The following is a 72,089-nucleotide window of genomic DNA, read 5'->3' as shown; positions in this document are numbered from 1 at the left end:
GCTCAACCCAGCCGCTGGATGCTGATGACTGGCTCCGTGACATCACCTATGAAATGGAGTCTGCTGTTGTGGCCCCTGCCAGCTATGTCACTTTTGCTTCCTTCTTCCTGAAGGGACCCGCAGCTCAATGGTGGGACAGCCATAGGCGTACTCTGCCAGTTGGGACAATCATCTCCTGGCCAGACTTTCAGGCTGCCTTCCGTGCCCGCTTCATTCCTCAGGGAATCATGGACAGGAAGAAGCGTGAGTTTCGCAACCTCACCCAAGGCAACAAGACTGTTGAAGCTTATCAGCGGGAGTTTCTGGACTTGTCCCGCTATGCTGAAGAGGACATTGCAACTGATGCTCGCAGACAGGAGAAGTTCCGTGAAGGCCTTCAAGCTGACATCAATCTCACACTTCTAGTGCATGACTTTGCCGATTTCGCCACCTTGGTGAACAAGGCCATCAATGTCGAGACTGGTCTGCAAGAACACCAGAGCTCTCAAAGGCGCAACCGTGACACGGGCTCATCTTCGGGCCCGCCCTCGCAGAAGCGTAAGATATGGATCCCGAACAGCATGTACCGTCCAACTGCACCAGCCCCAAGGCAGTCTTACGCTGCACCTCGTCTGCCTGCTGCTCCAACTAGGCTGCCAAGGCTTCCAGCTCCGCCACCCCAAGCTCCTGTTCCCACTCCCAATAATGGCCTGTGCTACAAGTGTGGTCAACCAGGTCACCGTGCTAGGGATTGCATTCAGAATCAGAATCAACTGGCCCTTCCAGCCGCTGGCCGTGGAAACAACCAGGCCCGCAACAACAATGCCAAGTCTTATGGCCGTGTTCATGCCAACCACATTGATCTGAATGAAGCTCAAGACCAGCCTGCTACTGTGATGGGTACACTCCTCGTAAATTCAGTACCAGCATCCGTTTTATTTGATACAGGTGCATCGCATTCATTCATGTCAGAAGAATTTGCATACAAGCACGATGTTAAATTTGAGCAGATGAACACTTCGGTAGTGGTAAAAACCCCCGCGGGACAATGTCAGACCTCCATGGTTGGCATTGACGTCCCTGTGGAAATCGAAGGGTTGGAGTTTCGTGCCTCGCCCATTATACTGAAGTCGTCTAACATTGACCTCATTCTGGGAATGGATTGGTTAAAGGTGCATACTGCTTCTATCGTTTGCGCCACTAAGACCGTCCATCTGCTACACCCTTCTAATGAAATAATTAGCTACGATGCTCATCTGGTTCGTAATGCCGAGGCCAGGCTTTATGCCTTAAACGCATTGAACGTTGCACCACTCAAGGGCATTGAAAACATTCCTGTCGTGCGTGAATTCCTAGACGTCTTTCCTGAAGAACTCCCAGGGATTCCCCCTGCTAGAGCTGTCGAATTCGTCATCGACTTGAAACCAGGCACCACTCCTATAGCCAAGCGACCCTACAAGATGCCGCCGCATGAACTCCTTGAGCTTAAGGAGGAAATCGATAAATCTCTTCAAAGTGGTTTCATTCGCCCAAGTTGCTCTCCTTGGGGAGCACCTTCTCTCTTTGTCAAGAAGAAAGATGGGACAAACCGATTGGTCCAAGACTACCGTCCTATAAATCAAGCTACCATTCAGAATAAGTATCCTCTTCCTCGGATCAATGATCTGTATGATCAATTGGCTGGATCATCAGTGTTCTCTAAACTCGACTTGAGGTTGGGTTACCACCAGATCCGTGTTCGTGAGGAAGATATCCCCAAGACCGCATTCGTGACTCGATACGGATCTTACGAGTACACCGTCATGTCTTTCGGCTTAACCAATGCTCCAGCCACCTTCTCTCGCCTGATGAACTATATATTCATGGATTACCTCGACAAGTTCGTCGTGGTTTATCTGGATGATATTCTGGTATTTTCCAAGAACGAAGAGGAACATGCTGAACATCTTCGCCTCGTGCTGGAAAAGCTACGAGAGCATCAACTTTATGCCAAGTTCTCCAAATGTGAATTCTGGCTTCCCGAAGTAACCTATCTCGGGCATGTCATCTCTAAGGATGGTATTGCCGTCAACCCTGAACGAGTTCAGGCTATTCTCGATTGGACTCCTCCGAAGAACGTTAAGCAAGTCAGAAGTTTTCTCGGTCTCGCCAGCTACTGCCGTCGATTCGTCGAGAACTTCTCCAAGATTGCCAGGCCTCTGACTAACCTATTGCATAAGGGCGTCAAGTTCCAATGGACAGATAAATGTCAGGAAAGTTTCCAGGCACTCAAAGACAAGTTGACTTCTGCCCCAGTACTAGCTCCTCCTGATACTAAGAAGGACTTCGTCATTTACTGCGACGCTTCCCGTCAAGGACTAGGCTGTGTCCTAATGCAAGAGCGCAAAGTGGTTGCTTATGCCTCTCGTCAATTGCGCCCTCACGAAGAGAACTACCCAGTTCACGACCTCGAACTTGCTGCTGTCATTCATGCACTAAAACAGTGGCGACATTACCTACTCGGTAATCGTTGCGAGATCTTCACTGACCACCAAAGTCTGAAGTATCTATTTACTCAGCCAGACCTGAACCTCCGTCAGCAGAGATGGATGGAGACTGTTGCAGACTTTGATTTGGGTATTTCCTATACCCCAGGCAAGGCTAATGTAATGGCTGATGCCTTGAGCCGCAAGTCTTACTGCAACCACCTCCAGGTTCACAAAGTTCAGCCCTCACTTGTTGAAGAATTCAGAAAGCTAAACCTCCATATTGTTCCTCCGGGTGCACTCGCTCCCCCTCCTCCGGAGTTCCGCAAGATGAATCTCCGTGTTGTTTCCCAGGGTTCCCTCTATACCCTGGCTGTTGAACCCGATCTCGTGGGCACCATAAAGACAATGCAGGGATTTGACTCTGAAGTCTACAAGATTAAGCAAGACCTCAAAGAAGGAAGTCCTCATCCTTCACTATTGCTGATGATGGCGCCTTGTACTTCAAAGGCCGCCTAGTGGTGCCGTGTAAGAAGGAAAACCTGAATATGACCCAGGAGGTTATGAAAGAAGCTCATGATACGCCTCTATGTATCCATCCTGGTAGTACGAAGATGTACCAAGACATCCGCCAGAGATTCTGGTGGTCTAACATGAAGCAAGACATTGCTCGTTATGTTGCTGAATGTGACGTTTGCCGTCGTATCAAAGCAGAACATCAAAGGCCTGCTGGAACTCTGCAACCTATATCTATTCCTGAATGGAAATGGGACCATGTTGAAATGGACTTCGTCACTGGATTCCCCAAATCGCAGAAAGGCAATGATGCTATTCTTGTCGTCATTGACCGACTTTCTAAGGTTGCACATTTTCTGGCGGTCAAAGAAACGATCACTGCTAGTCAGCTTGCAACTCTCTACATGACCAGAATTGTTTCGCTTCACGGTATTCCACTGGTTATCAGTTCAGACCGTGGCAGTTTATTCACTTCAAGATTCTGGGCAAGTTTCCAAGAAGCTATGGGCACTCATCTGTCTTTCAGCACTGCTTTTCATCCTCAGTCACAAGGGCAAGTTGAACGTGTCAACCAAGTTCTCGAAGACATGCTTCGAGCTTGTGTTATTTCCTTCGGCAAGAAATGGGAGGAATCTCTTCCGTATGCTGAGTTCTCTTATAATAATAGCTATCAAGCTAGTCTGAAGATGGCCCCCTTCGAAGTGTTATATGGACGAAAGTGCCGAACCCCTCTGAACTGGTCAGAAACTGGGGAACGTCCACTCTTCGGTCCGGATATTATCCAACATGCCGAAGAACAAGTCCGCATTATTCGCGAGAATCTCAAGACTGCTCAGTCACGCCAGAAGAGTAATTATGACCGTCATCATAAAGACATGGTCTATCAACCTGGCGAAAAGGCCTATCTTCGCGTTACACCAATGAAGGGTGCTCACCGCTTCGGGATCAAGGGCAAGCTAGCTCCTCGCTATATTGGCCCATTCACTATTCTGGAAAGGCGTGGAAAAGTGGCATATCAACTGGAGCTTCCGTCGAACCTTTCTCAGGTTCACGATGTGTTCCATGTGTCACAACTCCGCCGTTGCTTCAAGGACCCCATCCGAGCTGTGGATCATGAAGTGCTCGAATTGCAACAGGACCTCTCCTATAAAGAGCATCCGGTCCGCATTCTCGACCAAACTGAACGCCGCACCCGCCAGAAGGCGATCAAGTTCCTCAAGGTCCAGTGGTCGAATCACTCTGAAGACGAAGCCACCTGAGAACGCGAGGATCGCCTGCGTGATGAATACCCCGCACTGTTTCCTTCTACCTCCTAAAATCTCGGGACGAGATTTCTTGTAGTGGAGGAGATTTGTAACGCCCGGATAATCTTGCTACAGTAATCCCACGCTAATCATGGCACGTCATCCCGATTACTATTGCTAACCTCGAAATAATTCGAAACCGTTCAAATTCAAAATTCAAATTGATGAAAACAATAAAAGTTTTCAAATTTTAAAATAAAATTGTTCGGTGGTTGACGAATATTACAAGGATAATTATGATGCAACAAACAATTTTTTATTAAATGCCTAAGTGTTTATATATAATTAAAAAAACATAAAAGAAAATAAATAAAAAGAAAACAGAAAACAATACAAAAAAAGGAGGCAACCCCCCCCCTGCTGGACCGCGGCCCAGCTGGCCATCGGGCCAACCAGGCCGGCCCAGGTCGCCCCCCCCCCCACTACTCTCCCTTATCCACTCCCCTCCCCACTCCCCACCGACAGCCTCCCCCACTCCCCCGAAATATCCTCCCTCCCACCCCCCCCCCGATCTGGATCGGGAGGAGATCGCCGCCACCCGCCGGTCCGCCCCGTCGCCGCCGAACGCTTCCCCCGCCCTCCTCCTCGCCGGTCGTCCCCGGCCGCCCCGAGCACGTTGCCTAGACCCTACGCGCCTCCCCCCCCCACCGTGAGCATCGCCCCGCCTCGCTCCCTCTCTCTCCCTCGCGCGCTCGCGCTAGTCGTCGCCGGCCCCTCCCCGGGCGGCCGTGCCCGTGCCGGCCTCGTCCCGCACGGCCGCGCCCGCGTGCCCCCTCCCCTCGCGCCTCCTCCGTTCGGCCGGGGCCTCTTCCCCCCCCCCTACCGCGCCGGGCCGTCCCGCCCCCGACCTCTCCCCTCTCCCCCTCGCTCACTCACCGCGCCGTCCGGGCTCCGGCACGCCCGCGCCTCGCCGGCGCCCGCACGCGCCCACGCGGCCACAGCCGCGGCCCCGCACGGCCCGCCGCGCCTCCACCCTCACGCACGGGCCTCGTCCCGCCTCCCGAGCCCGAGCGCCGTCCCCTGCACGTCGTCGCCGGTCCTCCACCGCATCGCCTCCACCCCGGCCTCTTCTCCCTCTGGCGACGCCGGCCCCTGAACCCCATCCCCTCGCCTCCGACCCCCTGCGCCCCCGCATCCTCGGCGCACGGCCAATGGCGCCGGCCCCCAGCGTTCCTCCGCGCGGCCGCCTCTCCACAGGCCACGGCCGGCGCGCCCCGCTCCGGCCATGGCCTCGCCGTGGCCACCGCCTACTGCTCCGGCCGCCTGGCCGGCGCCGTCGCCACCGACGCCCCGCATCGCCTTGTTGGGCTGCGCCCGCAGCGCCCATGCCCGTTCGGGCGAGCGCCCGCACCCGCGCCCGTTTAGCCTCTGGGTCACTGCCGAATGGGGCCCAGCCCCAGAACAAAAAAAAAGAAAAGAAAAGAAAAGAAGTAAAGAAAATAAATAATAATAATAATAAAAATAAAAAGAATAATAAATAAATAATGAATAATAAAATAAATAAAAAACAATAAATATAATTAATAAAATTAAAATGATTTAATAAAATTATTAATTAATTAATTAATTAATTAAGTTAATTAATCCGGTTTAATTATATTAATTAACTAGTTAAGTTTAATTAAACTATAATTAGATTAACCTAAACCCTAATTAATTTAAATAGAGAATGACAGGTGGGTCCCACTGGACCCACATGTCAGGGTTGACTCAGTCAACCCCTGTTGACTGCTGACGTCAGCATGACATCATGCTGACGTCATAAATACATTTTTTCGAATTAATTAAATAAATAATTAAATTCCAAAATTGTTAAAATCTTTTAAAAATCATATCTTTTAATCCGTAACTCGGATTAAAATATTTTCAACATGAAAGTTGCTCAGAACGTCGAGACGAACCCGGATACGCAGCCCGTTCGTCCACCACACACCTCTAACATACCAAACACGCAACTTTCCCCTCCGGTTCATTTGTCCGAAAACGCGAAACACCGGGAATACTTTCCCGGATGTTTCCCCCCTTAACCGGTACCACCTCATACCACGTTAGGGCACACCTAGCACCGCTCATTGTCACGTCACGCATTGTCGTGTTTATGTTTGCTTTGTATTCATTGTTTCTTCCCCCTCTTATCTCCGGTAGACTACGAGACCGACGCTGCTGCTGACCCAGTTCGACTACGGAGTTGACGACCCCTCTCTCTTGCCAGAGCAACCAGGCAAGCCCCCCCCCCCTTGATCACCAGATATCGCCTATTCTTCTCTATACTGCTTGCATTAGAGTAGTGTAGCATGTTACTGCTTTCTGTTGTACCTATTCTGATGCATAGCCTGACATTGATGCTACACCTGTTGATACCTTACCTGCAATCCTAAATGCTTAGTATAGGATGCTAGTTTATCATTGTTGGCCCTACATTCTTGTCAGTCTGCCTTGCTATACTATCGGGCCGTGATCACCTGGGAGGTGATCACGGGTATATACTATACATACATACATACTATATAGATGGTGACTAAAGTCGGGTCAGCTCGAAGAGTACCCGCGAGTGATTCACGGATTGGGGGCTGAAAGGACCTTTGTCCCGACGGCCCTCTGTGTGGATCTTTGTGGCGGAGCGGCAGGGCAGGTTGAGACCGCCTAGGAGAGAGGTGGGCCTGGCCCTGTTCGGCGTTCGCGGACACTTAACACGCTTAACGAGATCTTGGTATTTGATCTGAGTCTGGCTACGAGCCTATACGCACTAACCATCTACGTGGGAGTAGTTATGGGTATCCCGACGTCGTGGTATCAGCCGAAGCACTTCAGACGTCAGCGACGGAGCGGCGCGCGCCGAATTGGACTGGAACGCCACTAGGCTAGGTCTGCTTCCGGCCGCCGTACGCAACGTGCAGGTGTGCTATGGGCGATGGGCCCAGACCCCTGTGCGCTTAGGTTTAGACCGGCGTGCTGGCCTCTCTGTTGAGCCTAGGTGGGGCTGCGACGTGTTGATCTTCCGAGGCCGGGCATGACCCAGGAAAGTGTGTCCGGCCAAATGGGATCGAGCGTGTTGGGCTATGTGGTGCACCCCTGCAGGGAAGTTTAATCTATTCGAATAGCCGTGATCTTCGGTAACAGGACGACTTGGAGTTGTACCTTGACCTTATGACAACTAGAACCGGATACTTAATAAAACACACCCTTCCAAGTGCCAGATACAACCGGTGGTCGCTCTACCTCAGGGATATGAGGAGGGGATCGCCGGGTAGGATTATGCTATGAGATGTTATTGGGAGATGCTACTTGGAGGACTTCAATCTACTCTCTTATACTTGATGCAAGACGAAGGTGACCAGAAGCGTAGTCTTCGACAGGACTAGCTATCCCCCTCTTATTCTGGCATTCTGCAGTTCAGTCCACTGATATGGCCCTTTACACATAAACCCATGCATATGTAGTGTAGTTCCTTGCTTGCGAGTACTTTGGATGAGTACTCACGGTTGCTTTCTCCCCCCTTTTTCCCCTTTTCCTTCCTTTCTGGTTGTCGCAACCAGATGCTGGAGTCCAGGAGCCAGACGCCACCGTCGACGACGACCCCTACTACACCGGAGGTGCCTATTACTACGTGCTGCCCGCTGACGACGACCTGGAGTAGTTTAGGAGGATCCCAGGCAGGAGGCCTGCGCCTCTTTCGATCTGTACCCCAGTTTGTGTTAGCCTTCTTAAGGCAAACTTGTTTAACTTATGTCTGTACTCAGATATTGTTGCTTCCGCTGACTCGTCTATGATCGAGCACTTGTATTCGAGCCCTCGAGGCCCCTGGCTTGTATTATGAAGCTTGTATGACTTATTTTATTTTTAGAGTTGTGTTGTGATATCTTCCCGTGAGTCCCTGATCTTGATCGTACACATTTGCGTGCATGATTAGTGTACGATTGAATCGGGGGCGTCACAGTTGGGCTCTATGCGGGCAACCAAACACGCTCATTGTGAGAATACTTTCAATCTATTCATCAACTGTCAAGATAGTACAAAGAACACCGGAAGAAGAATTGCATCCAGGTCCGTACATCACCTGGCGACTGATACGTCTCCTTCGTATCTATAATTTTTGATTGTTCCATGCCAATATTTTACAACTTTCATATACTTTTGGCAACTTTTTATAGTATTTTTGGGACTAACATATTGATCCAGTGCCCAGTGCCAGTTTCTGTTTGTTGCATGTTTTTTCTTTCGCAGAAAATCCATATCAAACGGAGTCCAAACGGGATAAAAACGAACGGAGAATTTTTTTGGAATATATGTGATTTTTGGGAAGTGAAATCAACGCGAGACGATGCTCGAGGGGCCCACGAGGCAGGGGACGCGCCCCAGGGGGGCAGGCGTGCCCCTGACCCTCGTGGCCACCCCGTAAGGCGGTTGTAGACCTTCTTTCACCGAAATAAAGCTAATTTTCGGATCGAGATCGTGTTAAAATTTCAGCCCAATCGGAATTACGGATCTCCGGGAATATAAAAAATGATGAAAGGGTAGAATCTGAGAACGTAGAAACAGAGAGAGACAAAGAGACAGATCCAATCTCGGAGGGGCTCTCGCCCCTCCCATGCCATGGAGGCCATGGACCAGAGGGGAAACCCTTCTCCCATCTAGGGAGGAGGTCAAGGAAGAAGAAGAAGGGGGGGGGGGCTCTCTCCCCCTCGCTTCCGGTGGCGCCGGAGTGCCACCGAGGGCCATCATCATCACCGCAATCTTCACCAACAACTTCACCACCATCATCACCAACTCTTCTCCCCTCTATGCAGTGGTGTAACCTCTCTCTTACCTGCTGTAATCTTTACTTAAACATGGTGCTCAACGCTATATATTATTTCCCAATGATGTATGGCTATTCTATGATGTTTGAGTAGATCTGTTTTGTCCTATGGGCTATTTGATGATCAAGATTGATTTGAGTTGCATGTTTTATTATTGGTGCTGTCCTATGGTGCTCTCCGTGTCGCGCAAGCGTGAGGGATCCCCGTTGTAGGGTGTTGCAATACGTTCATGATTCGCTTATAGTGGGTTGCGTGAGTGACTGAAACACAAACCCGAGTAAGGGGGTTGTTGCGTATGAGATAAAGAGGACTTGATGCTTTAATGCTATGGTTGGGTTTTACCTTAATGATCTTTAGTAGTTGTGGATGCTTGCTAGAGTTTCAATCATAAGTGCATATGATCCAAGTAGAGAAAGTATGTTAGTTTATGCCTCTCCCTCATATAAAATTGCAATAATGATTACCGGTCTAGTTATCGATTACCTAGGGACAAATAACTTTCTCGTAACAAAAACCTCTTTACTAAAACTAACTTAGTTGTGTCCTTATTTAAACAGCCCCTACTTTTTATTTACGCGCTCTTTATTATCTTGCAAACCTATCCAACAACACCTACAAAGTACTTCTAGTTTCATACTTGTTCTAGGTAAAGCGAACGTTAAGCGTGCGTAGAGTTGTATCGGTGGTCGATAGAACCTGAGGGAATATTTGTTCTACTACCTTTAGCTCCTCGTTGAGTTCGACACTCTTACTTATCGAAAGAGGCTACAATTGATCCCCTATACTTGTGGGTTATCAAGACCTTTTTCTGGAGCCATTGCCGGGAAGCAATAGCGTGGGGGGAATATTCTCGTGTGTGCTTGTTTGCTTTATCACTAAGTAATTTTTATTTGCTGTTATTAATTGTTTTTTATCTTTAGTTATGGGTAGGAAACACAAAATAACAAAAAAATTAGTTGTACCTACTGAACCAATGGTTGAAGAACCACCCAAAATGTACCACACTCCTGAAGCTTATTACTTCGATCATCTTCGATCCCTATGTGCTCGTGCTGAAACCCCACTAGCTTAGTTGAGGGTAAATCTTTAGATGAGCATGCTTGTTATGCGCGACACCGAATATCTGAAAAAGGAAAACTTTTACTAGGTCAAATTCATCGTTTGCAATGCTATGCTTGGAATTCATGTGAAATATATGATTTTACTTGTTGTTCTGAAAACCCTAAGAAACACCTTCCCTATCAATGTGAGTTTAGTGATAATGGAATTGTATCTTCGTATGCTAAGGGTGTTTATAATTACTATGATGTTCAACAAATTGAAGAATTTGTTGCTTTTTAAGGGTGCTTATGAAATTGCCTCTTTGATTGAAAAGTATGATGCTACTTTTTACAAATCTGAAAATTTTGCCATACTTAAATATTGCTATAATAATGATGCTTCTAATACCTATGTTGAACCATATATTGAGAACTACTCTGTTGTCCCAGAAGAGACTAATATTTTGTAGGAATCTATGGAAGAAGAAATTGATGAAACTGTGAGCTCATTGGATGAAAAAGATGATGAGGAGAGCGAAGAACAAAATGAGGAATAACGGATTAGCTACCCGTGCCCACCTTCTAATGAGAGTAACTCTTCAACTCATACATTGTTTAATTTCCCTTCGTGCTTACCGAAGGATGATTGCTATGATGACTATTATGATCCCGTTGATTCTCTTGAAATATCCCTTTTTGATGATGCTTGCTATTCTTGTGGCCAAGATGCCAATATGAATTATTCTTATGGAGATGAACTTGCTATAGTTCCTTATGTTAAACATGAAATTGCTGCTATTACATCCACACATGATAGTCCTATTATCTTTTTGAATTCTCCCGACTACACTATATTGGAGAAGTTTGCACTTATTAAGGATTATATTGATGGGTTGCGTTTTACTAGGACTGAGATCCGGTGCCTTGGCACACACAAGGCACGGATGAACAGTATCGTGCCTTGAGGGCATCTCCTGGCCGTTGGATCTACAAGCGACGGTCCAATGAACATCAAGAGTCACCGCTACAGTGCATCGCTACAGGAAGTCTGCTACAGGATAATCGCTACAGGACCAACACACTGTAGCGCGGGGTACTGTTCACTGAAATCTGGAACCTTGATTTCCGATCTAACGGCTGAAAGCTCAAGGCACGATACTGTTCATCCGTGCCTTGTGTGTGCCAAGGCACTGGATCTCGGTCCATTTTACTATTACACATGATAATTTTGATGAATATAATATGCATGTGCTTGCTTCTCCTACTTGCAATTATTATGAGAGAGGAACTATATCTCCACCTCTTTATATTTCCAACATGGTAAAATTGCAAGAAACTGTTTATACTATGCATTGGCCTTTACTTTGTGTGCATGAATTGTTCTTTTATGACATGCCGATGCATAGGAAGAGAGTTAGACTTCGTCATTACATGATATATGTTACTTTGTGCTCACTTCTAAATTACAAATCATTGTTAATTAAAATTGGCTTTGATATACCTTGGGATCCGGATCACTATATGCCTAGCTTAATGGCTTTAAAGAAAGCGCTGCCAGGGAGACAACCCGAAAGTTTTAGCGAGTCATTTATTTCTGCTGAGTGCTTTCATATAGTTTAAAAACAACAAAAATAAATAGGGGAACCCAAATTTTTTTAAAAAAGGAAAGTGAAAGTGAGAAAGACAAGCACTGTTGAAGTGGGAGAGCTCTTTGAACTTTGTTCATGCTCACGGCAACTTTGTGAATCTTGATTACAGAAACTTTTCAACAAAAATAATTATCCCCTTGTACAATTTCATTGTATTATAAAAATAATGTGCCAATGTTTGCCTTTAGGATGTTTACATTTGCTTGATGGTTTGTACGGTGCAGGACATAAATTTTGGTTGAAGTGCGCGATTTTACATTTTTAGTTGGAATGTAAAACGATTCTGATTCTTTTTGCACTGTCTTCCTATACAAATTTTTTATTTTTCCTAATTTTGGTAGAATTTTTCAAGTATCAGAAGTATGGTGAATGTTTAGATTATTACAGACTGTTCTGTTTTAGACAGACTCTGTTTTTGATGCATAGTTTGCTTGTTTTGATGAGACTATCGATTTATATCAGTGGATTAAGCCATGAAAAAGTTATATTATAGTAGACACAATGCAAAAGAAAATATGAATTGGTTTGCAACAGTACTTAGAGTAGTGATTTGCTTTATTATACTAACGGATCTTACCGAGTTTTCTATTGAAGTTTTGTGTGGATTAAGTGTTCGATGATCGAGAAGGTCTCGATGTAAGAAGAAGGAAGAGAGGCAAGAGCTCAAGCTTGGGGATGCCCGAGGCACCCCAAGTAAATATTCAAGGAGACTCAAGTGTCTAAGCTTGGGGATGCCCTGGAAGGCATCCCCTCTTTCTTCAACAAGTATCGGTATGTTTTCGGATTCGTTTCGTTCATGTGATATGTGCAATCTTAGAGCGTCTTTTGCATTTAGTTTTCATTTTTCTTTTATGCACCATGCTGGTATGAGATAGTACTTGGTTTATTTATAGAATGCTCTATGCACTTCACTTATATCTTTTGAGTATGGCTTTATAGAATGCTTCATGTACTTCACTTATATCATTTGAAGTTTGGATTGCCTGTTTCTCTTTACATAGAAAACCGCCATTTGTAGAATGCTCTTTTGCTTCACTTATATTTGTTAGAGCGTGGGCATATCTTTTGTATAAAGAATTAAACTCTCTTGCTTCACTTATATCTATTTAGAGAGATGATAGGAACTGGTCATTCACATGATTAGTCATAAAATCCTACATAAAACTTGTAGATCACTGAATATGATATGTTTGATTCCTTGCAATAGTTTTGTGATATAAAGATGGTGATATTAGAGTCATGCTAGTGGGTAGTTGTGGATTAGTAGAAATACTTGTGTTGAGGTTTGTGATTCCCGTAGCATGCACGTATGGTGAACCGTTATGTAACGAAGTCGAAGCATGAGGTATTTATTGATTGTCTTCCTTATGAGTGGCGGTCGGGGATGAGCGATGGTCTTTTCCTACCAATCTATCCCCCTAGGGGCATGCGTAGTAGTACTTTGCTTCGAGGGCTAATAAACTTTTGCAATAAGTATGTGAGTTCTTTATGACTAATGTTGAGTCCATGGATTATACGCACTCTCACCCTTCCATCATTGCTAGCCTCTTCGGTATCATGCATTGCTCTTTCTCACCTCGAGAGTTGGTGCAAAATTCGCCGGTACCATAAACCCACCATATACCTTCCTCAAAACAGCCACCATACCTACCTATCATGGCATTTCCATAGCCATTCCGAGATATATTGCCATGCAACTTCCATCATCATCATATACATGACTTGAGCATTCATTGTCATATTGCTTTGCATGATCGCAAGATAGCTATCATGATGTTTTCATGGCTTGTCCATTTTTTGATGTCATTGCTACGCTAGATCATTGCACATCCCGATACACCGTCGGAGGCATTCATATAGAGCCATATCTTTGTTCTAGTATCAAGTTGTAATATTGAGTTGTAAGTAAATAAAAGTGTGATGATCATCATTATTAGAGCATTGCCCCCCCCCCCAAAAAAAGAGGCCAAAGAAGCCTAAATAAAAAAGGGGGGGGGGCAAAGAAGCTCAAAAAAAAGAAGAAAAGAAAAGAAAAGGGGGCAATGTTACTATCCTTTTAACATACTTGTACTTCAAAGTAGCACCATGTTCTTCTTATAGAGAGTCTCTTGAGTTATCACTTTCATATACTAGTGCGAATTTTCATTATAGAACTTGGCTTGTATATTCCAATGATGGGCTTCCTCAAATGCCCTAGGTCTTCATGAGGAAGCAAGTTGGATGCACACCCACTTAGTTTTAATTTGAGCTTTCATATACTTATAGCTTTAGTGCATCCGTTGCATGGCAATCCCTACTCACTCACATTGATATCTATTGATGGGCATCTCCATAGCCCGTTGATACGCCTAGTTGATGTGAGATTATCTTCTCCTTTTTGTCTTCTCCACAACCACCATTCTATTCCACCTATAGTGTTATATCCATGGCTCACGCTCATGTATTGCGTGAGGGTTGAAAATGTTGAAGCGCGTTAAAAAGTATGAACCAATTGCTCGGCTTGTCATCGGGGTTTTGCATGATGTGAATATTTTGTGTGGTGAAGATGGAGCATAGCCAGACTATATGATTTTGTAGGGATAACTTTCTTTGGCAGTGTTATTTTGAAAAAACATGATTGATTTATTAGTGGGCTTGAAATATTATTGTTTTTATGTCAAATGATAGACTATTGCTTTGAATCACTCGTATTTTAATATTCATGCCATGATTAGATATGTGATCAAGATTATGCTAGGTAGCATTCCACATCAAAAATTATCTTTTTTATCATTTACCTACTCGAGGACGAGCAGGAATTAAGCTTGGGGATGCTGATACATCTCCGTCGTATCTATAATTTTTGATTGTTCCATGCCAATATTCTACAACTTTTATATACTTTTGGCAACTTTTTATACTATTTTAGGACTAACATATTGATCCAGTGCCTAGTGACAGTTTCTGTTTGTTGCATGTTTTTTGTTTCGCAGAAAATCCATATCAAACGAAGTCCTAACGGGATAAAAACGAACGGAGATTTTTTTGAAATATATGTGATTTTTGGGAAGTGAAATCAATGTGAGACGATGCTCGAGGGGCCCACGAGGCAGGGGGCGTGCCCCTGACCCTCGTGGCCACCCTGTAAAGCGGTTGGAGCCCTTCTTTCGCCGCAAGAAAGCTAATTTTCGGATCGAGATCGTGTCAAAATGTCATCCCAATCGGAGTTACGGTCCTCCGGGAATATAAGAAACGGTGAAAGGGTAGAATCTGAGAACGCAGAAACAGGGAGAGATAGAGAGACAGATCCAATCTCGGAGGGGCTCTCGCCCCTCCCATGCCATGGAGGCCATGGACCAGAGGGGAAATCCTTCTCCCATCTAAGGAGGAGGTCAAGGAAGAAGAAGAAGGAGGGGGGCTCTCTCCCCCTTGCTTCCGGTGGCGCCGGAGTGCCACCGGGGGGCATCATCATCACCGCAATCTTCACCAACAACTTCACCTCCATCATCACCAACTCTTCCCCCCTCTATGCAGCGGTGTAACCTCTCTCTTACCCGCTGTAATCTTTACTTAAACAAGGTGCTCAACGCTATATATTATTTCCCAATGATGTATGGCTATCCTATGATGTTTGAGTAGATCCGTTTTGTCCTATGGGCTATTTGATGATCAAGATTGATTTGAGTTGCATGTTTTATTATTGATGCTGTCCTATGGTGCTCTCCGTGTCGTGCAAGCGTGAGGGATCCCCGCTGTAGGGTGTTGCAATACGTTCATGATTCGCTTATAGTGGGTTGCCTGAGTGACTGAAATACAAACCCGAGTAAGGGGGTTGTTGCGTATGAGATAAAGAGGACTTGATGCTTTAATGCTATGCTTGGGTTTTACCTTAATGATCTTTAGTAGTTGCGGATGCTTGCTAGAGTTCCAATCATAAGTGCATATGATCCAAGTAGAGAAAGTATGTTAGCTTATGCCTCTCCCTCATATAAAATTGCAATAATGATTACCGGTCTAGTTATCGATTGCCTAGGGACAAATAACTTTCTTGTAACAAAAACCTCTTTACTAAAACTAACTTAGTTGTGTCCTTATCTAAACAGCCCCAACTTTTTATTTACGTGCTCTTTATTATCTTGCAAACCTATCCAACAACACCTACAAAGTACTTCTAGTTTCACACTTGTTCTAGGTAAAGTGAACGTTAAGCGTGCGTAGAGTTGTATCGGTGGTCGATAAAACTTGTGGGAATATTTGTTCTACTACCTTTAGCTCCTCGTTGGGTTCGACACTCTTACTTATCGAAAGAGCCTACAATTAATCTCCTATACTTATGGGTTATCAGCGACGACTACAAGCACTGGAGTGAGCCAAAGTCGCGCCGCCGTCATCATCCCTCCCTCATCGAAATCGGACAATATATTGTCACGAGAAGTATAGCTTGCATAAAACAAAACATTTAAACCTCTCAATATGAGACTTCTTTTTGACCTAGTTTTGAGGATATCAACATGAGAACCACGTCTATAACACCATACTAGTTTTATTAGATTCGTCATAATAACATTTTCATACTGTATATATGTCTTTATATACAGGTTCAAACTTAAAGAAGTTTTTTTTACGAGAGGGATAAACTTAACGTCAAGTATTTTGGAATAGAGGGAGTACAGAAGTAGTACGGTTCTGATTTTGAAATTTTGTGTGTTCTCCTTTAGCATGTCCAGCCCTGCAAGTTTTGTATAGATCCACCACTTTTTGAAAGTTTTATTTTATAAATATAATTAAAAATGTCAGAATTCTCCTATTGGATGTTTGAAATTTTCATTGGAGTTGAAGATTCTTAATTTTCCTCGGGAGCACCTATTCATCAGGTCCAGAAAAGAACATTTGCATCAGTCGCTTTGTTTCCTGTCCATTTGAATGAAATCCAACAGTTCATGTCCCTTCTTCCTCCTCAAGTGTGCCATGTTCATATTCTTCCTGTGGCATGCGGCTATCGCCGCCCGTCCGTCCCCTCGACCATCCCTCACAGTTGTGCTGGACGCTGCTCTGGCCATCCCTCTAAACCCAGCCAATCTGCAAGAACCCCGGCGACCCCTGCACCCCTCCCCTTAAGTTTCTTCCTCACCTCCATCTGGGACGTTGATGCTCGCTGTGTTGCCCCTGGCTTTAGTGAGGTCTTGGCTCGCCCTTAGAGTGGTCGACCCTCGCCATCGTCGCTCCTTACGTCATCCCCACCTTTGGCCTCGTGCAAAGTGAAAATTGACAGGCGTGGAAAAACACTAGGCACATGCCCATTAGCAAAATGAATTTCTTTTCTAATGACGTGAACGATGGTGATGATACTAACAACTATCAAAGGTACCATCGTTTTTGTGAACTAAGAGGACGGTGGTATTCCCAGCCCATCAGAGTTCAAGTTCTAAACTTGACATTGACATTGGTGCTCGCATTTTTCTGTATTTATTTCAGATTTTTCGGTGATGTGCGTTCAGTGAAAGAAGACGTTTTCATCGACTATAAAGGTGTCTGTGGTGACTTCGTCAATCTCAAGATAGTTGTCGTCTCAGTCTCTCAAAAATGCTCATAGGGATAGGGTATGCGTGTGTGCGTTCATATGAGTGAATGTATGTGTGTATGTATGAGTGTTTGCATCTATATTGTGTCAACAAAAAAGAAAAGGTCCCTCGCAAAAAAAAAAACCAAAAAAAAAAGTACCAAAGTTTGAAAAACTATCAAGGTACCATCGCATATCGCACACTCGTTCACTCGTACACAAGGCTGCCCCCATTACCTACCTAGTAGCCACGGACGATGAGCTCCTGGCGCCCGACCGGCTCGCACGGCTCCCCACCTCGCCGTGGTCGACCCCACGATGAGCACCCCGGAACCCTTCCCGCTCCGCCGCACTTCGCCGGTAGCCAGGCTCCCCAGATGTTCCCTGCGGCCGCCGTCGCGAGACATCTCGCCTCGTTCCAGACTGCTGCCACCTCCAACACGCGCCAACAACCAACCGATAACACCGAAGCCTGCCACCCTCCTCACCATCACCGCCCCGCCGACGCCGCCAGCAGGTTCACCGCGCCCTGGCCGCCCACGTTTGCTCCGCCGCGTCCTAGCTTCCCGTCCTGGGCCGCGGCTGTGCGCCCCACCGCGATGATCCCACGTGAGACCGGAAGAACCCATGACGTCTACTCCGGCTGCACGGCAGGGGCGGGCGTCGGGAACACGGTGACTAATGCAGGCTGCCTGCGCATGGCAGCGAGCGTCGGGAGCACGGCGGCCGGCGGGGGGCGCAACTTCATCGTCTCGCCGCTGTCGCTCCACGCGGCGCTCGCGCTGGTGGCCGCTGGCGCCAAGGGCGAGACGCAGCGGGAGCTGCTGGATTTCCTGGTGGGGCCAGCTGGGTCGTCGCTCGCCGCGCTGCACGGCGACCCGGCGATCAGACTGGTGGGCATGCTCCGTGGTCTCGAGCAGACGTCCTTCGCGTGCGGCGTCTGGGTCGCCCATGGGCGGGCACTCAGGCCGGAGTTCGTGGAGGTCGCCGGCGCTGTCTACGCCGCCGTCGCGGAATCCGTTGACTTCCGGTCAGAGGTAACTTGCTGTGTACGCCTACCGAACAGCTCAAAGCGGAGTATAATATTTTAATAAAAATATTAGTATTAAATTGATATCAAATGGGCCAAGCCTGTGTAGAAGAATCAAGTCAAAGCCCATCCATATATTAAGAAAGCAACAACCAAACTATTACACATATGTGTCTCAAAAAAAAACTATTACACATATAGAGAAAGAAAAAGAAAAGACATTGCACCAAATGTCATAGCAAAGGATCCCTTAGATAACAAACATAAACATTAACCACCTTTCTTTGACCGCGAGAAAGCCCTCCAACAGTGATGTCCCAAGGAATGACTCGTAAGCGTCATTGCCGTTAGGTCCAACCACTAACGTTTAGATTAGATCATAGGTTCACCCTTGGGAGTAAGGAGTACATTGTGTAAGACATATACAACTAGTGATGCGCATCTATGCTTTTCGAAAAGTCTTTTTGCACGAATCCCTAAGCATCACAATTACGTAACCATAATGGCAAGTCAGACTAATCAACCATCTCTAATATGAGTTGACAAGTTCAGTCCATATCCAAAGACTAACCCGCCCAGGGCCGATCACAATCCCCACACGACACGGCGATCTGATTCAACTTCCTCGAATGCGATTGTGTGTTCCTACTGGTGCATGCCGTCGGGGGTCTCGCATAGGACCCGGAGAGGAGTGTTGGTTGATGTTGATGGAGTCAAGGAGCATGTACTCGTCCTCCACATGATCATCCCCTTAGAGAGTTGGAATGTATGAACACCATGAACTGCCAGTGCCTCCACGCCATCCTAGTCAGTGTTGTCTCCGACAGCCGTATGTGTCCATGAGTCCATCTACAACAGTTTGTAGTTGTTGACGCGGTAGAGATCGAGGTAATCACTGGCTTTTAGAGCCTTGACTGCAGTGGCATGACTTCTCTAATAATCCCATAAGCCAAGCATTTGTTATACTTTTTTGGTGAAAAGCAAGTTTCTATTGTATGATTGCAACATACCTACAAAACTGCTTTTGTTCAAATTTTAGAACATGCACGTGTATTTCTTAAAGGAAATTAATTTGCCAAAAGGTCAATTTGAAATACTAAGTTTCTTATGATGATTATCACTATTGTTTGAAATTTAAAAAAAATGCAGCAGAAAGCAGGTTTGTGTGGGGGGGGGGGGGAGCAAGTGAGTGAATGAGTGAGAGAGTAATAGGAGTAGTGAAATTACAATTGTCTCTTTCAAAATTAGATCCATACTAGCACAATAGTGAAGGGCAAGCAAAAACGTCCACGAAAGTCCGCTGGTGATGGATATTTTCAAAATTTACGTAATTAACGGACGCAAATCACTGACACTCTACCATCATAGACATGCCTTTTTTATAGCCCGCCGGAGATAAGATGAAATCACAAGCGACAATTTTAAATCAAACTTCCTGTGATAACAATGGCTCATGAGGCTAAAGCTCCTAATGCCCACTAGCCTCTCTTAACCCCTGCAACCATTAAAAACCAAAGCATTCATGTGCCCTCTATTAAGGGTGAGTGGTGATGATAAACTACAACAAAAATCATTTTCGAAAGGGGGGGTTATAGGATATGGAAAGATCTTTGTGACATATGGCATTGGTAATACATAATGATATATGATAATATGTGGATTGAAACTTTTAAATATGGGTATCTAATTTCTTGGTAAATTTTTGTTTAAACTAGCAGTACAGTAATGCCATATTTCTCTATGAGATGAGACATATGATTTTACTGGTTTATTTTGATTACTTTACTAGTACCTTGTAGTGTTTTATGTGCGTTTAAAGTGTATATGTATTCTCATTGTTATATATGTGTAATTTTAGCTTGGAACATGAATACTTCTTGAAAGGATCAATATGGTTGACTAGAGGGGGGGGTGAATAGGCAACTAACAATTTTTACCTTTTCTTTAACAATTTAAACTTTGCATCAAAGTAGGTTGTCTAGATATGCAACTAGGTGAGCAACCTATATGATGCAAAAAAGATAGGAACACAAGCAAGCAAGAGATATAACACAAATAAGCTTGCACAAGTAAAGGCACGAGATAACCAGGAGTGGAGCCGGTGGAGACGAGGATGTGTTACCGAAGTTCCTTCCCTTTAAGGGGAAGTACATCTCCGTTGGAGCGGTGTGGAGGCACAATGCTCCCCAACAAGTCACTAGGGCCATCGTATTCTCCTCACACCCTCACACAATGCGAGATGTCGTGATTCCACTATTGGTGCCCTTGGAGGCGGCGACCGAACCTTTATAAACAAGGTTGGGGCAATCTCAACAACTCAATTGGAGGCTCCCAAAGACACCATGAAGCTTCACCACAATGGACTATGGCTCCGCGGTGACCTCAACCGTCTAGGGTGCTCAAACACCCAAGAGTAACAAGATCCGCAAGGGATTAGTGGGGGGAATTGAATTTATCTTGGTGGAAGTGTAGATCGGGGCCTTCTCAACCACTCCCAAGAAAATCAACAAGTTTGATTGGCTAGGGAGTGAGATCAGGCGAAAATGGAACTTAGAGCAACAATGGAGCTTAGGGTTGGAAGAGGTAGTCAACACGAGGAAGAAGACACCCCTTATATAGCTAAGGAAGAAAATCCAACCGTTATCCACCTACCAGCCCGCGACCAGCGGTACTACCGTCCCAGGACAGCGGTACTACCGCTGGGCCACGCGGTACTACCGTGAGGAGCCGCGGTACTACCGCAGCAGCAGCAGTAGCTAGGGTAGACCTTAAGCACATGGGCTGAGGACGGTACTTCCGCAGACGCGGTACTATCGCTCCCCCTTGCGGTACTACCGCAAGGCAGGGAACCCCAAGCCTAGGAAGAGCGAGGATAACAGAACATCCGTGCCTACTTCCGCTGGAAAACGGACGTAGCAGAAATCCGACACAGTACTACCGCAGAGGGGCGGTACTACCGCCTGGCAGCTGAGCCAGACCGCGCACGGTACTACCGCGCAAGGGATGTTGTACTACCGTGGTAGCGCGGATGTAAAAAATTACATCCGCCCCTACTACCACGAGGGAGCGGTACTTGGCCTGGGGGTCACGACACTATGGCTCCAAAGGAGCGGTACTACCGTGGGCACCTGCGGTACTACCGCGCCACAGCACGGTACTACCGCTGGTGCCTACGGTACTACCGCTCACTAGGGAGCAGTACTACCGCAAGCCAACACAGTAGCCAGAACAAGGTGAAGAGATATAAACGGAGGATGCTCCAAGGTGTAGGGGAAAGGAGGGGACAAAGAAGAAACGTGTACGTGATGATTCCACCCAAACCTTTCCGACGCAGACCCCCTCTTAATAGTACGACTTTCCTACGACTCAAATCCACCAAAAAGAAACATAGAAAAACGCCGTCTTCAATAGTCTTTGAGGGACACCAAACCGTCTTGTGCCTAGCGAAGAAACGTCTGGGAAAGTCAAAACACACGATTAGTCCGCAAACGCATTGTCATCAATCACCAAAACACCTTAGGGATAAAGATGTCCTTACAATCTCTCCCTTTTTGGTGGATTGATGACAATACGAGATTTGCACAAGGGAAATAATATTAAGCAAACGCAAACCCCTTCTCTCTAGAATATAGACGGGCTCCCCCTAGATGTGTGCCAACTAGATGGGTGCTTTGGACTGCATGACACACATACTAGTATCAAAGCTCCCCCTATATTATAGAGACAAGGCATATCTTGCAATAGTAAGGCTAACACTAGACAAGATAGCACAAACATAAGTTCACTAAGATAGAATAGAGTGCATATGTCTTACACCATATGAAGGATAAGCCTCAAAGACACAAACCAAACAAAGGCAAACGAGGTCCAAACGACAAAGCAAACACACCGAACACGACACACGACTCGCAAACACGCAAATCCCTACACTCTCTCCCCCTTTGGCATCGAGACGCCAAAAAGGCAGAGAGGACAGCTACACACAAGGGGTGGCTCAGGCAGAGAAATCATCCCACTGCTCCTCGTGCTCCTCGTCAGACTCGGCGGCGGGGACGGTCTCCTCGATGTCCTCCTTAGAGCTAGTCCACTTGAAACCTTGCTTCGCCATCCATGCAGCCTCTGGCGTGATGGCATCCTCAGAACCGCCAGAGACATCCTCTCCAAAGAGCCTCATGACCTTCTTGTCGCGGCGGCGACTCTCCTTGGATGCCACATGAGTCCTGTACTGCCCCTTCGCCTGCATGCAGAAGAGAGTCTTCATCTTGTCCTTCAACTTCTTGGCCCACGACGGCTTAGAGGAAGGCGGGGAAGACCTAGCAGCACGGTCCTCAACAACATCCTCTGCACCAGCCTCCTCCTCACCAACAGCCCTCCTAGCAGCAGATGCCTCAGCATGAGTAGTAGTGTTGGCCCAGTTGGGCTTGACACGGAGACTGATGGACTCATGCCAAATCCAGTCTGGAGCAAGGAACTCATCACTAGGGTACATCTTATCCCAAGTCGTGGAGATCAACAGAAACAGGTACGGTCCATAGATAGGTACCTTGCGGGTGTACATCGCAAACCGAAGCTCACACCACATGATGTGTGAGACATCAAGTGGCTGAGTCTAAGACGAACGTGCTTCCGTGCACAGGAGCATCATGTCCACCAGATAGGAATGAACCTTGTCCTTGTCGCCAATGCGAGGGAACAGAGTGTTGCGGAAGATGCGATGCATGATATCCAGAAAAGAGTTCAGCACCCAAGTTGACTTGCCACTGGGAAGCACCTTCTCAACATAGTACGGCTGAAGCAAGTTCTTGTTAGCAGACTCAGAGTTGGCGTGGGGGCGAACACCAACAGGTGTGTGAAGCCCGTCATCAGGAACGTGGAGCAGACCCATGAACTCCTTCCAGGTAGCAGACAACTGATGGCCATTGGTCATCCAGGTCATCCTCCGCTCATCCCCGGGGTGAAAGTAAACTAAGGCAAAGAACTGACAGATAATCTCAGGGTCATAGTCAAGGTGGAAGGAGATCACAGGCTCAATAGCGAACTGCTCCACGAAATCCAGAGCTTCTCCAAAATACTCCCGAAACTTGTCCTTCCTCATGTGATTCATGTCTATCCACTTGACATCCACGAAGGTATTCTGCTTGTTCTTGATCACATCCAGATAAATGAGAGCCTGCTGCTTGGTCCAAAACAACTCAGTGCCTCTAAGGATAGCACGAGGATTCACATAAGGGTTGATCTTCCGGCGTTCGACGTACTCATTGAGGGGAATCTCGTCCATGCCCTTAGCAGGTTCCTTTTGCTTGCTGGCGGTGGTCTTGACATTGCGCTTGGGAGCACTGGAGCCCTCTGGTGCTTCATCTTGAGGATTGCGCAGTCGCTTGGAGCCAGTGTCACGACTGGGATTGGAACGGCGAGAGCCACCGCCTAAGACACAAGAGAAAGCACACACAAAGAGCGAGAAGAATCAATGCAAAGACCACGGCAAAGCAAGGGAAACAAGTAGAAATTATACGGGATAAATGCCACAAGGAAATGAGACAACAACGGTAGTGCTGCCTGGTCATGCGGTACTAAAATTTTAGTACCGCTCCTAGTCGCGGTAGTACTGTGTCCTCACGCGGTACTACCATGGCTTGGAGCGGTAGTAAGACCTTAGTGCCGCAGAATGTGCGGTAGTACCGCACCAAACTAGCGATAGTACCGGATGAGCGGTAGTGTCGCGTCACAGGCACGGTAGTACCACACTGCGTCAGATCCGAGCCTACTTTTGAATCTGAGAAGACGCGCGAAACCACGGCAGAACTACGGTTGATCACATCTACCACGAGACACTATATCAAGTAAAACATCTACGCAACACTACTCTCCTACAACCTTCTCTTGCAAAGATTTGGCCTAAAATCTCAAGAACACAAGTATCTCCCAAAAACCTAGAGACAAAAGAACCAACAAGAAAGAGAGGGATTTGGGGAAAAACCTTGGTCCATGGCAAGAGGAAGTGGTGGGGAACGATCCCACCGTTCGAAATCCAAAGAGAGCAGCCGGAGACGAAGATCCAGCGAGGGACTCCGGCCCCGTTCTTGAGTGAGAGAGAGAGACGAAGTGGAGGAAACGGATGAATGGGTATGGGGAAGTTAGAACCCCCCGTTCCCGTTCTTATCCTAACGCGCCTCCGACAGTGCGGTAGTACCGCGTATCATCGCGGTAGTACCGCTTGGGCGGAAGGACCGCACCAAAGCGGTAGTACCGCTCCCTCAGGCGGTAGTACCGCACTGGGCCGGTAGTACCGTACACTCCACGCACGGTAGTACTGTTGGGGAACGTAGCATAAATTCAAAATTTTCCTACGTGTCACCAAGATCTATCTATGGAGTCATCTAGCAATGAGGGAGGAGTGGATCTACATACCCTTGTAGATCGCGCGCGGAAGCGTTCAAGAGAACGGGGTTGATGGAGTCGTACTCGTCGTGATCCAAATCACCGATGATCCTAGCGCCGAACGGACGGCACCTCCGCGTTCAACACACGTACGGAGCAGCGACGTCTCCTCCTTCTTGATCCAGCAAGGGGGGAGGAGAGGTTGATGGAGATCCAGCAGCACGACGGCGTGGTGGTGGATGTAGCGGGATTCCAACAGGGCTTCGCCAAGCGCTGTGGCAGGAGGGAGATGTGTCATGGGAAGGAGAGGGAGGCGCCAGGGCTTAGGTATGGTTGCCCTCCCTTCCCCCCACTATATATAGGGCCAAGGGAGAGGGGGAGGGTGCAGCCTTGCCCCTTCCTCCAAGGAAGGGTGCAGCCAAGGGGGGGAGGAGTCCATCCTCCCCAAGGCACCTCGGAGGTGCCTTCCCCCTTTAGGACTCTCCCCTCCTCTTGTCCCTTTGGCGCATGGGCCTCTAGGGGCTGGTGCCCTTGGCCCATGTAGGCCAAGGCGCACCCCCTATGGCCCATGTGGCCCCCCGGGGCAGGTGGCCCCACCCGGTGGACCCCCGGGACCCTTCCGGTGGTCCCGATACAATACCGGTGACCCCGAAACTTGTCCCGATGGCCGAAATAGCACTTCCTATATATAATTCTTTACCTCCGGACCATTCCGGAACTCCTCATGACGTCCGGGATCTCATCCGGGACTCCGAACAACTTTTGGGTTACCGCATACTAATATCTCTATAACCCTAGCGTCACCGAACCTTAAGTGTGTAGACCCTACGGGTTCGGGAGACATGCAGACATGACCGAGACGTTCTCCGGTCAATAACCAACAGCGGGATCTGGATACCCATGTTGGCTCCCACATGTTCCATGATGATGTCATCGGATGAACCACGATGTCAAGGACTTAATCAATCCCGTATGCAATTCCCTTTGTCTAGCGGTACGATACTTGCCCGAGATTCGATCGTCGGTATCCCGATACCTTGTTCAATCTCGTTACCGGCAAGTCTCTTTACTCGTTTCGTAACACATCATCCCGTGATCAACTCCTTAATCACATTGTGCACACTATGATGATGTCCTACCGAGTGGGCCCAGAGATACCTCTCCGTTTACACGGAGTGACAAATCCCAGTCTCGATTCGTGCCAACCCAACAGACACTTTCGGAGATACCTGTAGTGTACCTTTATAGCCACCCAGTTACGTTGTGACGTTTGGCACACCCAAAGCACTCCTACGGTATTCGGGAGTTGCACAATCTCATGGTCTAAGGAAATGATACTTGACATTAGAAAAGCTTTAGCGAACGAACTACACGATCTTTGTGCTTGGCTTAGGATTGGGTCTTGTCCATCACATCATTCTCCTAATGATGTGATCCCGTTATCAACGACATCCAATGTCCATGGTTAGGAAACCGTAACCATCTATTGATCAACGAGCTAGTCAACTAGAGGCATACTAGGGACATGGTGTTGTCTATGTATCCACACATGTATCTGAGTTTCCTATCAATACAATTCTAGCATGGATAATAAACGATTATCATGAACAAGGAAATATAATAATAACCAATTTATTATTGCCTCTAGGGCATATTTCCAACAGTCTCCCACTTGCACTAGAGTCAATAATCTAGTTCACATCGCCATGTGATTGACACTCACAGGTCACATCGCCATGTGACCAACATCCAAAGAGTTTACTAGAGTCAATAATCTAGTTCACATCACTATGTGATTAATGCTCAATGAGTTCTGGGTTTGATCATGTTGCTTGTGAGAGAGGTTTTAGTCAACGGGTCTGCAACATTCAGATCCGTATGTACTTCGCAAATCTCTATGTCATCTCCTAGATGCAGCTACTATGCTATATTTGGAGCTATTCCAAATAATTGTTCTACTATACGAATCCAGTCTACTACTCAGAATAATTTGGATTAGTGTCAAAGTTTGCATCGGCGTAACCCTTTACGACGAACCCTTTTACCACCTCCATAATTGAGAAAATTCCTTAGTCCACTAGTTACTAAGGATAACTTTGACCGCTGTCCTGTGATGCATTCTTGGATCACTCTTGTACCCCTTGACTGACTCATGGCAAGGCACACTTCAGGTGCGGTACACAGCATAGCATACTGTAGAGCCTACGTCTTAAGCATAGGGGACGACCTTCGTCCTTTCTTTCTATTCTGTCGCGGTCGAGCTTTAAGTCTTAACTTCATACCTTACAACTCAGGCAAGAACTCCTTCTTTGACTGATCCATCTTGAACACCTTCAAGATCATGTCAAGGTATGTGCTCATTTGAAAGTACCATTAAGCGTTTTGATCTATCCTTATAGATCTTGATGCTCAATGTTCAAGTAGCTTAATCCAGGCTTTCCATTGAAAAACACTTTCCAAATAACCCTATATGCTTTTCAGAAATTCTACATCATTTCTGATCCATAATATGTCAACAACATATACTCATCAAAAATTCTATAGTGCTCCCACTCACTTCTTTGGAAATACAAGTTTCTCATAAACTTTGTATAAACCCAAAACCTTTGATCATCATCAAAGCGTATATTCCAACTCCGAGATGCTTACTCCAGTCCTTAGAAGGATTGCTAGAGCTTTGCATACTTGTTAGCATCTTTCAGGATTGTTAAAACCTTCTGGTTGTATCACATACAACCTTTCCTCAAGAAAATCATGAGGAAACAATATTTTGACATCCTATCTGCAAGATTTCATAAATAATGCAGTACCTGCTAATATAATTCCAACAGACTCTTAGCATCGCTACGAGTGAGAAAGTCTCATCGTAGTCAACTCCTTGAACTTGTCGGAAAACATCTTAACGACAAGTCGAGCTTTCTTAATGCTGACATTTACCATCATTGTCCGTCTTCCTTTTAAAATCCATCTGTACCTAACAGCCTTACGACCATCAAGTAGTTCTTCCAAAGTCTACACTTTGTTTTCATATATGGATCCTCTCTCGGATTATATGGCCTCGAGCCATTTATCGGAATCCAGGCCCACCACCGCTTCTCCATAGCTCGTAGGTTCATTGTTGTCTAGCAACATGACTTCCAAGACAGGATTACGTACCACTCTGAAGTAGTACGCATCCTTGTCATCCCACGAGGTTTGGTAGTGACTTGATCTGAAGTCTCCTGATCAAAATCATAAGCTTCCACTTCAATTGGTGTAGGTGCCACAGGAACAACTCTTTGTGCCCTGCTATACACTAGTTGAAGTGACGGTTCAATAACCTCATCAAGTCTCCACCATCCTCCCACTCAATTCTTTTGAGAGAAACTTTTCCTCGAGAAAGGACCCGATTCTAGAAACAATCCCTTATTGCTTTCGGATCTGAGACAGGAGGTATACCCAACTATTTTTGGTTTTCTATGAAGATGCATTTGTCAGCTTCGGGTTCGAGCTTATCAGCCTGAAACTTTTTCACATAAGTGTCGTAGTCCCAAACTTCTAAGAAATGATAGCTTAGGTTTCTCTAAACCATAGTTCATACGGTGTCATCTTATCGGAATTACGTGGTGCCCTATTTAAAGTGAATGTGGTTGTCTCTAATGCCTAACCCATAAACTATCGTGGTAATTCGATAAGATACATCATGGTATGCATCATATCCAATAGGGTGCAGTTATGATGTTCGGACACACCATCACACTATGGTGTTCCAGGCTGTATTAGTTGTGAAACAATTTCCACAATGTCTTAATTCTGTGCCAAACTCGTAATTCAGATATTCATCTCTATGATCATATCATAGATATTTTATCCTCTTGTCACGACGATCTTTCAACTTCACCCTGAAATTACTTGAACCTTTCAATAATTCAGACTCGTGATTCATCAAGTAAATATACTCAACATCTACTCAAATTATCTGTGAAGTAAGAACATAACGATATCCACTACATGCCTCAGCACTCATTGGATTGCACACATCAAAATGTATTACTTCCAACAAGTTGCTTTCTAGTTCCATTTTACTGAAACCGAGGCTTTCAGTCATCTTGCCCATGTGGTATGATTTGCATGTCTCAAGTGATTCAAAATCAAGTGAGTCCAAACGGTCCATTTGCATGGAGTTTCTCCATGCATATACACCAATAGACATGGTTCGCATGTCTCAAACTTTTAAAAACGAGTGAGCCCAAAGATCCATCAACATGGAGCTTCTTCATGCGTTTTATACCAATATGACTCAAATTGCAGTGCCACATTTGTGTGTTACTATCATTACTATCTTTTGGCATGAACATGTGTATCACTATGATCGAGATTCAATGAACCATTCATTTTAGGTGCAAGACCATTGAAGGTATTATTCAAATAAACAGAGTAACCATTATTCTCCTTAAATGAATAACCGTATTGCGATAGACATAATCCAATCATGTCTATGCTCAACGCAAACACCAATCTCGATGGTAGAGGGAGCGTGCGATGCTTGATCATATCAACATTGGAAACACTTCCAACACATATCGTCAGCTCACCTTTAGCTAGTCTCCGTTTATTCCGTAGCTTTTATTTCGAGTTACTAACACTTAGCAACCGAACCGGTATCTAATACCCTGGTGCATAAAGTACACATCAACACAATGTATATCCAATATACTTCTATCGACCTTGCCAGCCTTCTCATCTACCAAGTATCTAGGGTAATTCTGCTCCAGTGGCTGTTCCCCTTATTACAGAAGCACTTAGTCTCGGGTTTGGGTTCAACCTTGGGTTTTTTCACTAGAGCAGCAGCTGATTTGCCGTTTCATGAAGTATCCCTTCTTGCCCTTGCCCTTCTTGAAACTAGTGGTTTCACCAACCATCAACAATTGATGCTCCTTCTTGATTTCTACTTTGGTGTCAAACATCGCGAATATCTCAAGGATCATCATATATGTCCCTGATATATTATAGTTCATCACGAAGCTCTAGCAGCTTGGTGGTAATTACTTCGGAGAAACATCACTATCTTATCTGGAAGATCAACTCCCACTCGATTCAAATGATTGTTGTACTCAGACAATCTGAGCACAAGCTCAACAATTGAGCTTTTCTCCCTTAGTTTGCAGGCTAAGAAAATCGTCGGAGGTCTTATACCTCTTAACGTGGGCACGAGACTGAAATCCCAATTTCAGCCCTCGAAACATCTCATATGTTTCGCGACATTTCAAAAACGTCTTCAGTGCCTCAACTCTAAACCGTTTAACTGAACTATCATATAGTTATCAAAATGTGTATGTCAGATGTTCACAACATCCACAGACAATGTTCGAGGTTCAGCACACTGAGCGGTGCATTAAGGACATAAGCCTTCTATGAAGCAATGAGGACAAACCTCAGTTTACGGACCTAGTCCGCAAAATCACTACTATCAACTTTCAACTAAATTTTCTCTAGGAACATATCTAAACAGTAGAACTGAAGCACGAGCTACGACATAATTTGCGAAGATCTTTTGACTATGTTCATGATAATTAAGTTCATCTTATGAACTCCCACTCAGATAGACAACCCTCTAGTCATCTAAGTGATTACATGATCCGAGTCAACTAGGCCGTGTCCGATCATCACGTGAGACGGACTAGTCAACATCGGTGAACATCTTCATGTTGATCGTACCTACCATACGACTCATGCTCGACCTTTCGGTCTTGTGTGTTCCGAGGCCATGTCTGTACATGCTAGGCTCGTCAAGTCAACCTAAGTGTTTCGCGTGTGTAAATCTGTCTTACACCCGTTGTATGTGAACGTAAGAATCTATCACACCCGATCATCACGTGGTGCTTCGAAACGACGAACTTTTGCAACAGTGCACAGTTAGGGGGAACACCTTCTTGAAATTATTATGAGGGATCGTCTTATTTACTACCATCGTTCTAAGTAAACAAGATGCAAAAACATGATAAACATCACATGCAATCAAATAATAGTGACATGATATGGCCATCATCACTTTGCTCCTCTTGATCTCCATCTTCGGGGCTCCATGATCATCATCGTCACCGGCATGACACCATGATCTCCATCATCGTGTCTTCATGAAGTTGTCTCGCCAACTATTACTTCTACTTCTACAGCTAACGGTTAGCAATAAAGTAAAGTAATTACATGACGTTTAAGTTGACACGCAGGTCATAAATAAATAAAGACAACTCCTATGGCTCCTGCCGGTTGTCATACTCATCGACATGCAAGTCGTGATTCCTATTACAAGAACATGATCAATCTCATACATCACATATATCATTCATCACATCCTTTGGCCATATCACATCACATAGCATACCCTGCAAAAACAAGTTAGACGTCCTCTAATTGTTGTTTGCATGTTTTACGTGGCTGCTATGGGTTTCTAGCAAGAACGTTTCTTACCTACGCAAAAACCACAACGTGATATGCCAATTGCTATTTACCCTTCATAAGGACCCTTTTCATCGAATCCGATCCGACTAAAGTGGGAGAGACAGACACCCGCTAGCCACCTTATGCAACTAGTGCATGTCAGTCGGTGGAATCAGTCTCACGTAAGAGTACGTGTAAGGTCGGTCCAGGCCGCTTCATCCCACGATGCCGCCGAATCAAGATAAGACTAGTAATGACAAGCATATTGAACAAAATCAATGCCCACAACTACTTTGTGTTCTACTCGTGCATAGAAACTACGCATAGACCTAGCTCATGATGCCACTGTTGGGGAACGTAGCATAAATTCAAAATTTTCCTACGTGTCACCAAGATCTATCTATGGAGTCATCTAGCAACGAGGGAGGAGTGGATCTACATACCCTTGTAGATCGCGCGCGGAAGCGTTCAAGAGAACGGGGTTGATGGAGTCGTACTCGTCGTGATCCAAATCACCGATGATCCTAGCGCCGAACGGACGGCACCTCCGCGTTCAACACACGTACGGAGCAGTGACGTCTCCTCCTTCTTGATCCAGCAAGGGGGGAGGAGAGGTTGACGGAGATCCAGCAGCACGACGGCGTGGTGGTGGATGTAGTGGGATTCCAACAGGGCTTCGCCAAGCGCTGTGGCAGGAGGGAGATGTGTCATGGGAAGGAGAGGGAGGCGCCAGGGCTTAGGTATGGTTGCCCTCCCTTCCCCCCACTATATATAGGGCCAAGGGAGAGGGGGAGGGCGCAGCCTTGCCCCTTCCTCCAAGGAAGGGTGCGGCCAAGGGGGGGAGGAGTCCATCCTCCCCAAGGCACCTCGGAGGTGCCTTCCCCCTTTAGGACTCTCCCCTCCTCTTGTCCCTTTGGCGCATGGGACTCTAGGGGCTGGTGCCCTTGGCCCATGTAGGCCAAGGCGCACCCCCTACGGCCCATGTGGCCCCCCGGGGCAGGTGGCCCCACCCGGTGGACCCCCGGGACCCTTCCGGTGGTCCCGATACAATACCGGTGACCCCGAAACTTGTCCCGATGGCCGAAATAGCACTTCCTATATATAATTCTTTACCTCCGAACCATTCCGAAACTCCTCGTGACGTCCGGGGTCTCATCCAGGACTCCGAACAACTTTGGGGTTACCGCATACTAATATCTCTATAACCCTAGCGTCACCGAACCTTAAGTGTGTAGACCCTACGGGTTCGGGAGACATGCAGACATGACCGAGATGTTCTCCGGTCAATAACCAACAGCGGGATCTGGATACCCATGTTGGCTCCCACATGTTCCACGATGATCTCATCGGATGAACCACGATGTCAAGGACTTAATCAATCCCGTATACAGTTCCCTTTGTCTAGCGGTACGATACTTGCCCGAGATTCAATCGTCGGTATCCCGATACCTTGTTCAATCTCGTTACCGGCAAGTCTCTTTACTCGTTCCGTAACACATCATCCCGTGATCAACTCCTTAATCACATTGTGCACACTATGATGATGTCTTACTGAGTGGGCCCAGAGATACCTCTCCGTTTACACGGAGTGACAAATCCCAGTCTCGATTCGTGCCAACCCAACAGACACTTTCGGAGATACCTGTAGTGTACCTTTATAGCCACCCAGTTACGTTGTGACGTTTGGCACACCCAAAGCACTCCTACGGTATCCGGGAGTTGCACAATCTCATGGTCTAAGGAAATGATACTTGACATTAGAAAAGCTTTAGCGAACGAACTACACGATCTTTGTGCTAGGCTTAGGATTGGGTCTTGTCCATCACATCATTCTCCTAATGATGTGATCCCGTTATCAACGACATCCAATGTCCATGGTTAGGAAACCGTAACCATCTATTGATCAACGAGCTAGTCAACTAGAGGCTTACTAGGGACATGGTGTTGTCTATGTATCCACACATGTATCTGAGTTTCCTATCAATACAATTCTAGCATGGATAATAAACGATTATCATGAACAAGGAAATATAATAATAACCAATTTATTATTGCCTCTAGGGCATATTTCCAACAAGTACCGTGGCAGGTCGCGGTAGTACCGTGAGCTCAAGAAGAAGCACATTTCCAACACAAGATAAAGAGAGGTCTTCGCACGGAAACTTCAAACGAACACCAAACCACCCAACAAGCTCAAACACGAGGAGGAGAAGGGGCAAAAAGACAACAAGAGACGACCACGAGACACAACCTCTCCAAAGAGAGGGCGGTGCCCGGAGCCACCTATGTTTGGGTCAATTGGTATGGCACCGTGAAGAATTATCCTTGGGCACATGACCAAAACTCGTCTTTGAAGCACAAGTACCATCAAACATGGCTAATGTGAAAGACTTGATCAATTTATGCATAATGGGGGGAGGGAGAGTTCATTGAGAGAACAACACTCCCCCTATGTCCATGCCTACATCTGAACAAGACAACAAGTTGAGTATGGTGGGGTGTGTAAGGGTTCAAGCAACATTGCTCGAATCAATGATATTTAGCTCATGTCTTAACTCGCGAAATCTTGCTTCATCCAACGGCTTCGTGAAAATATTTTCACGGTTATCATGAGTGTTGACGTAGTTGAGCTTGATCTCCCCTCACCTAATGTGATCCCAGATGAAGTGATACCAAATATCAATATGCTTCGTCTTGAAGTGTTGCACCGGGTTGAGAGAAATCTTGATGGCATTTTCATTGTCACACCAAAGAAGCACTTTGTCACAAATGACACCGTAATCCTTTAAAGTTTGCCTCATCCATAAGAGTTGTGCACAACAACTACCGGCCGCTACATACTCCGCTTCGGTGGACGAGAGAGACACACAACTTTGCTTTTTGGAAGACCAACTTACCAAAGAGCAACCAAGGAATTGGCACCCTCCGGAAGTGGACTTCCTATCCACTTTGTCTCCCGCCCAATCGGAATCCGAATACCCTACAAGCTTGAAGTTTGCTCCTCTTGGGTACCATAAGCCAAAGTTTGGGGTATGAGCCAAATATCGAAAGATTCGCTTGACCGCCACAAATTGGCTTTCCTTAGGTGCGGCTTGAAACCGTGCACAAATTCCCACACTCAACATGATATCCGGTCTAGATGCACAAAGGTAAAGCAAGGAGCCAATCATGGAGCGATATACCTTTTGATCCACCGCTTTACCATTGGGATCTATGTCAAGTTGGCACTTCGTAGGCATTGGAGTGGAAGCTGGCTTGACATCACTTAGCTTGAATCTCTTGAGCATGTCTTGAGTGTATTTGGCTTGGTTGATGAAGATTCCTTCTCTTCTTTGCTTCACTTCGAACCCTAGAAAGAACTTCAACTCTCCCATGGAAGACATCTCGAACTTTGAGGTCATGAGAGCGGCAAATTCCTCATTGAAAGCTTTGTTAGGGGAGCCAAAGATAATATCATCAACATATAATTGGCACACAAACAACTCCCCTTTGACCTTCTTAGTAAAAAGAGTGGGGTCGATTAGCCCAACTTCAAAACCACGGTCTTGTAACAACTCGGTAAGGTGGTCATACCACGCATGTGGGGCTTGTTTAAGGCCATAGAGTGCCTTATCGAGTTGATACACATGATCGGGAAAGTAGGGATCCTCGAACCCACGGGGTTGCTTGACATAAACCAATTCATTAATAGGACCATTAAGAAAAGCACTCTTCACATCCATTTGTTGTAACTTAAAGTTATGATGAGAAGCATATGAAATCAACATGCGAATGGATTCAAGACGAGCAACGGGAGCAAAGGTTTCACCGTAGTCGATACCCTCGACTTGGGAGTAGCCTTGTGCTACCAAGCGAGCCTTGTTACGAATGATAATACCATGCGCATCTTGCTTGTTCTTAAATATCCACTTGGTTCCAATGACATTGTGGTTCACCGTCGGCCTTGGCACCAATCTCCACACGTTGTTGCACTCGAAGTTGTTGATTTCTTCATGCATGGCATTGAGCCAATCCGGATCTTCGAGCGCCTCATAGACCTTTTGGGGCTCAACACAAGAGACAAACGCGTGATGTTCACAATAGTTTGCTAATTGTCTACGAGTGCTTACCCCCTTTCTTAAGCTTCCAAGCACATTTGTCATGAGATGATCCTTGGTGGAGAGCTTGGAAGCAACCTTGGCGGCACGACGCTCCAATTCCTCCTCAGTGGTGAGTTGAGGAGCGGTCACTTGATCATCTTGAGCGACGTCTTGAGCTTGTTCTTGATCTTGAACTCGCTCGGAGGAGAGAACTTGACCTTGGGCATCACTTGGTGTGTCAACACCGTCTTGAGCATAATCTTGCCCTTGGTCTTGTTCTTGAGGATGAGGGCCTTCACGTTGTTCTTCGGAAGCGTGTGGGCCTTGGGTTGGTGATGGCTCCACTTGAGTGGAGTATTGTCCTTCTCCTTCGGCCACAAGGGGTTCCTCAATGGGTAGGATGAAACCAACACCCATTCTTCTTATGGCTTGAGGAGGAATTTCATCACCTACATCACAAGTGCCACTTTGCTCCACTTGGGAGCCGTTATTCTCATCAAACTCCACGTTACACGTCTCCTCAATAAGTCCCATGGATTTGTTGAGGACGCGGTAAGCATGAGAGTTTGTAGCATAACCAACAAATATGCCCTCATAAGCTCTAGCCTCAAATTTAGATAACTGAACACCTTCTTGAGAATGAAACACTTACACCCGAACACCCGAAAGTACTTAAGGTTGGGCTTGTTACCGGTGAGTATCTCATATGGAGTCTTGTTCAAGCCCTTGCGGAGGTAGAGCCGATTGGATGCATGACACGCGGTGTTGATGGCTTCGGCCCAAAAGTTGTATGGAGACTTGAACTCCGCCATCATGGTCCTTGCCGCATCCATCAACGTCCGGTTCTTCCTCTCCGCAACACCGTTTTGTTGAGGGGTGTAAGGTGCGGAATATTGATGCTTGATCCCCTCATCACTAAGAAACTCATCCAAGTTGTAGTTCTTGAACTCGGTGCCGTTGTCACTTCTTATTGTCAAGATCTTTGCATTGTGTTGACGTTGTGCTTCATTTGCAAAGTCAATGACGGTTTGTTGGGTCTCGCTCTTCCTCTTGAAGAAATACACCCAAGTGTATCTTGAGTAGTCATCCACAATCACCAAGCAATACTTCTACCCCCAAGACTATCAAAGGATGGAGGCCCAAAGAGATCCAAGTGAAGGAGCTCCAAAGGCCTCTTTGAGTAAATGATAGTCGTGGGAGGGTGAGCCTTCTCATGTAGCTTTCCTTCGATACAAGCACTGCAAGCACGATCTTTAGCAAAACTAACATTCGTTAGTCCACGGACATGGTCCCCCTTGAGAAGACTTTGCAAAGATCTCATATTGACATGGGCTAAACGGCGATGCCAAAGCCATCCCACATCAACTTTAGCCATTAGGCATGTCACGGTCTTAGTGGGTCGCTCCGAAAAGTTAATCACATATAGACCGTTCTTGACATGCCCAACAAAGGCTACTTTAAGAGTCTTGCTCCACAATAGGGCCAGGGAATCAATATCAAAGAAAGTGGCAAAGCCCATGAGTGCTAGTTGACGAACGGAAAGTAAATTGTATGCAAGGGACTCAACAAGCATGACCTTCTCGATCGTAAGATCATGAGAAATGACAACTTTGCCGAGTCCCAATACCTTAGAAGACGAGGCATCACCCCACTCAACATTGGTGGGCATGGATGGAATCTTTTGCACGTCCACCACCAAGTCCTTGCTTCCGGTCATATGCTTAGTAGCTCCACGATCGAGCAACCATGACCCCCCACCGGAAGCAAACACCTACAAGAGATCAATGCTTGGTTTTAGGTACCCATTTTGTAATGGGTCCTTTGATGTTAGTAACAAGGGTCTTAGGAACCCAAATAGACCATTCAATGTACTCATAAGGAGAACCAACAAATTTGGCATAAACATGCCCATCACTAGCGCGGCACAACACGTAAGAAGGGTTAAAGTCCCCGACTTTGTTGAGAAGGGGAGCGTTTCCCTTCTTGGCACCAATACCCCTCATGGAGTTTTTCTCCTTCTCCTTAGTAGCACCCTCACCCTCCTTCACAAAGGTTTGCATGAGAGGAGGAGGTCGTTTGGCCTTGTCATTCTTCTTCTTGTTCTTGGACTTGGGCATGTACCCAATCCCTTCCTTGGCCACAACTCCCTTTTGGTTGGTTAAGAGGTCATTGAGGTTCTTCTCGCCTTATATGCAAGACGCAAGACCTTTCTCAAGTTGCACCTTTAGCTTAGCGTTCTCCTCAACAAGATGCACATGCTCACAACACGAGTTAGTAGCATTTGCATTATCAATTAACATCATACAAGGAAAAGTGGCTTTTTCCTTGGTTAGCTTTACTTGAAGTTGATCATGAGACTCTTTGAGGCTAGCATGAGCACCCTTCAAGACCTTGTGAGCCTTGTCAAGTAGATCAAACTCCTCTTTGAGTCTAGCAAGATCAACCTCAAGTTCGGCCTTCTCGGAGTTTAGGACACGAGAAACAATGAGAACATGATCAAAATCTTTCTTTAACTTAGCATGATCAACGTTGTGTGACTCCTCAAGAGCCAAACGAAGACCACGCTCTTCCTCAAGAGCATTGGAAAGATTTGAGATCTCATCGTCATAGTCACGAATATGTCCTTCCATCTTAGAGATGGTATCTTCGTGAGCCTCGATCATGTCATTGGCTTCACCAAGTTGTTCCAAGAGAGCAACAAAGTGCTTCTTGGATTTACCCTTGAGTTTGCCCATAAAGGCCTCAAACTCATTCACCTCCACATTAGCTCCCTCATGTTCATCAATGCTATCTGTCGAAGAAGGATGATTAATGATGGTAGTTTTGATGTTAGGGGTTACCTTGTTGGTGGCTTTAGCCATGAGGCACTTGGCGGTGATGCTCTCATTGGGTGAGTCGAAGAGAGACACCCGTGGAGTCGTCGCAATGGCAACTGAGGCCATGGCAACCGACTCACCATCTTCATCATCATCATCATCCTCATTGTACTCTTCTTGTACCACCAATGCCTTGGGAGGAGTCTTCTTGGTGAAAGTGCTCTTGTTGGGGAACGACTTGGCCTTGTCCTTTCGGATGAGCTTGCCACCATTGTATTCCCTCTTCTCATACGGGCACTCCGCAACAAAATTCACATTGCCACAATTGTAGCAAGTCCTTACACGTTGCTTGCTCTTCGTGCCACTTGAGTTGTTTTTGTTAAAGTTTGGCCTTGAGTTTTTCTTGCTCCAAAATTGCCTTGAAGCAAGTGCCATGTGTTCATGATATGCATACTTTGTATCTTCGGGGTTGCTTTCCTCTTCTTCCTCTTCTTCTTCTTCAATGCAAACCTTGGCCTTCAATGCAAGGTTGGGCTTCTTTGCCCTTTGAGAACGAAGCACCGCATTGTCGGCGGTCTTGTCCAAGATGTTCACGGCCACAAACTCATCCAACACTTCGCTTGAGGTCAAAGTGTGGAAGTCTGGCCTTTGACGAATGACGGAGGACATGGCCTTGTGGTAAGGCATCATTGCCTTGAGGAATTTGTGCTTGATCCAATTGTCATCCGTGTCCTTGCTCCCGTAATCTCGGAGTGAGACCGCGAGTTTGGTTACTCTCCGATAAAGCTCACAATTCATCTTATTTCATTGCAAACTCATCGGCTTCATCTTGTACCACTTCATAGTTGGAGCGTTGAATGCTTGCGCTTCCCCGGTAGAGTGAGACAACACAAAGCCATGCGTCTTTGGCCAAGGCGAAGGGCCGAAGATGAGGTAGATCTTTGGGTGAAATTGCATCTTGAATGATGAAGAGAGCATTCTCATTGAATTGATTATCCGCGGCTTCTCGGGGAGTGAAGTTGCTTGGATCATGTGGATGGAAACCTTCTTCAATGATTCTCCAAAGATTAGTGTTCACATGATTTAAATGACGCTTAAAGTGGTAAACCCAAGAATCAAAGTCCTCATATTTCACAATCTTAGGGGGAGGACTAGCATGATTCAAATGAGTGGAAGGAACCGGTCCACCATAAACAAGTGGTGGTTCCACGTGCGCAAAGATGTCGGTGCCATTTTTACCACTAGAAGAAGGATCCTTTTCACTACTAGCTTCCCCCTTGTCGGAGATAGCATCCGTCACCTTGTCGGTGGGATCACCCACTTTCAACGGTGCGGTGGATAGTTTAAGCCCTTCAAGGAATTTAGTAAACATGCTTTCAACCTCGGTCATAATGGAGGTTTTCAGTGTCTCCAAGGCCACATTGAACTCCTCATGAGAGACCGAGGTTCCCCCATCGCCCGTAGACGAGATCGGATTAACACCGGAGTGTTCCTCCACACCGTCTACGGTATCAACCATACTCTTCGGACGGTAAAGTCCTTAATAAAGAAACGAGGCTCTGATACCAATTGGAAGGATCGATATGGTTGACTAAAGGGGGGAGGGTGAATAGGCAACTAACATTTTTTAGCTTTTCTTTAACAATTTAAACTTTGCATCAAAGTAGGTTGTCTAGATATGCAACTAGGTGAGCAACCTATATGATGCAACAAAGATAGGAACACAAGCAAGCAAGAGATATAACACAAATAAGCTTGCACAAGTAAAGGCACGAGATAACCAAGAGTGGAGCCGGTGGAGACGAGGATGTGTTACCGAATTTTCTTCCCTTTGAGGGGAAGTACGTATCCATTGGAGCGGTGTGGAGGCACAATGCTCCCCAAGAAGCCACTAGGGCCACCGTATTCTCCTCACGCCCTCACACAATGCGAGATGCCGTGATTCCACTATTGGTGCCCTTGGAGGCGGCGACCGAACCTTTATAAACAAGGTTGGGGCAATCTCCACAACTCAATTAGAGGCTCCCAACGACACCACGAAGCTTCACCACAATGGACTATGGCTTCGCGGTGACCTCAACCGTCTAGGGTGCTCAAACACCCAAGAGTAACAAGATCCGCAAGGGATTAGTGGGGGGAATCGAATTTATCTTGGTGGAAGTGTAGATCAGGGCCTTCTCAACCACTCCCAAGCAAATCAACAAGTTTGATTGGCTAGGGAGTGAGATCGGGCGAAAATGGAGCTTAGACCAACAATGGAGCTTAGGGTTGGAAGAGGTAGTCAACACGAGGAAGAAGGCACCCCTTATATAGCTAAGGAAGAAAATCCAACCGTTATCCACCTACCAGCCCGCGACCAGCGGTACTACCGTCCCAGGACAGCGGTACTACCGCTGGGCCACGCGGTACTACCATGAGGAGCCGCGGTACTACCACAGTAGCAGTAGCAAGGGCAGACCTTAAGCACATGGGCTGAGGACAGTACTTCTGCAGACGCGGTACTACCGCAAGGCAGGGAACCCCAAGCCTGGGAAGAGCGAGGATAACAGAACATCTGTGCCTACTTCCGCTGGAAAACAGACGTAGCAGAAATCCGACACAGTACTACCGCAGAGGGGAGGTACTACCGCCTGGCAGCTGAGCCAGACCGCGCACGGTACTACCGCGCAAGGGATGCGGTACTACCGTGGTAGCACGGATGTAAAAAATTACATCCGCCCCTACTACTGCGAGGGAGCGGTGCTTGGCCTGGGGGTCACGGCACTATGGCTCCAGAGGAGCGGTACTACCATGGGCACCTGCGGTACTACCACGCCACAGCATGGTACTACCGCTGGTGCCTACGGTACTACCACTCACCAGGGAGCAGTACTACCGCAAGCCAACACAGCAGCCAGAACAAGGTGAAGAGATATAAACGGAGGATGCTCCAAGGTACAGGGGAAAGGAGGGGACAAGGAAGAAACGTGTATGTGATGATTCCACCCGAACCTTTCCGACACAGACCCCCTCTTAATAGTACGGCTTTCCTACGACTCAAATCCACCAAAAAGAAACGTAGAAAAACACCGTCTTCAATAGTCTTCGAGGGACACCAAACCGTCTTGTGCCTAGCGAAGAAACGTATGGGAAACTCAAGACACACGATTAGTCCGCAAACGCATTGTCATCAATCATCAAAACACGTTAGGGATAAATATGTCATTACACTTCTGATCTATGCATGTGGTGTATGTCCATTTCATGTCTATATTCCTGATATATGAAGTTGGTGTATATCTGCTTTTTTATTCTGGCCCAATCCATTACCATACCATGACTGAATTCATATAATCCAATATTTGAATCTGCAACCATCTCGCTTTGCAACGAAAAATATACTTGAAAACTGGATTACTTTTTATCATTATCCGACCGAACCCTCTCCAGTTTCATTCATATCTCTATTCCCTCCCCCTATCTCACATAATTTCACCCTAAACCCTTCCCTCTCCATCTCTTTCCCATCTCGCCACCTCCCTCACCCCCTCATCTTTCTTTGACCCCTGCTTCCCCCTCTCCACCCCTCATCTTTGTTTGACCCCTGCTTCCCTCTCTCCCACCCAGTCGATGCATCCTCTTCCACGTCTCTCTATTGTCCAGGTGACAGTGGTGCACGAATCCTAGCAGGATACATTAGCGTCGGGGAAGGATGTGATCTCCCCATCCTTGATGTTCTGGCAGCTTCCTTGGTCATCCTCCACGCGACAGTGATGGTTCCCCCAACCATCCTATATGCCGGGTCGGCGGATTTGCACCAATGTCGATGTGGACTCCTCGAGTCGTAGGGGATTTGCAATACAAGTAAAACTAGGGGCAAAGTAGTCTTTTACTTATAAAAGGATGTTTTTAAGGGCACTTAACAAAGATATTTGGAGGGAATTTAAATGACAACAATTTATGCTGTGAAAAAGTTCATCATAAGTACAAATCATTTCAAATATAATAAAAATTACATCGAGGTCACTAGACCGTTGAGCGACCACTACCGTCGTCAGAACAAGCCGCCAACGCGCCGTTGTTGCCGCTTCCTTACTGGAGCCGGCTTAACCTTATCGTTGACAACCGAAAAGTCTTCATGCACGTGACCCTACGCTCTAAGGACCAGTGCCCTGCAGCTGCAGCCATGTCCAACCACTTTCCAAATATATTCACACTACCAGTCGTAGGTGAAGGTTAAAGGGTATAAACACCCCCCCCCCCCCCCACACACACACACACTTTCTGCGTGTCAAGACTCTTCGCACACCTGAGCATATTTTGTTGGAGTTTGCGTTCTTCTTGGTGGAGCTGGGCATTCAGTTTCCTTGTGAGATGTATTTTGTACCTTTGGCCCGGTGCCCGTCTGCATGTAACATACTTTATTTCGGTCTTGTGTGGGTATGTTGTTATCGAACCTTATGTTGGACGCTGTTTTTGGTGGGCTTATTAATTTAAAGTCAGACGCATCTCGCGTCTTGGTTCTAAAGAAAAAGAAAAACACCACCCCCCACAGTAGACATGCAAAAGGAAATCATGTTATCATGACATCGATTTGGGATTTTCGTTATATCATTCAATGGAGCTATCTAATTTCCCACTGAGTTTTCAATAAATTCTTTGCGAGTTTCATTGAAGAAATCATCAAAACTTGAACTCTAATGGCACTGTGTAATCAAAGAATTCGGTTTATTTTTGGATGTTATATAAATTCTGTCAAACAATTGATGTGTTGATTGAGCATATTTTTATATTTTCCTTGTACCTCAACTATAACCTTTTCTCAGTTATGTTAACCCGATGTGCTTTTGCAAGTGTGCTAAAACTTTTGCGTAGAACGCATGCCCATTAATCAAAGAACCCGTGCTGACTGCTGACTAACGTTTTTGAACACTCTCTTGCAGCCGGAAAAGGCGAGGCAGCAGGTGAACACCTTCGTGAAACACGAAACCAAAGAGCTCATCGACGAGGTCCTCCCCGCCCGCTCCGTCGACTCGTCCACGGTGGTCGTTCTCGCCAACGCGCTCTACTTCAAAGGGACGTGGGCTCAGCCGTTCGACCCGTCGGCGACCTTCGCCGCGCCGTTCCATCTCGCCGACGGCACCACCGTGCGCGCACCGTTCATGACGACGAGCCTGTTTCAGCAGCACGTCGCCGCCTTTCCCGGCTTCAAGGCCCTCAAGCTTCCCTACAAGAACGGCGGCGGCTTCCACCACGTCCACCAAGCCGCGTCATTCTACATGCTCCTCCTCGTCCCGGATCATAGCGCCGCCCTCGGGCTCGCCGGACTCTACGGCAAGGCCGTCTCGACGCCGGACTTTATCAGGAGGCACACGCCGGCGGACCAGGTTCCGGTCGGGCGGTTCATGGTCCCGAAGTTCAGGTTCGAGTTCAAGTTCGAGGCGTCGCGGGAGATGCAGGAGCTCGGGGTGGCCAGGGCTTTCGGAGGCGGCGACTTCTCCGGCATGGTGACAGGCGGAAATGGGCTGCGCATCTCCGGGGTGTATCACAATGCCACCGTCGAGGTGGACGAGCTGGGCACCGTGGCCGCGGCCGCCACCGCCGTGTGCTTGTCGCAGTGCGCAAGCGCGCGGCCTCCCGTGGATTTCGTGGCGGACCGGCCGTTCCTGTTCGCCATCGTCGAGGAGAGGACCGGCGTGGCTCTCTTTCTTGGGCACGTGGTGAATCCTCTGGACGGGTGAATCGTGTGGAATCCTTTCGCGCGGCTTGATACGTCCTGGCTTTTCATTGTACCTTGATGATTGAGGTAATATCACTAGTAGTCATATAACTTGCACTGGATGTTCAGTTTGATGCTAAAACTTATAAAATATGGATTTGCGGTCACCTAACTTGTTGATTGGTGCAAATACGGTGCATTCTACTGTATCCAGGTGTACACCCTACCTACATGGCATGCCAGCGGCCCACATGTCAGTGTGTAGAGGGTAAATATTTCCAGATAACTCCCTATATTTTTTTGGTTACGCAAAAAAAGTCGAACAGTGTTATAAGAGAAAGGAAATAAACATCATTTGGAGCAGCAGGTTTCGAAACTACATATCTTCAGGAGGCGAACACACCAGTTAAACCAGCAGACCAAGCGCAGTTTGATGTTGCAGGAGAATAACTAGTTTCTATTAACTTCTCCCAGCGCACCTGGGCCTGCCAGCTCAAATGGGCTATGATCAGTAGAGCCCATTTTCCACCTTTTTTTTAGAAAATTGTATGTAAATTATGATCTCAGTAATGATAGTATATTGCTGGACTAAAAAAATGTTTCTATAATTTAAAGCAATCCAAATATTTGTAAAATTACATTTCAAAAATATGATGCAAAACTTTAATGCTCATAGATGAGTGCATTTTTAACATAAAAATAAGGGAGCCACTAGGTCTCGAACCCACGAGGCCGCAACCAAAAACACTCTATTGTCTATACATACAAAAGATGATTTGTAAATCAAAACTTTTAATATAAGCTTGAGTTTAGTAAAACATAAGTAATAAAGTTATGTTCAAATATCTGTGTGTTAAAAATATTATACATACAAAAAATAAAATATTTAAATATAAACCCATGTATTATATTAGACATGACTGAATATTCATATCAACAATTTAAATGTTAAATTATGGACATGGAAATTGAACTATACAAATTTTCATATAATTATTGAAAGATTTGTAAAACTAAAATAATAATTTGGAATTTTAATTTTACAAACATTTGTATTATTTGAAATTATACACAAATTTTCGTTATACATAAATATTTTTTAATATATAATATTTGCAAAATAATACATGAACAGTTTGAGAGTAAGTTATTTTGTTTGTATAATAATATTTATAACACAAATATTTAAAAATTATTTTTCTGACCGAGATCATAATTTACATTTTTTTGAGACAAATATCATAATTTACGTACTATCTACAAATTTCTACCAAAATCAAAGATGCAAAATGGGGTACACAGATCATAGGCCATTTGAGCTAACAGGCCCACGTATTTTAAGATGAGGATATAAAACGTAGTTATCCTTATTATGCATCTTGTGTCACCGGCTGCGCTGGTTGACCACGTGTGCCTACCTTCTCTTCTGAAGGTCGCGAGTTTGAATACCGGTCCCTCTATATGACGACTTATCATTTTTTGCTTACATTATTCAATGACAGGTGGGCCTCACCTGTGCTTTTATGCGCAATTAAAAAATTCAGGGAGTTATCTAGAAAAAGTTATTCCAAGCCTCTATGGTAGAACACACCATATTTGCACCACGCAATAAGTTAGGTGACCACAAATCCGTATTTTACAAGTTTTAGCACCAAATTGAACATGCAACGCAAGTTCTATGATTTTCGGTGATATTATCTCTTGATGATTTGTCGTGTGTTATGTCAGCTGGAAGGTGAACCCGGAGCCCACATGGAAGTTTCACTGGGGAGTAAATGAATAAAGTGTGAGAAATGTTCAAATTATTCCTGTTTGGGTGGAAAGAAATTGATATCTGTTCGTCAATAATTGTTTCATGTTTCGTGAAATGGCGGTTCCAAATTTAGATTTCAGTTTACTTTTTTTGTGTCAATTGTGTTGAGTACTATCAAATAAGTTGTTTGTCAATAACCAAAGAAGATGGACTTTTTATCTATGATTGTCGTGAATATCTTGACTCTCAATAGTTACACCATGTGAATCACTATAAAAATGTGAAGAAAGTCATTCTGAATTTAGTTAACTAATTGAATTTTCCTTTCCATCTTTGGGCTCGAGAATTTCAAGGGATAATTGCAAAGTTGTGTGTATGAGATTAGAATAACTTCAAATAACCGGCCTCTTTTTTGCCACTTATAAATTATGACTACGCGCTTTGCCGCGCCGTCCTTAGACATGAGTTAAGCCTTTCTATTTATTTGACATGATATTATGGTTGATGGCTTTGTTGTGTGTTTCACATGAGTTAAGCTGACTTTTAATTGCACTGACGATTTCCCCTTTTCGTTGGCTTCGCCCTTGCTCGATAGAGACAATATCTATCTACGAGGTGAACTAAATTGTTTTATGGGTGGTTGTGGTATTTTTATGTACAAGAAAGCAATCAATATATGCGTGTCACGTTCGCCTGGGAGTGGACCCAAGCAAATAACGCAAGAGCGAACAACTCTCTTATAGGTGGGTCCGACAGCTCCCCAAAGCCCTAATGGACCAGGAACCAACATTCCTAGAGAGTTTAGAACCTTAAAAGATATGACTAGAAGAAGTAAAAAAAAATCAGCAACAATATATGCAAAAATATAATGTTTGAATTCGACATTCAACATTCGGCAAAACTTCTGAACAAATAAAGAAATTGGACCAGCACTGCTCATCAACAAACATGCAAGCCAGCTAGGAAAAGGTTTAAGCCCTAGACCATGCAAACTAATAAAACTTACCAAAATAATCCAAATTTATACAAACCAAACTCTCCGACCGAAACCAACAAAAAACATTTTAAAATTTGGGTCAAACTCATTTGCTCCAACAGAATCAGGCCATCAATTTGAAGTAGACATCAACACGTGAATCAAGCCATCAATTTGAAGTAGACATCAACACATGAGCAAGCAGCAAAGAGCTCTTGACATCAATTAGTCCCTTGCAACAAGCAGTTGTTGACATAGATTAGAGAAACTCCAAGTATGTCGACCTAAATTGTTCATGTGTATCTGTTTGCATCCAAACGGATGAAAATACGTACCCTATGCGATGAACCAAACCCAAAAGCTGTCCGCTCACTGCTCGTCTGCACGCGTTTGCGGCCCAAATTTATGTCAGGTTTGTGTCCATGCTGACATGAGACGGACGCACCGCGTGTCCGCTCGATGTCCGCCTCGGACTCGCACGTCGACAACACAACTACTCCATGCGGTCGTAGTTATTGCATCCACCTAACCTCAGCCCACATGGCAGCGTCTAGAAGCGCTCGGCGTGCTCGTCCTTCTTAATGCAAGTGTGTGTGTGGGGGGGGGGGGGGTCATCCACATTTGGCCACGCTCGCTCCCCTCACCGCTGACAACACAAGCGCCAGCCATGGTTATCTTCAGCAAGAGCAATGGCAAACTCGACGTCAGCGCCAGCTCGTCCCGCACGCCGCCTCCACCAGCGTCACGGCCACTGCCGCCGCCCTTGTCAGCCTACGCGATGAATCCCCATGTGGCTAGTGGTCGCCGGCCATAGGACTGTTATACATCTAGGTGCACGAAGCACGTTGGCACTGGCATTGCCGCCAACCGCTGTCGTGGCCAGATGTCGACTTCTTGCATGGCTAGCACCTTGACCCTCACCGCATCCCGATGTCAGAGGTGGCGCGGTCGGCGCAGGCGCACACGGAGAAGGTGCGCAAGAGCCGCGCCCTCCTGACGCCAGAGCATTGGCACAACCATGCGTACGCTCAAGACTCTCCCAACTGGGAGGTCTGGTTCGCCACGGAGCATGATGTGACCCGCCGCGGTGGCATGTAACTTAACCTTGGGTTCGTGTCGCCGTCCCCGGAGGTAGCGTCGGAGGAGGAGGCAACCCACCAGGCCACATTGGAGGTGGCGCTCCAGCGCGCCCTGGAGGAGAGCCAGCGCGGGGAGGACACACGTTGTCGGTGGTGAGGGACCGCGCCTACGCCCCGCTGCTGCCTGAGCTCAAGGCCGAGCCTGAGCACACATGGGCGCTCACGCTCACGCCCGCGCCGCTCACGGAGCCGAAGTCGGACATGTACGCGTGGACCGGCATCCTTCGCGAGTGGGTGAGCACGCCGTCCATCGCCCTGGGCGCCACGAGGAAGCAAGAGGAGGCCCAATTAGCGCACTGGGGACAACTCCACATGTCTAAGGAGCGTGTTGACAGCGAGCGTCAGATGCAAGCCGAGCTTGAGGAGAAGGAGCGATGTGCCTGCTTGGCACGGGAGGTGGAGGAAGAGCACCAGGTGCAGGAGAAGGTGGACTGTGCGCCGCGTAGCAATGTCGCCAGTGGGGCAGATGCTGTAGGAGTCGGCGCGGGTGGCGTAGGAGACCGCATTCCTATGGGCCGGGCCGCTGCCAGCCTTGTCAACCTCACTGGCAATGACAACAACGATGGCGACGCCTAGGGCAGCATGCTAAGTTGTTGGGAGGCACGTTTATTTAGTTTTTATGTTTTATTAATGTTAAAGTGAACTTTTGCCGGCGGTTGACCAGTCATTTAATATTTACTTATATTTAATTCAAATGCATGTTTTCAAAATTGTTTTTGTAAGTGGACGCGGAAAAAATGCGTCGGGCACCGTTGGACGATGCAGTTGACCAAACAAAAAAGCAAATAATCGAGTCAAGAAAATCAGTTTTACTTTCATTTCTACTAAATACGTTGTCACGTAGTAATCATTGATTTGAAAGCCAGTTTTGATGGGGTCCACCATTTAACCAAAGTTCACCATTTGACCAAAATCCACGATGAACCAGAGGCTTCATTTCGTGGGAGCTTAATAATTATAGAGATATTCTGATCAGGCTGAATGGCAAAGATGATTACCCAACAAGTAAAAAGAGTTTTTGTTTCCTCCCATCAAGATAGAGGTAGGCAAAATAGGAATTTTCCTTGTTTGTGGATCACTCGATAAACATGGATAGAAAATCATGTACGAAAATTCATGGCAACGTACATGCGAACCCACCTAAGAGCAAGGCTAATAAGAAAGCATAGCCTGCTAGTGGTTACTGTCATGTCATTTATAGCCTTTGTAAAAATACACTTTTTTAAAAGCATGGTTAATAATAGAGCCAACAATCAGCTACAAGAAGTTGTCATGTCATCTACAGCTAACTTAATAGCCAGCGTGTACTACTATTTTATAAATAGTTGGTCCACCTTACAACCTCACAAATTGTCCTGAGGCTCTGCAGCAGCTGACTACTTCCTCCATTCCAAAATATAGTGCGCCCGTGCTTCCCGAGGTCCAACTTTGACCATAAATTTAATCAACGAGACCAACTGCGGCGGGAGAAAAAAATATATAATTGAAAACTTCTTTGGAATACGAATTCACTGATATAATTTTTGCTCCCGCCGCAATCGGTCTTAATAGTTAAATTTACGGTCAAAGTTGAAGCACGGAGATAGAGGAAGCACTACATTGTGGAATGGAGGGAGTACTAACTAAGAGTCTGTTTCTCTTCTCTCTCCTCCAACTAAGCACATTTATAATATATTAGGCCTTATAGTCTACTTATGTCTCTTTATTGTACTTGCTCTAATAAGCTTCCCCACATATATTTTTTTCTCCCCACATGCATGCATTATGTACAATAATCATAAATAGGACAAGGAAGAGGAAATTGGAAAAAAAAATAGTGAAACTCAAGGAGTTGAGTAAAGCACCATGGGATGAAGAGAAGTGTATGATTGTTCTTGATCATGAGCATTACGCAAATCATGTTAAATGTGTCTATTTTACTGCCCGTTAGTACTTTTCATGGATAATTTGTAACGCCCGGATATTTATGCTACAGTAATCCCATACTAATAATGCCATGTCATCGTGTTTACTGTTGTTAACCTTGCGATGATTCAAACACGTTCGAATTCTAGGTTCGAAGTTAAGTCGAATGGTAAAAATAGATAAAAGAAAGGAGAAAGCAAACTAACAAAAAAACAAAAGAAGACCCCCTGGCCCAACTGGGCCAATCAGCCCAGCTGGCTGGCCCACACCCGCTGCCCCCTGGCATATTAGGCTACTCCCTCCCGTGACCTAATCCACCCCACTCGTCCTCGTCCTCGCTGTTGTTTCCCTCACGTTAGGGTTTTATCCTCCCGGGGCGACTCCCTCGCCGCCGTCGAGATCATCGTCCCCAACCTCTGATTCTCTCCCCACCAGCCGATCTCCAGGACGGGGGAGCGTCTTGCGGCGCCCACCGCCTCCTCGGAGTGTGGCGGGGCGGGGCAGGGGGGGGGTAGGGTTCCGTCAAAAAAGCCCGATCAGATCTAGTCGGGTTAGGGTTTCGAGGATGGCGTCGAACGAGGCTTCAAGATCGGCTACGGCCGGAGCAGCTGAGATCGACGACGTGAATCTGTTGATGAAAGAGCTAGGTCTACGCGAGGAAGACCTAGATGATGTGGTCTTTGATGAGGATGAAGCACCAGAGGGGGCGGCAAGGTGGATAGCTCTTACAAAAGTACACTCTGCCAAAACCTACTCCCAATACTGGTTCTTTCGGAACATGAGATCAGCTTGGGACCTTGCTCAGGAGGTGATTTTCAAGCCACTCGAGGACAATTTGTACACGGTGCAATTCTCCTGCCTAGGAGATTGGGAGAGGGTGATGCAAGAAGGACCATGGCACTTTCGAGGGGACGCTGTCATACTTAAGCCATATGACGGCCTGGCAAAACCCTCGACTGTCCAACTGGATACTATCGAAATTTGGGCTCAGATTCATGATGTGCCCCCCTTATACGCCCATCTAATACCCTCTCTTGCTGCTAAGGTGGGCGAGGTGCTTTTCACAGAGCCTCAGTCTCAGGATTTTGCTGGAAACTTCCATCGAGTTTGGGTCCGGATAAACGTCATGAAGCCCCTGAAGAACGCAGTCTCTCTTATTCGGGAAGGCAAGCGCCAGATTTACAGGGTCAGATACGAGAAACTCCCGGACTGGTGTGCCGTGTGCGGAATGCTGGGTCACCTGTTCAAAGAGCATGGTAATGGAATCCATCCTTCGGCATCCCTGGTTTTCAAAAATCTTAGGGCCTCATGGGCTATGCGCACTGGACAGGGCCCAGGAGGAGGAAGAGGCAGAAGAGGCAGTCGCCGGGGTGGCTGAACGGGACGTGGAAGAGGATCAGAATCTGACTGTGGGGGCTACCAGTCACACTATGGCAGCAAAGAGGTGCGTATGGCTGAGCAGTTTGAAGGGGATGAGACCGAAGATGTCCAGGAGGATATGGTGACTGATGATGCAAGCAGGAAGAGGGGAGTCGGTGTTGAAGGACAACAAAACAACCAACTGGCTATAATTGCTACTAATGGAGGTGTGGTTAGCCCTCCACCCAAGAGAGATCCAAAACGGACCAAGGTTGATGTCAAGGAAAACGAAGTGGCGGAAAGTGTCGTGAAGAAATTGGCGGGCTCCATTGAGGGGCGCCGCCAGGACCAATGAGTACCCTATGCTGGAACTACCGCGGGGCGGGCAAACCGCGATAGTTCGTGAGCTTCGCGATCTCGCGAAGCAATTTGCCCCCTCCATTCTATGTATTCTTGAAACTCAAGTAGAGAGGACTAGAGTGGAGAGTTTAGCAGGTAGCATAGGTTTTACCAATAGTTTTGCTGTAAGCAGCTCCGGAAGGAGCGGTGGGCTTGGAATCTTCTGGAATGATGAAACAAAAGTAGAAGTTAATGGATACTCGGAGTATCACATTGATGTGTTGGTCAATGATCTTATGGACACACATATACAGTTGACATTTGTTTACGGTGAAGCTCAAGTATCGGAAAGATACAAAACTTGGGACATGTTGCAAGGGATAGCTGGAACTGGAGGACTGCCGTGGGCTGTAATGGGAGATTTTAACGAAGTGCTTCATGCGTCCAAGCATGATGGCGTCGGAAACCATACTCGAGCACAGATGGAAGCTTTTAAAGATGCTCTGGACACCTGTGGGCTTATGGACATTGGGTACTCGGGCTTGACATGGACTTTTGAGAAGAAAGTGGCAGGGGGCTCCTTCACCAGGGTGCGTTTGGATCGCTGTGTGGTAAACCCTGAGTGGTCTCTAGCTTTCCCAAACTCTAAACTGAAATATAGAACAGCAGCAGGCTCGGATCATGTGCCGATAGAGCCGATAATCAACGACGTGCATGGCGCATGTAGAAGAGGGCCCCGTGGTTTTAAATATGAGCTTATGTGGGAGCCTGACCAATCACTTTTCGACCTGGTGGGGACCTCTTGGGCGGCGTCCGAAGGAGACACGGTACAGGCCATGCAAGATAAACTGCATCGAGTGGCTGGCGACCTGGGGAATTGGGATCGACAGCATTTTGGCAGTGTACGGTCAGAGATACAAAGATTAAAGAAGGAATTGGAAACCCTTCGGCTGCTCCCTAGCAGAACAGGACCGTCTCACTTGGAGACCAAGATTTTGGATCGTCTTGTGGAGCTCTATCATCGTGAAGAAATCTTATGGCGACAGAGGGCACGGCTGGAGTGGCTTGCTCATGGAGATAAGAATACATACTTTTTCCACCTACGTGCAAGACGTCGTCGTCGAAAGAACCAAGTTAAATCCTTGCAAAGACCGGATGGGCATGCAACCACAGATCAAACTGAGATGGAGGAGATGACTAACGAGTTCTATAAGACTCTGTATACATCTGAAGGAGTACAAGGCATGAACTTGGTACTAGATACAGTTCCGGTCAAGGTAACACAAGCTATGAATGATCTTTTGAATGCGCCATATAGACGGGAAGAAATCAAGACAGCTCTTTATCAAATGTTCCCCACAAAAGCACCGGGCCCCGATGGCTTCCCAGCACACTTCTTCCAGCGTCATTGGGATGTATGCGGCGAGGAGATTACTAAGGTGGTGTTAAGGATAGTGGATGGGACAGAATCAACCGAGTGCATAAACAAAACAATCTTGGTGCTTATCCCGAAGGTAAAAAATCCCACCCTTTTAACTCAATTCCGTCCGATAAGTCTATGTAATGTTCTCTACAAGATAGCATCTAAGGTGATTTCTAACCGTTTGAAACTAGTGCTGCCAGAAATTGTGTCAGAGGAGCAATCTGCTTTTGTTCCTAGCAGGTTGATCACTGACAACATTATCACAGCTTATGAATGTTTGCATTTTATGAAACGCAACAAGGCAAAGAAGCACCAATCTTGTGCCCTGAAACTTGATATGATGAAGGCATACGATCGAGTTGAGTGGTCCTACCTCAGAGCCATTATGCTAAAACTAGGTTTCAATGAAAGATGGGTGGACATTATGATGAATCTGGTATGCTCGGTACAATTTTCAGTAATGTTTAATGGGAAGAAATTACAGGAGTTTCAGCCTTCTCGTGGAATCCGCCAGGGGGACCCAATTTCCCCATACTTGTTCTTGTTAGCAGCAGAGGGCCTTTCGTGCCTCCTAAAATCTAGAAGAGAGTCATCCAACTTGAGTGGGTTACAAGTGGCACCCTCGGCGCCACCAGTAAACCATCTTTTATTCGCTGATGACAGCCTGCTGTTTTTCAAGGCCAATAGTGTGGGAGCAAATGAGGTAAACCAGGTTCTGGATATATATTGCCAAGCCACAGGTCAACGGATAAATTATGCAAAGTCATCTATATTCTTTAGCAAAGGGGTTCCTGATCTGGTAAGGCAAGAAATAAAAGGAATACTTGCAGTTCCCAATGAGACCTTGAATGAAAAGTATTTGGGAATGCCATCTGATATTGGATCATCAAAAAATTGAGCATTTAAATACTTGAAGGATCGACTTTGGAGCAAGATCCAAGGATGGATTGAGATGACTTTGTCCACGGCAGGGAAAGAAGTGCTTGTCAAAGCAGTGGCTCAGGCCGTGCCAGTGTATTCCATGTCATGCTTTCGGCTACCACGGGGGCTTTGTGAACACCTCAACATGCTGATTAGGAAGTTTTTGTGGGGCAGCAAGGATGGTAAGAGGAAACCCCATTGGGTGTCATGGAAAGAGATGACAAAACCAAAAGGCATGGGAGGATTAGGTTTCAAAGACTTTGAACTTTTTAATCTGTCACTTCTTGCCCGGCAAGCATGGCGTTTGCTGCAGCACCCGGAGTCGCTGAGTGCCCGAATATTGAGGGGGTATATTACCCGGGGCAAACAATTCTAGAAGCAAATTTGGGCTCCCATCCCAGCCAGATTTGGAGAGCAATAGTCGATGGAAGATACATTCTTATTCAGGGCCTGATAAAGAGAATTGGTAATGGGGAAGACACAATGATATGGTCAGAAAATTGGTTGCCAAGGGATGAGATGTTGAGACCATATGGGTGCTTGGCACAGGACCCGCCTCAACGAGTCACTGAGCTAATAGATCACACCACGGCATCATGGGACATGCAGAAGGTCCGCGAAGTGTTTTTCCCTTTCGACGCAACGTTGATAGCAGGAATACCCCTGTGCACAAGCAATGTCCCGGACTTCTGGTGCTGGCACTTTGAGAAGAAGGGTCATTTCACGGTAAAATCTGCGTATAATATGTTGGTGGCGACAAAGCAAAGAAGGGAGGCATGGCTAGAGGGGTCAGCGAGTACCTCAAGTGAGAGGGGAGAGGAGAAGCAATGGAAATCTTTATGGAACATTAAAGTACCAGCAAAAGTAAAGATGTTCTTGTGGAGGTTATCAAAACAATCGCTGCCCATGGAAGATGTACGTTCCAAACGACATATGTCAACTACATCAGCTTGTGGTATATGTGGGGCCCTAGATTCATGGAGGCACTCGTTGATTGAATGTACCATGTCTAGGTGCACTTGGGCCTTGTCAGAGGAGGAGGTTGTGCAAGCAGTGGCACCTAACACGGAGCGTCATGCAAAGCTGTGGCTTTTCTCACAGATTGAAACATTATCACATGACCATTTTGTGAAACTTGCAGTGACGATGTGGGCTATATGGACAACAAGGAGGAAAGCCATTCATGAAGGAGTTTTCCAGAGTCCACAGACTATATTCTCCTTCATATCAAGATACCTGGCTGATCTTGAAATTGTTAATGGGAAGGACAAGAAGATGGCACCAGCACCAGCAGCGAGGAACACATCCCACGCAGGTAGACATCCTCGACCACCACCTTTGAATCATGCAAAAATCAATGTAGACGCTGCAGTGAGAGTAGGGAGAGGTGGCTCCGCTGCAGTGGTATGCCGTGACTCGAATGGAACTTATCTGGGGAGCTCAGCAATCGTGGTGCAAGGCATGGATGACCCAACTAGTTTGGAAGCTATGGCGTGTAGAGAGGCACTATGCACTGCTGAGGACCTTCTTCTCCAACAGTTTGTGGTGACTTCAGATGCGAAGTAGGTGGTTGCTGACATCCAGCAAGGTAGCAGGGGCAAACATGCGGCAATCATCAAAGAAATTGTAGCTAGAAGTACCTCCTTTTCTTGTAATTTTGTTTATGAAAGTAGGAACAATAATGTAGAGGCACATAAGTTAGCAAGATTTGCTTTAAATTTAGCTCCGGGGCGTCATGTGTGGTTTGGCCAACCTCATGACGTACGTGTGATTCCACTTTCTGTGGACTTTGATCAATAAAGAGTGGGCCGTTACTCAAAAAAACACTCATCCTCCATGACCCTCCTCGTTTCCCCACTCCCTCCCCATGTTCTGGAGCGAGGCGCGGCGCCCCGACCCCGACGCCCAATCCCGCGACCCCGACGCCGCTGCCCCGGCCCCGTCGATCGTCGACGCCGCCCGGAGGTCTCCTCTCCCTCGCCGAACTTCCTCATCATCTTCCTCGCCGGACCATCCCAAGCCCCAACGTCCCTCTTCCCAGCAACGTGGGTGAGGACCTTGTCCTCCTCCCCTGTCCCCCCCTCTGCCCCGTTCGCGCTCCTGACCCGCGGCTGCCTCGCGCCCGCTCGCACCCACGCGCCGTGGCACTCCGCCCGCGCCCGCCTGACCGCGCCAAGGCGTGCGCCCGCGTGCTCGAAGCCTCGCCTCCTGCCGATGCTATGCGGCTGCTGCTGGAGGCCCTAGCCGCGAACCACGCCCCGCCGCTCCTGCCTCCCCTCGCGCGCGCGCCCCGCACCCGTGTACTGCTGCGCCGCCGCTGCTTCCCGCGGCCTCGGCCACTGCGCCGCCGCATCCCCCCACGCGCGGTCGCTCCCGCTCGCCGCCGGCCTCACATGTCCGGCCCGCGCCGGCGCCGCCCCCCTCCGGCGCCGCCCTCCGCCGGTGCCACGCCCGCCGTCGCTGCTGGCCCTGGCCGACGCCACCATGCGCCGTGCGTGTGTGTGTGGGTTGCGTGTGTGTGTGTGTTCTGTGTGTGAGGTGCCCCTGTCAAGTACGGCCCGCCCCCTGTTAAAAAAATAAAACAAAATAATAAATATAAAACAATTAATAAATTAGTTAATTAATTAACTTAAATTAACCTTGCTTAATTAACCTAACCACATAATTAGTTTTAACTAAACTGTTAGGTTAGCTGTGGTGTCAATGACAGATGGGCCCCACATCCCATTTTGACCAGCAATCCAGTCAGAGTTGACTATTGATCCTGCTGACATTAGCATGACGTCATGCTGGCACAATAAGTCCTTTTTGAATTAGAGATAATTTTAGAAATGTTTAAAAACTTCAGAAATTCGTAGAAAATAATTCATAACTCGGATGAAAATATTTTGTACATGAAAGTCGCTCAGAACGACGAGACGAATCCGAATACATAGTCCGTTCATCTGTCACACACCCCTAGCATAGCGAACATGCAACTTTCCCCCTTCTTTTCATCTGTCCGAAAATGCCAAACTTCGGGAAAACTTTCCCGAATGTTATCCCCCTTCCCCGGTATCCTGTAGCACCGCATTAGAACACGCCTAGCGCTGCTTATTTCCTGTCATGCACTTGTTTGCTATGTATTTACTGTTTCTTCCCCCTCTTCTCTCCGATAGACCTTGGGACTAACGCAGCCGCCGAGTACGACTACGCCCTGTCGATCAGTACTTTTCAGCAAAGCTTCCAGGCAAGCCCCCCTTTGATCATCCCGATATTGCTCATTCCATTCTCTCATGCTTGCATTAGATTTTGCTACTATTATTGTTTGCTCCTATTCTGATGCATAGCCTGCTTTTGTACCTGCTTTTGTACCTTACCTGCTTATCCTAAACTGCTTAGTATAGGTTGGTTAGTGATCCATTAGTGACCCCCACCTTGTCCTTGTTACCCTTGGTTCATCATCGAGGACTCGATCAACGTGATCGACGACCAGAGCCCGACACCTCATATCACATCATGCCCCTTTTGTTGCTCGACTCTGCAGAGCTACTATCGAGTGCTGAGGATGAGACCTCACAACGCACTCCCGATGACAACTCTGTAGTGTAGCTATTCGGCCATGGTCAACGAGGGTGGTTCCTCCTTCACCATTCCCAATACGGCTCTGTCTGCAACCCCTCAAGTGTGAACCTCGAGGGTGGTTCCTCTTATGTTCACCTTGATGATTACATCGAGTGGAATTCACCAGGGGTGATTCCTCGGGTTTCCCCCTTGATGTTTGGACACACGGTTACCTTGACTTTACTTGAGACCATTGTTGAAGTTGGGTCGGCCCTGAGGGGTACCTGCGAGTTGAAGTGAAAGTCGAGCGGGCCCGGAGAGCACCCGCGAGTTTTCTATGTGGCACGGCTGGGCAGTCTGGGCCCTTGCCGTAAGTCCATGAGATGGGACGACGGGGTCACATTATCATGAGTCTCTGCTCATCTCCGCGAGCCCCCAATGCACTAACAAGTTTGGGTATTTGTTCTGAGTTGACCCCTGGCCTTTATGCACTAACCACCACACGAGAATAGATATGGGCCTCGACGTTGCAGTATCAGCCGAAGCTTTGTTAGACGTCTAGATCAGCATTGCGGCACGGCTGGGCCGGCACCATCCTGTAGTGGTGGAGCCTGGTCCGCCCTGCTCGCAACGACCCGGACTGCAACGGGCGATGGGCCCAGACCCTAGAGTGCTTAGAATGTAGACCGGCGGGGACCTCTCTGCTGAGCCTAGGTAGGGCTACGACGTGTTGATTTTCCGAGGCCGGGCATTGACCTAGAAAAGTGTGTCCGGCCAGAGTAATCAAGCGTGTTGGAAAACGTGGTGCACCCCTGCAGGGAAGACATATATTCGAATACCGTGTCCATGGTAATGGACGTTCAGACTTGTATCCCGATCTATTACCACTAGAAATGGATAGTTGAGATATGTGGCCCCGAGATTGCTTTCTCGCAGGGAGTCGAGGAAGGATCTCTGGGCATTAATGCTACAACATGTTTGTTAAATATAAACTGCTATTCTTTACTCTTCTATATGCTGCAAGATGCTTGGAGATGCTTGAAGATGCTAGTCTTCAATAGGCTAGGCCTTCTCCTCTATTCTGGCATTCTGCAGTTCAGTCCATAGATACAACATTTCAATTTGATACCAATGCATACATATGCAAACAATGCAAATATATGCAAACAATGCAAACATAACAACAATCTGCCTAAACAGGACAGTCTGTAAAGAATGCAGCAACATCCATACTTCCCTAGCTCCAAAATTTATGAAAGAAAATTCCCACTGTAGTAAATTTATCAGATCTTAATATGCAAAAGGTTTCAACATTTTATCACATTCTGACTTTTTCTAGGGAATTATTGCAACAGCGGTAAACTTTCTGTTTTCAAACAGCAATATGTGGACTTCTAACATAGGCATAGTAAAGGCTATCAATGCCACTTTTATTGAAATAAAAGATGCAAAACATTGTTCTAAATAACAGCAAAATAAATTGACGCTCCAAGAAAAACACATATCATGTGGCGAATAAAAATATAGCTCCAAGTAAAGTTACCGATGAACGAAGACGAAAGAGGGGATGCCTTCCGGGGCATCCCCAAGCTTAGGCTCTTGGCTATCCTTGAATATTACCTTGGGGTGACTTGGGCATCCCCAAGCTTAGGCTCTTGCCACTCCTTATTCCATAGTCCATCGAATCTTTACCCAAAACTTGAAAACTTCACAACACAAAACTTAACAGAAAACTCGTAACAGGGCTTCGTATTCGGCTGCATTGTTGGAGTCTGTATACAGTATCTGCAGTACGTATTGAACTGTATCTCCGGTTGGGGACGTCAGGACGACGCCAGCCCCCAGTCCAGCCAGCATTTTGGAGCCGTCGAAGTGCATAATCCAATTGGAGTATGCGTCGTACTCTTTAGGGAGTTCGGCTTTCGTCCATTCGGCGACAAAGTCGGCCAATACTTGCGATTTAATGGCTCGCCGAGGTTTGTATGTTATGTCGAACGGGAGGAGCTCAATGGCCCATTTGGCAATCCAGCCCGTGGCATCGCGGTTGTTTATAATATCATTGAGTGGCACCTCCGGGCTACTGTAATCGAACACTCTTGAAAGTAGTGTCACAGTTTCCAGGATGCCATGAATACCGCATAGGCTATCTTTTGATAATGTGGGTACCGTGATTTGCATGGAGTGAGGACAGTGGATACATAATATACTGGCTTTTGAAGAGGGAATTTATGTCCGTCCGCTTCTCGTTCGACGATGAGCACTGCGCTTACAACTTGATGAGTTGCCGCAATGTATAATAGCATTGGTTCGCCGATGTTTGGCGCGGCCAGGATTGGGTTGGTCGCCAGTATGGCCTTTATTTCTTCCAATCCGGCTGTGGCGACGTCCGTCCACTCGAAGTGTTCGGTGCGCCGAAGGAGGCGATAAAGGGGTAATGCCTTTTCTCCTAAACGGGAGATAAAGCGGCTTAGAGCCGCTGCACATCTAGTTAACTTCTGGATTTGTTTGAGGTCTGTCGGGGTAGCCAACTGTGACAAAGCTCGGATTTTGGCCGGATTAGCTTCAATACCTCTACTGGAGACAATGAAACCCAGGAGCTTTCCGGCTGGTACGCCGAAAACGCATTTTTCCGGATTGAGCTTGATGTCGTATGTTCGGAGGTTGTCGAATGTGAGCCTCAAGTCGTCTATCAGAGAGTCGACGTGTTTGGTTTTGATGACCACATCGTCTACATATGCCTCTACTGTTTTGCCGATTTGTTTCTCCAGACATGTCTGAATCATGCGCTGATATGTTGCGCCGGTGTTTTTGAGCCCAAAAGGCATTGTGTTGAAACAGAAGGGACCGTATGGTGTGACGAATGCTGTTGCGGCTAGGTCGGACTCCGCCATTTTGATTTGGTGGTAACCAGAGTATGCGTCGAGGAAACACAATGACTCGTTCCTGCGGTAGCATCAATAATTTGATCGATGCGGGGGAGGGGGAAGGGATCCTTTGGGCAAGCTTTATTGAGGTCCTTGAAATCGACACAAAGGCGCCAGGATTTATCCTTCTTTGGTACCATCACCAGGTTTGCTAGCCAGTCCGGGTGTTTTATTTCTCTGATGAATCCGGCCTCCAATAACTTGGCTAGTTCCTCTCCCATGGCCTGTCTCTTAGGTTCGGAGAAGCGCCGAAGAGCTTGTTTGACCGGTTTGAATCCCTTTAGGATATTGAGGCTATGCTCGGCCAGCCTGCGTGGGATTCCTAGCATGTCTGAGGGATGTCAGGCGAATATGTCCCAATTCTCGCGCAGGAAATCTTGTAGTGCAGCGTCTACGGCGGGGTTTAACTATGTCCCGATGGAGGCTGTTTTTGTAGGGTCCGTTGGGTGGACTTGGAATTTGACTATTTCATCCGCTGGTTTAAAAGAGGTGGACTTGGATCTCTTGTCGAGTATCACGTCGTCCCTATCCACTGTGGAGCGTAGCGTGGTTAATTCCTCGGCCGAGAGGGCTTCGGATAATGCCTCGAGGGCCAGTGCGGCTGTCTTGTTTTTGGCGTGGAGTGCTGTGTCCGGATCACTGGCGAGAGTGATGATTCCTTTGGGCCCGGGCATTTTGAGCTTCATGCACTACAAAAAAAAATACACTTCCGTGATGATACGTGTTTGTCACAGTAAGTCGCTTTTTTGTCATGCATGTACATCCATGACAAATTTATGACAAAATCAAGATAGTCATACATGTGCTGTCGTAGAAGTGTTCCATGACATTACCAAAATTATCATCACGGAAGTGTCCACTTCCATGACAATAAATCACGCGTCACAAAAGTGCTTTCGTCAAGGGTGACCGACATGTGGCATCCACCGTAACGGAACGCCGTTAAGCTATCGGGTCGGGTTTTGGATCCGATAACCCGTTAACAGCCCCGACCAATGGGGATTTTCCACGTGTAAAATCATCATTGGCTAGAGGAAACACGTGTCGGCTCATCGTCGAGACAGATGTCATCCACTCACTGGACAGAAGGCACCTATGATACATCGACACATGGCACGGCCCAACAAGTTTAAATGGCCCGGCCCAACTAGAGGCCCACAAGATTTTGCGGACCATAATGGGCCGGCCCAGCTAAAGGCCCATGAAATTTTACCGACCATAATGGGCTGGCCCAGCTAAAGGCCCACAAGATTTTGCGGGCCATAATGGGCCGGCCCAGGTAAAGGCCCACGAGATTTTTTTGCGGGCCATAATGGGCCGGCCCAGGTAAAGGCCCACGAGATTTTTTTGTGCCATAATGGGCCGGCCCAGGTAAAGGCCCACAAGATTCTTGCGGGTCATAATGGGCCGGCCCAGCTAAAGGCCCACGAGATTTTGCCGACATTAATGGGCCGGCCCAGCTGTAGGCCCACAAGATTTTGAGGAACCTAGTAGGCCGGCCCATTAACTGGCTGCCATGTTTTGGGCCAAGTGCCGGCCCATATTTGAGCCGGTCCATTAATGGCCTGCCACGCTCCGGGCCTAATAGTGGCCCATATGAGATCCGGCCTGTTAAAAGCCTACCGTGTTTTGGGCCAAATTACGACCCAAATCAGGTCTGACCCTTTAAGAGGCTTTGGGCTCAATTATGGCCCATATCAGATTCGACCCGTCAACTGGACACTATGCTTTTGGGCCCACTTGCTAAAGGCCCACTTAGTAATTCGGCCTGATATTAGTTTTGGCCTATTAAGGGCCCGTTTAATATTTCGGCCCTATATTAAATTCAGCCTGTTAAAAGCCCGTCATATAGTTGGGCCTAACTATGGCCCGGTTTGCATCTGGCCTGCTCGCAGCCGATATCTGATTGGGCCAAACAAGGACCTAGACAATTTTGGCCTATTAAAAGCCCGTGATTTGATTCGCACAATCATGGGTCGGGGTTCATTTCGGGCTGCAACATAACTAGTAGGAATTAAGAACAAACCTACTCTATACAATAAAGAAATTACAGCATAGTAACTAAGAATAAACCTACACTACACAATAAAGGATTTAAGGTATATTACATCCACTGGGCATCAAAGTTCGCCACCAGTGATCATAAAGCGCAACGAAGAAGCAGATTACAAAAACTGGGCACCATTGCAGCGTAAAAAAATAATACTGAATCGAGACCACTTCCAAGGCAGTTCAAGAAAGGTTAGCCTTGCGGGGGAACTGCTGCTCAAGCTGCTGAGCAAGGCTGTGAGACCGGCCTAGCATGTCGGTCATAGCTTCCAGGTGTAGCTGTTTAGCGATGAGGTTCTCATTGGTGTTCTCCGCAATCTTTCTTAGAGATAGGACTTCAAGTCGAAGTTGAGTTGCATAATGCCTTTCTGCTAGAACTTGGGACTGAAGAAGTCGAACTGATTCAGACAACGAATTCTGTGAGCTTGTCTGACTGTTAGTCTCAAGTAACTTGAACACTGCATCAAGACAAGACTTTGGGGTTGTCTCGCTATCTTTAAGATGTTTTGCCTTCTTTGCTGCAATATATGTTGGGTTTGTCTCACAGCCTTCAGCAGACTTGTGTATGCCATCAGGCATATCACCCTGAAACAAAGCAAAGAGATGACAGGTTTTGCACGTGTATAAACAAAGATGATAACTGTTTTGTCAATTCTATCCAATTTCAAATTAGAAAATAAAGAGTATGTTCAAAATATCAATAGCATAATTTGGCATTGTTCATAATGCGGGGAGCTTCACCACACTACTGGATTACCATGTCAACATAACAAGCATAGATGAAGGGCAAAGAAAATCATTGTATCTATTTTGGATAATGTGCATGGCATGTTGTTCATATCATCAGCCACATCAGTAAGATAAAACAGGAGATGACATGGTGCAAACGTGGGCTGCTTCACCACACACTGGATTATAGATCCACAAAAACAAGCATACATATAGGGAGTATTAAGTAATGTGCATGGTATGAATAAGGAATTTGGTTTTACAAGTAAAACTTAGAACTTACGGTTCTTACGAATATGCATTTTGGTAGAAACAGCAAACTAAACAACAGTAAACAATAGGGAGTATGAGAAAATTAAACAACAGTTGAGGATAAAGGCTTTAGAAGGACTGACTTACATTAACAGTTAACACCGGCTTTATAATGCCCTTCTCCATGGCAAGGGAAGGATAACTCAAGAATTTCAGCACAGAATCTTCTTCATAAGCATTGCCTGTACTCTACATTTTGTAGAGAGTAATTATAGATATGATAATACTGGAAGGGATAGAGGATAATGAAGATAAGATGCAGATTGATGCTACATAATCAACTACCAATCCCTGGAAGTACAAGCGTTACAGGACAAAATGTACTAACAAGAGCAATGGGCTACACTTCTGCACTGGCATTGTCTGTGTATTCTACTTGTTGGTAAGATTAAATATAGATCTAATATTTTTTAGTAAATGGTGGGCGAGGGAGATAAGATGCAGAATGCTACAAAATGAACCAATCCCTCTTCCCATAATACAAGAGTGTTTTGAACACTGGTGTACTATACAAAATGTTCTTATATTATGGGACGGAGGGAGTAGCTGTTAATGTAAGTACAGTGATAGACCATGTTTAGTCCTTACAAGAGGACTGCAGAGCTAAACCTCTTCAAAAGCATTGGGTTGATTCTAAATTTATGTAAGAGTCCATACGGATCTTATAATGTCCACCAAATGGATGATTACGAGGCTAACATGTGCAGTGATGCTACATAATCAAACAGCTATGAAAGTAAGTATGGTCATACAGGGCAAGAGGTACTCACAAGAGCAATGCAGTGTGCAGTATAGTTGCGAGATTCTGTGGTCCCTTGAGAACGAATGTTCTTCTGCTAACAGTTTTCATACAAGTGAGACATTAAGGCAAATGCAGAAATGTAGTTCAAATTGTGATGTGATATCATAGACAGTACCTTATGCTGCAGCCCAGACCAATGTGTAACAAGATTATTCCAGTCACCATCGGATAAATGTAGCACCGGAGACTTTACAGAAATTTCGTTCAGAGGCTTGCCATCGAAGTGCGCTTGCCTCAGGTAGGAACGATACTTCATCAATGAGTGCTTGAAAAGTGCAACCAACCCTTGCTCGTCATCACAATCTAGTTTGTGCCTCGCCTATTTAAAAGAATGAAATCTTGTGTCTTCTGTCAGCAGAAACATATGCAGTAATGACCATGATTAACATTAGAACATTACTTACACATAAGTTGCGGAGGAAGACTGGAAATTATTCTGTGCCTGCGGTATAATCTTTCCATGAAGGAAAGATGCGCACAAAGTTCCTGACAACAACATAAGCTTCGTCTTCTAAACTGGGAAGAAATGGAACAGGGGTCCTATTTGCTGCAATTGGGGCTCTCTCTGCTTCGAAAAGGGATTTGGCAACTGGATTTGGTGTACTCTTTGCTGGAATGGGGGTTTTGCGTCGTACAGCTGGTGCTATGTCAACTGGCATAATCATACTGTTTGCTGCAGTTGGGGTTTGCTGAGTTGGGGCATCAGAAATGACCAGTGTAGTAGGGCTAGAGTCTGCTAGAGTTGGGGTATTTTGTGGGTCAGGTGATATTGCAACTACACCTGATGGGCTATTTGATTTATCAGGTGCCACTACCTTTTCCAAATACTTTGCTTATGCTCCTCCACGACCAGCAATTGCCCTCTTCCTTTTGAACGTCTGATACACAAGAACAACATTTGAATGGATAAATATGGTATGATGACAGATGGAATATGTACTAAAAATGGATAGGCAGGGCGTATTCACATACACGATGTGTAAACTAAGCTAATGACAGTTCAACAAAGTAGAAGCAATGCAAAGCATCAGTTGCAAGATATGTGCGCGCAATGTAACCTTGGAAAGTTAGAGCAAGTACCTTGATGGGTGAATAAGATAGGGCATCTTCCTCTGACTCCTCCACTAGGGAGCTACATTGACTTAGGTCTCCCTCTAGCTCAGAATCACTGTTAGGATCATATTCTGAGCATGAATCTGTAGGTGGAGAGTGTTTGCATTGCATTGCATCCAGACTTGATTTCAGTCCCTTAATGCCAAGTTTGACAGCCATGGCATTGTTCTGCTTTATTCTTTTCATGCATGCAAGCTCATAATCATTATGATGCTGTTCAGAATCTGAGATTCATGAAAACATAAAAAGTAGTCAGATTATATATGGAATGCATTGCGGTTTCAACTCGGAGAGTGTCTTCCTATAAACCCCTGCATATGCAAAGTTCACCTCCCCAACCATGCTGACCAGACCACACACAGAGATACACACCCGAGCGGCGAACATGCATTTTTGAAACTAATTTAGGAACATTTAGCTGACCAATTAAACAACTCTGTTTTAATAATATCAGATTCGTATTTGAACAACTAAGCTTGTTTAGCTTGATGGGTGGAGCAGTGTTATTATGACACGAAGCATGTATTCTGATCGTATAGTGATCATAAAAGGGGGAAACTCTAAGCATATATTTTTTAGTAGAAGAGGGGTTCCCCTCTGATTTCTATTAAAGAAACCACCACGGAACCAACATGATCAATTAAACCCTAAGCATGATCAATTAAACTGTATTATGGCTGTGCCATGGCAGATTTGAAGCTGCAAACCGGAGAAATGATATTTAGCATCCATTGTTTGCTTCGAACTAAGAACTAAATTCTAAGAGCTGAAAAGAAAGTAGAGTAACCAAGTTAAGATATATTTTCTGGTTGAGATCAAAAAGTTGAGGAGATATGAAGTACCACCTCTCTTGCGATGCCGTGTAGGCATCGGGGGTGCGATGGCTGTCGGTGGCGTTGAAGCAGATCTGCGACGGTAGACGGGTGCATCGGGGGATAAGTCCCGTTGCGGTGGAAGAGAAGGTCGTGTGAGTGGCCCCGACAAAGAGGACGACGGCGCCGATGAAGCGAGAGGACGCGATGCAAGGCTATTGGTTCGTCACTGTGGATGAGAAACGTCCATCTCTAGCAGTGGACGACGCGGTCTTGGTAGGCGCTCTGGCATGGTGGAGGACGGTGGCGATGGATGTGGTGGAGGACGGCGACGATGGATGGGGGGGCGGACGGAGGCTGGTGTGGGAATGGGGTGTTCTAGCGCGGACGGTGTATGAATGGGAAAATGGAGGGAGAGGTACGGGGAACCATGTTTTTGGGACGCGCCTGTCTGAAATATGGGAAAGTTATGAACTCATCCCCCATTTCAAATTTGGACGTCTCGTCGGTTGGGGATAGGACGGTAATCTCGCATCTCCCAAAATATTTGCCGGTAACTATTTCTTGCGAGGAGAGGGTGTTTTGCCGCCCACGGTTGGCGCCCATGGTGTATGAACGGGGCTGACAGGTAGGGCGGTTGTGTCACGTCTGATGGAAGTTACACATCTGCCCCTATTTAAAATATTAGCCTACATCTATTTCAGAGGAGGAGAGGGTGTTTTTCTGCCCATCATGTATGAATGGGGAATGGAGGGAGAAACAGAGGTCTTTCAGACGAGCTTGAATCAAATGAGTTTTGCCGCCCATGTTTGACACGCACCGTGTCGGAATGGGCTCAGAGGCGATCGTGTCACGTCTAATTGAAGTTACTAACCTACCCCTATTTAGAGCAGTGGAAATCGGGCCGATGGATTGTCCGTGTAATGGGTAGACAGTAATTTCCATCTCCCAAACACTTGGCTTCGGGCAGCCGATGTGGGAGTGGACATTTTGCTGTTTCTTTTGAATTTTGGGACAATAAGCATCCACGTTTACCCTGGGAACTAAATTTGAATCCATTTTGTATTCCTATATGAATCTTTATAAATCATTCTATGTGTTTTTATATATCTTCAAAAGGACGACAAAGATGTATTCCACTGTCATATATGAATATGGTTTACAAATGCCGATACTCAAATTCAGAAACTAGAATCCAGTTTAAGGTGAATTCGAATATTTGGAACACTTCATGTCCAACTCAAATGTCACATGCAGCATAATGTGTACTCCCATTTAGATATGTACATAAGCGATGTTGAAAGTGCGTTATATCGACTAGAGGGAGGGTGAATAGGTGATTTTTATGAAAGTCTTGAAAACGTGGAAGTTATGAAGACAAACGATAGAAATAAACCTATTATCATGCAGCGGAAGGTAGACTACACTAAGCAAACCATAGTCAAGTATTCAATGGAGTGAAAGCACAATGACTAATAGCAGCAATGTAGTAAGGATCAGGTAGGAAGATATTATGAAGCCAAACAGAACACGCAGTCACTCAGTGAAGACAAAAGATAGTGCAATCATACAATGACTTCACAAGGACCAACAGTAAGTAAAGGGAAGGGAAGGATGAAACCAGTGACTCATTGAAGATAATGATTTGTTGGACCAGTTCCAGTTGCTGTGACAACTGTACGTCTGGTTAGGGCGGCTAGGTATTTAAACCTGAGGACACACAGTCCCGGACACCCAGTCCTCACCGTATCCCCCTTGAGCTAAGGTCACATAGACCTCGCCCAATCACTCTGGTAAGTCTTCAAGGTAGACTCCCAAACCTTCACAGACTTCGTTCACCGGCAATCCACAATGTCTCTTGGATGCTCAGAACGCGACGCCTAACCGGCTGGAGGATTCACAGTCCTCAAGTGTAATAAGTCTTCAGATCACACAGACAAGAAGACTTAAGTGATGCCTAACACTCTTTGGCTCTGGGTGGTTAGGGCTTTATCCTCGCAAGGAATTCTCTCTCAAAGGCTTCGAGGTGGGTTGCTCTCAAACGACAAAAGCCGTACTCTAACTCTGAGCAGCCAACCGTTTATGGTTGCAGGGGGTGGGCTATTTATAGCCACTAGGCAACCCGACCTGATTTGTCCGAAATGACCCTGGGTCACTAAGGAACTGACACGTGTTCCAACGGTCAGATTTCAACCTCACGTGGCAGCTTTACTTGGGCTACAAGCAAAGCTGACTTGTCCGACTCTGGACAAGTTTCGCTCTCATAGTCTTCACTCGAAGACATAGGTTTTGGTTAAGCATCACTTCAGTCATTCTAACTGGTTCACTTGGACCCCACTTAACAGTACGGTGGTTCCTATGACTCAACAAAGAAGAAACAGAACTACAACAGATCTAAGTCTTCGAGCTCCATAGGCTTCATGCGATGTCTTCTCTTGTCATAGTCTTCAATGTGAGTATCTTCACATACCACCTTTGACACCAATGTCTTCATACATTTTTAGGGGTCATCTCTGGTAGGAAAACCGAATCAATGAGGGACTTCTACCTGTGTTATCCTGCAATTCTCACAAACACATTAGTCCCTCAACTAGGTTTGTTGTCAATACTCCAAAACCAACTAGGGTGGCACTAGATGCACTTACAATCTCCCCCTTTTTGGTGATTGATGACAAACTAGTTGAAGTTTTCAACGGGGAATATAACATGTGAAATTGTAAAGGATAAGGAATTGTCTTCATAAGTTGCAAGGGCTCCCCCTGAAGATGTGCATATAAGTAATTTGCTTTTGGAATGCAAATGCACATGGCAGGTTGTACTTGTGGAGATCCTCTTCAACTTATGATGACAATTCATTATGCATGTGAAGATATGTGAAGATAATGACATGCATAATGGAAAATGGACGTCTGCAAAATGATCTAAGTGCCGAATTTATCGTCGCACATGCGGAATTTATCATCGCATCACAAAGTGGCAAATAAGTAGCAGACGACCATTGAGTTTAAGTGTTACAACTCAAAGAACCAAATGTATCAAAACGAGAGTTGTAAACACGAAGTAAAATATAAAGCACCCGCCCATATGGACCCGCTTAAAGATTATCAAACTCATATGCTTCTCCCCCTTTTGTTAGTAAGGACCAAAAAGGTTTGAAGACATAGAGCATCTACTCGTTCCCATGAAGAGTAGGTGAAGCAGCAGGGTCGTCGGTGGTGTTCGGCGGTGCAGAAGCAGTTGGAGCAGTGTTGAAGCGTGCTGAAGGAGGTGGCGGTGAAGTGGCATCGTCTTCATTCTCGATCACTCTGGCATTCACAGTTGCAGCAGAGGAAGAGAACTCAGAGTCTTCAAGAGATGGAGTGCGTTGCAGCACTGCCCTTCGAGGAGGTGTGGAGTCAAACTTGAAGCAGTCAAAGAAGCCATCCTCTTGAAGACCATCTTCAGAGCACATCAGCATCAGCCCTTTCCATGTGCGTCGAGAGGTTTCATGGGCAACAAAAGCATTCTTGGTGGCAAGATTGCGAATGCGGTTGACATCCACCAAGAGGCTTTGCATTTGATGCTTCAGCCAGTCATGATGCCTATCCTGTTTCTGATGAAGAGCCACCAGAAGCTCTCGGTCATTAAGAACACGAGTGCGCTTCTTGGGTCGTTGGGCAGTTGTGTTGTCGGTGGCTTCAGTAAGGGCAAGATGTGGTGCACGTGTAGTTCCAGCCAAAGGATACACACGAGTGACTGCTTCAACTCCTTCAATGTTCTGAGAAAAACTTTGATGCTCCGCATTCTGAAGACTTAGAGGTTCCTTGGCAGGCTCAGGACAGATGGCTTCAATAGACATATCCACATCAGGCAGAAAGATCCGATGATTGCGAGCAGATGGCTGATAGGAGATAGCGGAGTGAAGTTTGATCAGCCGCATTACCCATGGGGCGTAGAACTTCAAGCCAAAAAGATCAGAGCCTGATGCAGCAAGTTGGTGAATGAAGAAGTCCTGTGCATTGAAGCATTTGCCATGAAGAATATAGAAGACCAAAGTCTTCATTGCACCTTCCAGCTTGGCATGTGGAGAGTGTCCTTTGATGGGCCAGAGAGTTCGCCTTATGATGTGATAAATAGTCCTTGGCAGATACTCTAGGTCTTCAACAAAGAACTCTTTGGGATATGCAGCATCTTGGGGCAATGGCTTCATCATACTGAGCATCTGACTCATGTTAGGTTCAGGCTTCTGAAAGATGCTCTCCACAGCTTCACTGTGAAGTTGACAGACAGATTCATAGAGATCGCCAGGAGTGGGTAGACCAGTGAGCTCAATGATGTCAAAGGCTTTGGCTTCGTGATGAACGTTTCCTGTCATCCACTCCAGGACCCAAGTCTTCAGATCTCTGTTGTACCCGCAGATGTGAAGTGTGGCATAGAATTAGAGCAGCAACTCTTCATTCCAATGCTCTTGATCGGTGACGAACGGCAGCAATCCAACCTCTTTGAAGCAATCCATAGCTTCTTCCAGACAGGGCATACCAGCTATTGCTTCATTGTTAAGACGCTTGTGTGGGAAGATGCGACCTTGATTGTATAGAATGCAGGAGTAATAGCTTCGCCGCGGATAGCTTCAGAACCGATCAGATGATATTCTTTCCCTTGAGTAGGGGTTCCTGGAGCTATTGAAGAATGTGTTGTCTGCTCTGAAGCCATTGACATTGAAGGATCCAGGTGCTGATGCAGGACCTGGAAACCTGGGCAATCTTGGGATTGGCTTCTGTACCTGAGGCCTGTGCTCAACATGATAGTCGAACTGAGTACCAGCAGCAGGCGCAGGAACAGAAGCAGTGGGATCAGTGGCTTCGCTGACTTCTGGTGCTTGGGTTGGTGAAGGCTCCACATTAGCTTCAGCCATGACAGCGTCAGTGGCTTCATTGGTGTTGGTGGTGGCAGCCTCAAGATTTTCAACCTCCACTTGACGAGCTGGAGGGTCGGTCATAGTCACGTTCTCCTCGAGAACAGCTTCTTGGTGGGACAGGGGAGTAGCAGCTTCTAGGGCTTCTTCTTCATCGGCTGATGCAGCCGGAATGTCTTCAGCAGCTTTAGCTTCAGACTTAGAGACTGGAGGCCTTGGTCCTTTGCGAAGCCTGCGCAACGCTGGCGACGCCTGTGGAGTTGGAGTTGGCTGGGCCTCAAAGTCTTCTTCCTCTTGTGGGCGATCAACCCATGATGCATCCTGAGCAATTGGCGTCAGAGGACGACCAATGCTGATGAGTTCGCTGTGCGTTTGCACAGTCGATGATACCTGTTGGTGCTTGAGCTGAGGAAGGACTGCATCATCTTCAACATGGTCATGGTGACCAATGTTTTCAGAAGTGATGGGATCAGCTGCTGGAAAGTCTTCAGCTTCATGAGCCTCTGCGAAAGCAGGCTCATGGACAGTCAATTGACGTTCTTGCGGTTCAGCGTCAGGGCGAACCATGGAGATGGGTTCAACAATCAAGGGCTCTATGGGAGCAGCCCGTTCCTTCTTGGTCTTCTGCTTCTTCTTGGAGGGAGCAGTGGCAGAGGCTTCAGGATGTTTCCTCTTTCTGGCTTCAGCCTCAGCAGTCCTTGTCTTCTTCAGCGCTGAAGCGGTTGACCGGGCCTTTGGCTTCGAGCCAGTCATGCTAGTTGGGAAGACAATGGGATCTGCTTCCTGCCTTGGTGCGTTGGGTTCGGCCACAATGGGCTTCTTCTTCTGCTTAGCAGCCATCCTAGGATCAATGCCCGGACGCCCAAGGGCCTTGCGCTTCTCAGCCTCGTTGTAGCCTTGCACACACTTGTCAGCCAGGCTCTTCATGCGCTCCCGAGAACCCTGAGCTTCTGCATGTTTCTTGAGAAAGGCTTCTTTGAGCTCGTGCAGCATAATCTTGAAGTTTTTCACCTCTTGTACACTGAGCTTGGCCATATGCTTCTTGAACTGAGCCTTTTCATAGTCAATCTTTTGCTTCAGTTCGACGATGCGTTGAGCGAGAGCTAGCTCTGAAGCAATGGTGCCATGGAAGGCGACACTGAGGCCAATGGGTAGTTGCAGATCTTCGAAGCTGATGTTGGGCGTGTCAAACCACTCATCAATGAAGTTGTGGATGATTGTCACGTCAAAGAGAGGCAGATCATTGAAGATTTCTGCTTCTTCTTTGCTCTTGATGAGTTGCTCAAGAGCGTCATCTGCAAGATCTTCATCACTGGACAGGTCAATGGCATCGTTTCGCAGAATGGCAGCTGCAGTCAGTTCTTGGCCGGTGTGTGGCAGAGGT

At 46.5% G+C, this 72,089-nt stretch overlaps 1 protein-coding gene across 1 annotated transcript; it reads left to right on the top strand.

The window, feature by feature from the left end:
* The first annotated feature begins 17,548 nt into the window (after positions 1 to 17,548).
* Positions 17,549 to 43,734, top strand: LOC123129494 (putative serpin-Z12). The gene is made up of 2 exons (XM_044549641.1): positions 17,549 to 18,328; positions 42,937 to 43,734. Exons 1-2 carry the CDS (start codon positions 17,549 to 17,551, stop codon positions 43,732 to 43,734), a joined length of 1,578 nt encoding a protein of 525 aa, XP_044405576.1.
* The last annotated feature ends 28,355 nt before the right edge of the window (positions 43,735 to 72,089 follow it).

Source organism: Triticum aestivum, chromosome 6A (genome assembly GCF_018294505.1).
Source record: "Triticum aestivum cultivar Chinese Spring chromosome 6A, IWGSC CS RefSeq v2.1, whole genome shotgun sequence".
NCBI classification, from domain to species: Eukaryota; Viridiplantae; Streptophyta; class Magnoliopsida; order Poales; family Poaceae; genus Triticum; species Triticum aestivum.
The sequence above is the reverse complement of the archived record's forward strand: the minus strand, read 5'-3'. Positions and strand labels throughout refer to the sequence as shown.

Excerpts from the sequence above, each read along its gene's own strand:
- LOC123129494 (XM_044549641.1), top strand. The coding sequence starts at position 17,549 with ATGAGCTCCTGGCGCCCGACCGGCTCGCACGGCTCCCCACCTCGCCGT. Across the intron at positions 18,329-42,936 it reads CCGTTGACTTCCGGTCAGAG|CCGGAAAAGGCGAGGCAGCA; the intron begins GTAACTTGCTGT and ends ACTCTCTTGCAG.